Source organism: Coenobita brevimanus, chromosome 72 (assembly GCF_032717465.1).
Source record: "Coenobita brevimanus isolate Jiangsu-jjx chromosome 72, ASM3271746v2, whole genome shotgun sequence".
NCBI lineage: Eukaryota > Metazoa > Arthropoda > Malacostraca > Decapoda > Coenobitidae > Coenobita > Coenobita brevimanus.
The window spans coordinates 30,175,316-30,247,404 of record NC_137025.1 but is presented as its reverse complement, the minus strand read 5'-3'; positions in this window follow the sequence as shown (position 1 = coordinate 30,247,404).

The window sequence follows — 72,089 nt, the reverse complement described above, 5'->3', positions numbered from 1 at the left end:
GTATTACCAGACTCGCTTCACAAACACATGTAGACTATACGCAGTTTTACCTCTCCCAGCTGCACCACACCGCCGATATATTTTGTGTGGCCGTGAACACATACTAAAACCTTGTGTTACAGTGGGAGACAACGGACAGACATGCATGGTAAAGGAAATATTGTTCCCTCTGGATGAACAGTGTCAGTGCAGACACACGTTTAAAAACTATAATGCGTCTGGAGTTGAGGAAGGCCTGAATTTGTATGAAAACTAATGTATGACTATTGTAGAGTATAATATAAGATGATTAATGTTTGTGGATGTTGTCACAACTATCGAGACTAATAAAACAGCACCTCGAAGAAAGCGACATCATTTATGGATGGGACACATGTAACACCGTTATTTCAATTATTATAATAAAAGACACGCATTCATTATGCAAATACTTATCTCATTACCTCCTCCATCAGTAATGACTGCATATTTTCGCACAATAAGCCAATAGCTGTCCAACACTCAACGTAGCTATAATCCTGTGCAACAGAACATCCACTTACCCCATGGTTTTCGACTATAACGATTGTTTTTCTTCACAAAAAAACAGACTGGATGATGCACAACATCGCATGACCGTTGTCACGTAAATAGTAGTGAATCATTTGTCGCCACCCTGGTTCAACCACAAAAAAATTAGAGCAGTTGAGTCGCACACTTACTAGACGTTTCGAAACCCCGGACATCACACCCTCTAACATTTATGCTCAACTATAGTTGTTCACCACATTGCATGACGAACATTAAGGTCAACATTCATCTAATACACGTTACTGCATACGGAGTTACAAATCACCTCAGAACATCTGTATAATCACACCCTTCATCCTTCTAAACGAAACACGACAGTTTCGATAAATGCGACCCCACCACCTTTCCCCCCTCCCCTCCGTTCCATCTCGCCTCACAGTCATCTGACGTCAGAGAAACAATAGGAGACAGTGGCATTACTATTTTTTCTCTCTACCTTCCACTATACATACGTGGCAAACACCTACATTTGCAGACAGAGTGTGACTAGATAGAGGGGAAGCTCTGCCCGGTCTCCCCATTGACTTACCATTACTACGATGTAAACAAACACAGTGGTGCCACATTTCACAATACACATCACGTACTGTACTCGATAGAAGTGGAGGTAATACTTCCACCACCGCCACCACCATCACCATCCCAGCTATCACCACCTCACCATCATCACAGCTACCATCACCACCATAATATCGACCACAATCATCGTCAAAGCTGGGAATAGCGCCGCTACTATTTTAATGGGGATGGTGGTAACGCCATTACTTTTTTTAGCCAGTAGCGGAACTGAGAGCGCCGCTACGTTTTGGCCGTAATCACGAGTTACCGCGCTCCTCACTATTCACGCGACTAATACATGTCCGGAGTCGGTGAGCACATACAGATATGCCGACGGTTTGGTTGTATTTATTAATGACGAAAAAAATACTTTCGTCAGTTACGTCAATTAATGATGTTTGTTCTACATTACGTCAATTGTTTATTAATTATTTATTAGTAATGTGCAATAATTAGACAGGAATTTGCTAGTTAATTATCGATCATTTATATTTTGTAAAGATAAATAAGGATGTTAGCTAGATGTAGGCAATGCTAACACACACACACACACACACACACACACACACCTCTAACTATCCCCGTCTCTAACTCCCTCTCCCTCCCTCACTCTCTCAGACTATTCTTACTCACTACATTATTATTTCGTAATAGTATGTTACTTTCAGTTGAAAGTAATGGAAAACACATTGCTATTGTATAAATAGCCTTTAAAAGAAAGTCCCAGATCATTTTTACTTTCGTTTTCGTACATATCTTAAATAGGTATTTTTGAAAATATAATAAATTATATAATATATATCAATGGTAGGCCACATTTTTTTGCCTTTTATTTACGTATGTTACTTTCAGTAGGTATACTAGGTAACAATGTAAAAGAACATTTGTTACGTTATACAGTAAATAGCTTTATCCTGTACCCTCGGCTGTAAGCTTCATTAAAGGGATTTTTTTTTTTTTTCAGTATAAGTATATACTGACATTACTGATACACAACATAACCACTCAGACCGAATAATACTATCAAAACAATATATAGTGTATTACTAAATCACAAATTTTTGTTAACCTTTCCTTCCTGTAGCCTACCTTTTTCTAATCCAAAGTAGAGGGAGCGGGAGCAGGAGTGCCGCTACATTTCGTTTAAAGTAGAGAAATCAGTAACGCCACCACTTTTTCGAGCTAGTAACGGGAATGGGACCGCTACTTTTCATTAGTAGCGTTCCCAGCACTGATCATCGTTGCGGTTACCACCACCACCATTACCACCACAGCTACCATCAGCATCACCACCACCGTCACCACCGTCATCACAGCTTCCACAACAACCATTACCACCACTAAAGCTACCACCGCCACCACTACAGCAGCCACCATCACCACCAGCACCAGCACCACCACCGCCATCACAGCTGCCATGCACATCGCCACCACCAACCACCACAGTTACCACCACCACCAACCACCACAGTTTCCACCACCACTACCTCCACTGTTACAGCCATCACTGCGACAGCAATATCTATCACCACCATCAATCACCATCAAAGCTACCACCACCACCACCACCTTCACTGTTACAGCCATTACTGCGACAGCAATATCCATCACCACCATCAGTCACCATCAAAGCTACCACCACCACCAACACAACCCCCACACCGCCATCATCGTTATCACCACCGCCACCACAGACACAGTCACTACCGTTTTTTTGCTGAATAAAACCGTCTTCTCGTTGCATCAGTGAATAGACCTTGGAGCGTGTGTACTATTGTGGCCAGGAGGTGTTAGCCATCCTCGTCCAGCCAACCCGTGTATGTGGCAGAGTTGCATTCAGGAGCACAGAAGTTGCATTCTATGCAATTCTGTCGAAAAATATCCCTTCAGCTTTGGGCTTGTAGTAATGGATAAAGCAGTAGTAATATTTACTCTGAAGGTTTGACTCTGTTAACAGGAATATATCACACTGATTATTTAATTACTTGTTTCTCGTATAGAGCCAAGCAAGTGACAGATCTGTATATTTGGTTCCACTCCACGACTTCCTGTAGGTTTGAACCAGCGAAAACAGAGTGAACAAGTTCGAAGCATTCATTTGTTACCAGGAGAGAGAGAGAGAGAGAGAGAGAGAGAGAGAGAGAGAGAGAGAGACGGAGAAATGAATTCCCCGAGCTAGGCAACTAAGGCCATATAGCCCCGCTGGGTTACAGGAGGGCGCTACCCCTCCCGGCAACGGTAGCCCGGGGGAGGCTCGAGCTTGCTACCTCCCGATCACAAGCTCAGCGCGCTACCACTGTGCTACCGCGCCCCCAGAGAGAGAGAGAGAGAGAGAGAGAGAGAGAGAGAGAGAGAGAGAGAGAGAGTTGGGTACCTGTGAATTTAAAAGGAATGAGATGGAGAAATGAGGTGCTCAGCACAGTTCACAGGGATTTTTTCTTTCGTTTCGGTTGGCTTTTTATGCCTAAATGACTAAATGAAGGTAAATTGTGAAATATAATAACTGGATGACGAAGTGGTAATAGGGTCTGGCTAATGGTTGTCTGGTCCAGGGTGTGCAGTGGTAAGCCACATTCCAGGCAACGGTCGCTGTTAAAAGTTGGATATTTTAAATCCCATTTATTTTAAATATCTCCTTATATGTTTACAATACATGTATGCCCCCATGGACCTATTTTCAACCCATGAATATTCTTATCAATGGACATTTTCTCCACCCGGAGCACAATCCCCCATGGACCTATTTTCCTTAATGACTTTTTTTTTCAAAGACGCCTACTTTTCTACGTAAACCTATTTTCCCAGGGACTAATTCTCCCCACTGACGTATTTTCTCCCCATGGACCAATTTTTCCGTCGACACTGAATCTCTCCATGGATGCAGTTTTCCTACATGGACGTATAATCATGGACATATTTTTCACAATGAACCTTTTTTCCCCGACGTGGTTATATCCCCGACTGATGCGCGCGTTTGAAACACAAACCTCTTAACCAACAGACGTAGTGCACTATGGACCCCTTGTAACCCACTGGATCTATATACCTACTTCGACATGATTCCAGAATAATATCCCCTGTGGACCGATTTTCCGCACACTGACCTGTTCCCAATTCGGACGTATTCACTCAAGTGACCTATTCCCAGAGGCCTGTTTTCCCACAGTTTGTCCATCGACCTACACACGCATCCAACAACGCACATACCCACAACCTTGCTCAGTATGATATGTCTCAAAATTAGGACGACATAAACCCGTCTTTTGCCTTGTCCTATAGGTAGCCACACCACCCACCCCACTTAACCAGCCCAACGACCCTTTCCCTCCCTCTCGCCCACCCACTCCACCTACTGTAATCCGCCTGTGAAACCACCAGCCTACACTAAGCAATCCACCCACCCAGTCACCAACCTACCAACCCGCATACCATGCTCCACAAGTCGGATGACTCGCAATTCAACACACACACACACACACACACACACAGACGAGGTGGATTTCCTTACACGAAAGATGAGACTCACCGCTTAAGTCAGTCTATCGGTAGAAAATAGTACTCTTTACAGGGAAGTTGCCAGGCCGATAAAGGGGTAGATATGGGCTTCATTCCGACTACATACACATGATTTTATGCGATACCAGTAAATAACGTGCTCGAACTAAACAGGGAATTTTTCCTTTGGCTGATGACGAAGGATAACGTCTCGTCGGACAAAATGAAATATGGGTTTTATTCTGGGTAACGCCGTGTAACTACTGCTAAATGCCTTATGTTCGCATTTTTTTTTTCTCTGGTGGTTGACTCCTGGAGATTTTAGGCAAACTCATGAGTATTTTTCTCATTAACCCGATATCCCTCTCTTAACAGAGAGGCAAATTACTTTCTTAACCCATTAGTGCCCAGTGTCCTCAATATGGGACGGAACTGGGCATTTTCAAAATTTAATAAAGAAGGGAACCCCGTGGAAGGGACCTATGAGCTTCGCGACAATGAGCCGACAGGCGGAGGGCGGTACGCCTAGCACCCTTCCAACAAAATCCCTCCCACAGGAACTCTGGGAGCCAATGGGTTAAGCACAGCTTTCTGTTAAATCAACAGCATTTATCTCCTAATTCATTATTCCTCCGATAGCAATCCTTAAAAAAAAAAAAAAAAAAAAAAAAGATATATATCCCAAAGCAAGGCAAGTTCTAGTGACTGATGGAAGAAATATTCACATTGTGGCCTGTTTTCAATGAAGCACAGGAATACAGGGTTTCTCATCCTTAGCATTTCCCTGCGCCACTCTCCTCCACCTCATCTCTCCAAAATTCACATGCGCCCACCATACACGCTCTCTCTCTCTCTCTCTCTCTCTCTCTCTCTCTCTGTAACAAATGAATGTTTAGAACTTGTTTACTCTTTGTGTTCGCTGATTCAGATCTACCGTACAGGAAGTCGTGGAGTGAAATCAGAGATACATATTTGTCACTTGCTTGGTATTGTATGAGAAAAAAACCGCTACTAAATAATAAATGTGATATATTCATGTTATCAGAGTCAAACCTTCAGAGTATATATTACTGTTGCTTTATCCATTAGTACAATCCCAAAGCTGAAGAGATATTTTTCGACTGAAATGCATAGAAGGCAACTTCTGTGCTCGTGAATGCGACGCTGCCACATACACGGGTTTAGCTGGACAAGGGTGGCTAACAACTCCTAGCCGCAATAGTACAACCCCCGCCCCCTCACTCTCTCTCTCTCTCTCTCTCTCTCTCTCTCTCTTTGGTACCTGTTAACCATCTGTCTGTCTACAAATATGCCTGTATGCATGTATTATTGTATAAAATATATTCAAAAATAGATGTTTATTATATATTCGTTTTGTTTCGTTTTTGAAGGCTCAAACACGCTGGCATACGTTGGTGTTGGTCACCTAATGGCGGCTTTCCATGCTGCTCGATTTCTGGCAGCTTCCATATTTAGTACCTTATCTCTCAGGTCACACTCAATGACCTCGTCCCAGGTTTTTTCTGTCTACCTACTGCTATCCTATCCCTAACATTAAGATTTCTCACTTTCTGCACCCAATTATCATCCCCCATTCTCTCCACATGCCCAAACCATCTCAATCTACCCCTCCTCATCACAACGCTAATGCACCCCAGTCCATTCCCGCCTCTCAACTCTTCCATCGTAAACCTAGCACCCCCCAGGCCGCGCACTCAGAGACGCACTGTATTTCCAGATAATCATTGCCATTTTTGTACGTTTGAGCCTGATAATGTCCTCTTCCTTTACTGCCCAGGTCTCAGTACCATACACCATTACACTCCTAACACATGCATACAAAGACCCCTTAGCACGAAGGGGGAACCCTCTCAGTGTAAGGAGAGGCAACAGCTCCCTAAACTTCTTCCAACCACTCCTCATTCTAGCCACAGAACGAGCTCCAGCCCCACCTTTCGTACATAACATGTCTTCCAAATAACAATACCCTTCCCCACACTCAAGAGACTTACTAGCAAGTTCAATCCTTTCATACCTGGCAATCTTCACATGCTCTCCCCGACACACTGCACACATGAAATATGTCGACTCTGGGCATAAGCTTCACAACCTTCTCCCAAGGCGCAGTAGTCTTCCTTCATACCATACACCTCTACATGCCATCACTTCGGTGCTAACACCCACCGCCCATATTGAATATATGCTAGGACTGTCTCGTGCAGGACTGGCGTATTGGTATTAGCAGGGGTATTTTTACGACATGTCGGAGGGTCTTTTGATACATCAGTAAAGCCTGCTTTTATGAAATTCAAATCCTTAAACTGATCCCTGCCCCAGCAGGGATTTGAACCTGGGTCCGGTAGTACTGCAGGACACCTCTCTACCGATTAAGCCACACACACACACACACACACACACACACATATATATATATATATATATATATATATATATATATATATATATATATATATATATATATGTATATATATATATGTATCAATCAATCAATCAATCATTTCCTGTGGCACCCCACGGGATGCAAAGGGCCTCGATGAACTCTCTCCACCAATATTTGTCTCTTACCATCTCCTTCAGGTCCCACCAACACTCCCCTCTCTTTTCATTGTTCTCAACCAGGTTTCCTTCGGCCTTCCTCTACCTCTTCTTCCTTCCTCTAGCAGTCCACTCTGGCACGTCCTGTATTAAACTGCCTTCTCTTCTATATATATATATGTGCCCCAGCCACTTCCAGCGAGACAGTCTCACATATTCATGAACTGGTTCCACTCTCGTAATATCCCTTACTTTTTCATTTGTACCTCTGTCTTGCCACTTTACCCGAAGAATCCTTCTCAGTATTTTATTCTCAAATCCTAATACTTTCTGATCTGTTGCAATTTTACCGTACCATGACTCATGCCCATAAATTAAAATTGGTCTGACCATGGACTCGTAAATTTTTACTTTAGTATGTACCGAAAGCATGCTATTATTCCAAACAGATTTCAACATTCCACTAGCTCGCCAAGCCTGTCTAATCCTCTCCTCAATTTCATTGTTTAATAATCCATTAGATGATACAATCGTTCCCATGATATTTAAAAATTTTTAAATTCTTCACCACATTATTCCCAATTACACAATCGATTTGGTTCTCCATGTTCATATTAATCATTTCAGTCTTTCCACAGTTTATTACCAATCGCACTTTTTCTCCTTCCTCCACCAGACAATCAAGCACCCTCTGCATCTCGTAAATACTTCCGCAAATCAGTACAATATCATCAGCATTGTCCAAATCCATCAGCTGCTTAGTTTCTTTCCAGTTAATTCCTGCACCTGTTCTCCTTACAACCTTTCTCATAACATAATCCATAACTAAAACAAACAGCAATGGCGAAAGAACTCATCCTTGAATCACTCCTGACCTAACTTCAAATGGATCACTCAAAGAACCACCCACCATTACCTTACAAAGAGGTCCTTAACCCGCGCCGTCCCAAGGACGTACTTCCACGTCCTCACGTTTTGTCACAGCTAATCCCGAGGACGTACTTCAACGTCCTGCAATTTCAAGGTTCATAATTTCCACAATTTTCAAAATTCGCGGGAGATTTTCGTTTCGCCCGGGTACCCAAGCCTTCCCTACCTGCCGCCAGGCGGGCAGCGTCCTAGACCCCGCGTGACCCGCGCTCGCCCTTGTCTCAGTCACTCACCTGCCAGCAGTGACCCAGGTCAGACATGGCGCAGAAAGGTCTCTCAGACGAGCAAATCGCATCCGTCCTGGAAGCCTTCACTGGAGACAGTGATTCTCCACTCGATGATGATGTGGTGGATCGCGATTACGTCCAGCCAGAGGAAGAAATAAGTGGCAGTGATGAGGAGTCCCTTCACCCCGAAAAACGCGGTATGTGACATACCGTAAGGCAAGGGAAGGCCAGCCTGCTCCCCAACCACTTGCACAGCTATCTCTCCATCACGATTCTGATCAGGACGAGGATGAGGACGATGAGGATGATGGAGGCCTAGGACGTGATATCGCTGCGTGGTTGGGAAAGGAGAAAATATCACCACGTGGATCAGAAGGTGGGGCGAGACGACACCTAAGGTATGGTCAAAGTACTTTGTCTGGGGAAGTAGCAAGTGGTGTGGTGGGATTGCTGGGAGAAAGGGAAAGTGTTGTGGCGGCAGCGCGGGGTGAAAGTGAGAGTGGTGTGGGGGTAGTGCGGGGTGAAGGGGCCAGTGGTTTGAGGGAGGCAGCACGAGCACGTGGTGCTCGTAGGCCTAGGGGAGAGGAGGTTGAGTCACTCCCCAGCACTTCTTTCGCCCCTGAATATTCACAAACTTCCTCCCCACAGCCCCAGGATGTGGGGAAAGGAAAGAAAGGGAAGGGAAAGGGTAAAGGAAAAGGGAGAGGGAAGAGAAGTGCGAGTGATGAGAGGCGCCGCTCTCCACCTCCCCAACCTCCCCCACCACCCTCACCTCCCCACCCTGACGAAGGGGACGATGGTGACGTGGCTGGAGACGGTGGTGTCACGTGGAACTGGGAGGATGGGAGTAATTTTACTCCCATCATTCACCCTTTCACTGAGGAGTGGCGGTCAGGTTGCACGGCTTCAGGTGTAAATGCTGGGTCGTCACGGTTAGATTTTTTCAACTTGTTTTTTGGTGAGGCGTTTGTTGGGCGCATAGTAGAACAGACAAATATTTTTTCACAATCCCAGCGCCTTGAAAGTGAACGCTTAGGAACCACAAGCAAGCATGCAGAACAGTATGACTATCCCGTGACTATTTCAGAGATGTTCCTATTTTTTGCCCTGGTAATCTTGATGGGTGTGGTGAGGAAAAATCAAATTCCTGCCTACTGGACAACGGACCCAATCATCCTCACACCTTTCTTTGGAAAGGTGATGGGTCGTAATAGATTTCAGTTTATTCTCGGCCGCCTCCACTTTTTTGATGCAGATGATCCAGCCAATGCAAATAACACCGATAAAATGAGGAGAATTAGGCTGGTATTTGATCATTTACGGGAAATGTTCCACTCCTCATTTTATCCCTACAGAGACCTCGTCATAGACGAGAGTCTTGTGTTGTGGAGAGGCAATATTTCCTTTAGGCAGTACATACCCAGCAAGAGACACCGTTTCGGGTTCAAGATCTTTGTTATGTGTGACTGTAAGACTGGTTATGTGCAAGACATAGTCTTGTACACAGGCGCACAGACATATAATAGAAGATCGGAGTATAGGACTCTCTGGGGCCGTGGTGAAGACAATGCTAGAAGAGTACCTTCATCGTGGTCATGTGTTGTACCTGGACAACTGGTACACTAGCCCTCTTCTCACTAGGTTCCTCCACCAACACGACACCGGAGTCTGTGGTACAGTCAAGAGAAACCGTCGCCATATGGTCAAGATAGGGAGGAAACTTGACAAGAATGAGGTGGTTTTCTTCCAGGCCAATAACATCCTTGCAACCCTGTGGAACCACAACAGGGAAGTTTGCCTCCTATCAACTGTTCACAGCCCCCTGATGCACCGCACAGACTCCGTGGATCACCGTAGCGAGAGGAGGCGCAACGTATGGAAACCAGAGTCTGTACTTGCCTATAATCTGAACATGAGGCAAGTTGATCAGTCAGACTCGATGATTTCAAGTGTTGACTGTGCCAGGACCACGATGAAGTGGTACAAGAAACTCTTTTTCCACTTGCTCGACATCACGGTCCTGAACGCCCACTACCTGCACGCAATGAGCACCGGAGTATCCGAGACCTTTGAGGGGTTTGTGAGGGAGCTGGCACGTGAAATAATCGCCAGGCATGCCCAGGACAGACCCCCACACCGCCCCCGCGCCCCCCGTGCTGCTCAGACTCCCCTACGTCTTGCAGGCCGCCACTACCCCAGCGCAATCCCTTCCGAACTAAACCGTCGTAAACCCCAGCATCGCTGCCATGTATGTAAGCACTCGACAGTCAGACCATCCACGCAGAGAAAAGACACAAGATACGAGTGTGTCGAGTGCAATGTTGCGTTGTGCCTTCAGCCTTGTTTCAAGGAATATCATAATTTCCTACACTTCTGAAACTGTGTGGGAAGGCGAAATGACGCTCATGATAATGGTAAGGCCAGTCAGTAGGTGCTAAGTCAAATATAAAGTTGAAACGGGTGTTATTTTTTCAGAAAAGTAATGTATAAGATGAGAATTAGTGTAAGTGGAAAGAATTGTAATCAAAACTACACCCACTGTGTAAATCTGGTCAGTAAATATGTGATAGCAAGGACATAAAGTGGAAACGGGTGTAATGTTAGCATGAATAAAACGTATAAGTTGAACATTACTGTAAGTTGTCATAATTGATGTCACGAGTACACCCACATTCTGGTCAGTAAGTATGTGATAGGAATTATATACAGTGGAAGATGTTGTAATGTTAGTAGTAAGGTATTTTATAAGTTGATTACTAGTGTAAGATGAAACAAATGATATCGCGATAACACTCCCCGTGTAAGTACGCGCAAATATGACGCTAAGTTCCATCGTACGTTCAGAAATGATGTGATATCAATTATATCAAGTGTTTACATGTGCAATGTTAGTGTAGAATTATTATATAAGTACAAAAATAGGTTGTAAGTTGAATTAGTTGTCATAGCGGCTTCACCGTGTGTGTTACTATGCGCTATTATTACGCTATATATTTACGTAAGGCCTGAAATAATCTCAAAACAGTTCTATAAAGTTGAAAAGTGTATAATAATATTAGATTAGTATTATGTAAGTAGAAAAAGCACAATACGAGTTGAAACAACAGTCACAGCGAGTTCACTCACTACGTAAATAAGCGCTAACATTACGCTAAATGTTATCAAAAGGCCTGTGAATACGTAAAAACAGTTCAATAAAATGTAAAATGGTATAATGCTATTGTAGAAGTATTATGTAAGTAAAAAAATTTATATGTATCATGATTTTAGAATGTTAGCGATTCATCGTGACCAAGTTGGCCGATTTTGCTCGTTTCTCACGATGGTACAATGCTTATTTCTGCTCTATTTTTGTATAAAATCCAGTATACTCTTTTATCACATGTTTTTATGTTTGTAATAAATTCATTTCTACTTACTATCATTGGCTTCCCAAACTTATAATACCATAGAAAACGTTTGAGGCTCACACCGCCTAGGGAGAACACGGGGCCAGGTGGGACCAAGGCATACCTGGTTAAGCTAATTAGGGACCCCAGGGACCACTTTCTTTGCCACCGGCCATTGTTTCTGACCAAAAGCGAAAGTTTAAGCAAAAAAAAAAAAGGGTCGAAAAATGCCCGGAATTGGGGGGTACCAGTGGTCGAAAAGTGGCCGGGACGGGGCGGGTTAATGCAGGCTTCTAATAATATTTACAGACTTTTATGGTATACCATAGAATCTCATAATTTTCAACATAGCTCCACATGAGACACTATCAAACGCCTTTTCAAAATCCACAAAACACATACTAAGCGGCATTTTCATCTCATTAGCTTGTTGCATTAGATGCCTTACAACATAAATCTGATCATTACTACCTCGACCATTTCTAAATCCCGCTTGTTCTTCTCTTAAAATTTTATCAATTACTGGCTATATTCTGTTCAGCAAGATCTTGGAAAAAACTTTTACATCTACAGGAGTCAAAGTTATCTCCCTCCAATTGCCACACACACTTAAATCTCCCTTTTCTGGTATTTTTATAATCACTCCATTTTTCCACTCCTCTGGAATTCCACCATTATCCCAAGCTACATTAAAAAGTTTCAAAAGCGCATTCATCAACTCATCATTTTCCACCTTAAGCATTTCGGAAATATTTCACCCTCTCCCGGGACCTTAAAATTCTTTAACTCCTTTATAGATTTTGCTACCTCATCCATGGTTATATCCCATTTCTATCTGCAAATCTCTCTCGGCTGGCTAAATATCCTCTTCAGCTGGGATTGGGCTATTTATAACAGATTCAATATGCTCTTTCCACCTTCCTGTTATATCCAAATCTTTAGTCATCAAATTATTATTTCTGTCTCGCACAGGTATTTCCTTCATTCTCTTTTCAGTCCCAGTTAACCCGTTTATGGCTTGATACGCTGCTCTTGTGCTCTGACCGTCATTTTTACTTAAATTAATTTCTGTAAGGAGAGTGGAAAGGTCACAAGAGGATGAGAAAAAGACAGAGTATAAGAGAGAAGTGGAGGAACGATTGGGCAAATTTGAATTGGAGCAGATGGGGGACGTGGAAGGTGTGTGCAGGATATTTACAGAAGAAATATGTGCAGCATGTGATGTGGTGTCTGGGATAAAGAGAAGACGGAGAGTTGTGCAATGAACAGCATGCTGGAATGAAGAGGTAAGACAGGCTGTGCCACAAAAGAAGAAAGCATACAATGAATGGATGAGAAATAGGGGCGTGGAAGAAGTTCACAGGAGGAAGAGAGAGTTATAATTATGTAGAAAGAAAGAGGTGAAAAGGTTAGTAAGAGAGAGAAAGAAGAGAGCAGATGAGGAATTTGGAAGGAACTTGAGTGTAAAGTAGAGGGACTGTAAGAAAATGTTCTGGAAAGAGGTGAAAAGAGTAAGACAGGGTGGATGTGAGGTTAGCAGGGGAGTGAAAGATAAAAATGGTAGATTACTAGTGGAGAAGGGAGAAAACGTGAGCAGATGAAGAGAACACTATAAGGAATTGTTGAACATAGAGGATGGAAGTAAAACGAGTATAAGTGGCTGGGAGAAGGAGGGAGGTGAGAAGACAGGAAGAAATCAATAGGATAGAAGTTGTGGAAGCAATGAAGAAAGTTAAATTGGGAAAAGCCCCAGGAATTGATGGAGTGTGTGGTGAAATGCTGAAGTATGGGGGAGACATAGTAGTAGAATAGATGTGGAAGATGTGCAGATTGGCCTGGGAGGAAGGTAGAGTCCCGGAGGATTGGAAGTCAGGTATAATTATTCCCTTGTACAAAGGAAAAGGGGAAAAAGAAGTGTGTGGTAATCATAGGGGCATCTGTCTTCTTAGTATAATAGGAAAAGTGTATGGTAGGATACTTATTGACAGAGTTAGAGAAAGAACAGAGGAATTAGTTGGAGAAGAACAGGGAGGCTTTAGGAAGGGAAGAGGTTGTGTAGATCAGATATTCATTCTTAGATCCTTAGTGGAAAAGTTTCTAGAGAAGCGAAAGAAGTTGTATGCAGCTTTCATGGATTTGAAAAAAGCATATGACAGGGTGGATAGACAAGGATTGTGGAAAGTGTTAAGAATATATGGAGTAGATGGGAAGTTGTTGAATGCTGTGAAGAGTATGTATGATGGTGCGAAGGCTGCAGTACGTGTGGATGGTGAACTGAGTGAATTTTTCTCTTTTAGGGTTTGGTTGAAACAGGGATGTGTCATGTCTCCATAGTTGTTCAATCTGTACATGGATGGGGTAATAAAAGAGGTACAAGGTAGGGTAATGGATGTTGGAGTGGCTCTGGCGAGAGAGGATAGTGTTTGGAAACTCCCTGTACTGTTGTTTGCAGATGATACTGTGTTGTTGAATGAAGACGAAGGAGAGCTGCAAGGCATGGTGGATGAGTTTGGGAGTTTGTGTAAGAAGCGGATTCTAAAGGTGAATGTAGGGAAGAGTAGAGTGATGGTCTTTGAGAGAGGTGATGTAAGTGAATGTACAGCGAGGTTGGATGGTGAGGAATTGGAAAATGTGAGTACGTTTAAGTACTTGGGCAGTGCGATGAGTAAGGATGGAGGTTTGGAGGGTGAAGGGCTTGAAAGGGTGCAGCAGGGAAGAAAGGTTGCTGGTTCCTTGAAAGCAGTGATAAGAAGCAGGGAAGTGAGCATGGAAGTGAAAAAGTTACTACATGACAGTATTATGATACCAACTCTAACGTATGGAAGTGAAGCTTGGACGTTGCTGGAAGGACACAAGTCAAGAATGAGAGCAGTGAAAATGAGTTATTTAAGAGGAGCCTGTGGAGTCACACGGAGAGACAGGCTGATGAATGAGGATATAAAGAAGGGTTGTGGTGTGGATGTGGATGTGATAGGAAGCGTTAGGAGCAACACACTGAGATGGTTTGGCCATGTTGAGAGGATGGAGGGTGAAAGACTGACGAAGAGAGTGTATGTGAGTGAGGTGGAGGGGGGAAGAGGGAGGGGGAGGCCGAGGATGAGATGGAGGGATGGGATGGAGAGGTATATGAGAGAGGGGGGTGTGAGTTGGGAGCGGGGCAGTGAAATGGCGGGGGACAGGGCGACATGGAGGCGATTTTTTTGTGGCCACCCCGAACGGGATTGAGGCGTCTGGCAATAGATAGATTGAATAGATTTTCTGTCTCTGTTGCCTTTTCATCATATAGCCTCCTCTTATCACGTCTAATGAGTCTTTTTACTTCAGAATGTAAAGTCCAGTACTTTGCTCTAAGACTAAGTACTTCACCTACCTAGCTATCAACATGTTCTTCACTTCTTAACTTCGCCTCTTTCCTTTTCTGAATTGCATTCCATGTTTCATCTGACATCCACTTTTTCTTTCTCGCCTTTCCCTTTTTCTTAATAGTAACCTTTGCACTCTCATGTAAAGCCTCTTTTACCCCTCTCCACATTTGATTAATATCATTGTCTTCAGATTCCATCAAAGTCTGCAGGACTAGAAACCTGTTCCTACATTCCCACCGAAACTTTTCCTTCGTGTTCTCATCATTTCTTAGCTCATCAAAATCATAATTATTACCTCCTGTACAATTACCATTAACGTTTCTCTTAAGTTTTATTTTAACCTTTGACACAATTAATTGGTGATCACTACCTATACCTGCCCCCCCTCCTTACGCAAACATCTTGCAAATAACTCTTATACCTTCTGCTAATTGCAATGTGGTCAATCTGGTTACAATATTTACCACATGGTGAAATCCAAGTATTTTATGTATTTTTCTATGCTCAAAGATACTTCCACCAATTGTAAGGTCATTTTCCAAACAAAAACTTCCAAATCGCACCCCATTTTCGTTTCTTATACCAACACCCTCCTTACCCATACAATCTTCAAAGCCATCCCCACTACTACCAACAATCGCATTAAAATCACCAATGCAAACTAACACATCATGTCTTGTCACTCTCTTAACTGCACCCTGCATCTTCTCATTAAAGTCATCCTTCATTTCATCAGCAGCCTCATTTGTTGGAGCATACCCTTCAACCATACTGATATTGCCATGGTCGGATTTTAAACAAGCATAAAGCAAGCGCTCATTAATTGGCTCAAACTCACACAGTGCCATACAAGCATCTCAACTCAGCAGTAAGCCTACTCCTTGATAATGATTTCCATCACTCCTACCAAAACCAAAAAAATAATACGATCTTCCAAATTCATTTTATCAACTCCAATCAACCTCGTTTCTGTAAGAACATAAATATCCACATTGTATTCCTTGAACACTGAAATAAGTTCTTCCATTTTACCAGCCTGACTGAGAGTTCAAACATTCCAATTTCCTATTCTTAAGGTTCTTTTTGGATGTACATCCTTATTTCTACGCCGTAGGATTCTTAGCACCCCCTGCTCATTTAAGGGCTGCACGGAACTGAGGGTCATTGTTTTGTAACAAGAGTTCATCAAGATTTCTTAGGCAGAAAAATATTTTACCCTGGAGCCAATGCCAGCGGTTTGCAGGAACCAGACAGTGGTGAAAGGAAATTAACTAAATGAAAGTAAAATGCAGAGGGTTTGGACAGACAAAGTACAAGGGGAAGAGAGACAGCAAATAGAATGTAGATAAAATTATCCCTTTTAGTTGCCTTTTACGACAAGCAGGGAATACTGGAGAAGTATATATATATATATATATATATATATATATATATATATATATATATATATATATATATATATATATATATATATATATATATATTATATATATATATAATTTTCTGCTATAATACACCATCATCCATCTGTACTTCTTCATAGGCAGTAAATGAGCCTCACAGCCCAATCAGACTGCTTAGCACTTGCACAAGATAGAGCCATCTCTGATCCACGCTTTGTTCTGAAGCAAAGCACCACCATCATCACAGCAACCACCAATACCACCACCACCACCATCACAACTTCCACTACTACCTCTAGCACATTACATTCTTTACTATCACTTTAATAGTGTCATGGCATGAAGCAGGTCACACAGTTCATGAACGTACTTGTTCTTTCTTAGGCAGCTACATTCTCCTGTGGCGGGGGGAACACAATCTGTCCGTACTATGGAGTGGTACTACTACTCTGTGGCCAGGTTGTGTTAGGATGAATACTGCCACCGTATTCCATGCGTGTCGTAAAAGGCAACTAAAAGGGGTAGGGTGAGGGGACTAGGGACCCCCTCCTCTGTTTTTTAGTTCCGAAAAAGAGACAGGCCAGAGAAAGGGATGAGGGATTGAGTTATCCCCATACCCTGAAGATTGGGTCTATGAATGTGCGTGGATGTAGTACGATTGAGGCTAAAAGGGAGGAGATTGGGAGAATGTTTGTGAGAAGAAAGTTGGATGTGTTAGCTTTGAGTGAAACGAAGATGAAAGGGAAGGGTGAGTCTATGTTTGGAAGTGTGAATGGAAGATTGTCAGGTGTTGATAGAGGAAGAGCAAGAGAAGGTGTGGCCTTGTTAGTGAGTCGGAAGTACAGCAGTGTGTGTGATTGAATGGAAGGTGTCATCGAGACTGATGTGGGTGAAAGAGAAATTTGAACGTGAGTTGTGGGTGTTTGTGAGTGCATATGGGCCTGGTAGTGAAAGGGATGAGGAAGAGAGGGAGTCTTTCTGGAATGATGTTGATGAGTGTCTGCAGAGTTTTGGAGCGTATGTGAATGTGGTAATGATGGGAGATCTTAATGCTAGAGTGGGAAATGTAGCATTTGAAGGTGTACTTGGTATGCATGGTGTGCCTGGAAGAAATGAAAATGGGGAACGAATGATAGGCATGTGCGTTGAGCGAGAGATGATGATTGGAAATACGCTGTTTGAGAAGAAAGATATTTATAAGTATACATTTGTGAGACAGGAAGGTGGAAGGGTTGTTGATAGAGCTTTGATGGACTATGTGGTTATGTCCAAGAATGTAATAGGAAGATTGTTGGATGTGAGAGTTCTGAGAGGAGGGGGTGGAGATATGTCTGACCACTACCTGGTGGAGGGGAAGTTAAGAGTAGGTAAGAGATGGGTGAGAGCTAGGAGGGTTAGGTGTGGCAGGGAGGTTTTGAAAGTGAGTTGGATAAAAGAGAGAAAATAATTGAGTATCAGGAGAAATTGAAAGATGAGTGGAATGCAGTGAAAGATCAGGAAAATGGCAGTGTGGAGGAGGAATGGCAGTTGTTTAAGAGTGCTGTGGTGGGGCATGCAGAAGAGGTGTGTGGTGTGAGACGTGTGGGTGGTGGTGTAAGAAAAGGAAGTGAATGGTGGTGTGAGGAAGTAAGGATGGCTATGGCTCAGAAGAGTTTACATATGAAGTGTGACTGTAGAGGAAGGATAAGGGGTCATATGAGAGGTATAAGGAAAAGAGGAATAGGGAGAGAAGGGCTGTGCGTGATGCTAAAGTGGCAGCAGATGAGAGGTGGGGTAGGCAGCTGACTGAGAATCTTCAAAAGAATAAGAAAATGTTCTGTAAGGAAGTGAAAAGGGTGCGATACGGAGAGTCTGGGAAGGAAGAGCGAGTAAAAGCAGAGGATGGAAGGACGTTAATTGAGATGGATGCAGTAAGGAAGAGATGGGCAGAGTATTTTGAAAGATTATTAAATGTAGAGGAGGAAAGGGTGGCTGAGATTGTGGCGGATGGAAGGGTGCAAGGAATAAATGTGTTGGGAGTGTTGAATGATTCTTTGATCACGAAGGAGGGAGTGGAGAAGGCAGTAAAGGAGATGAAAACAGGGAAAGCTGCACGTATGGATGGGTGTGCTGTGGAATGCCTGAAGGGTGGTGGAGTGACTATTGTTGACTGGTTAGCAAGATTGTTGAATGTGTGCTTTGTGAAAGGTATGGTGCCAATTGACTGGGCAAGTGCTTGTGTGGTCCCTTTGTATAAAGGCAAGGGTGATAAGTATGAATGTACTAGCTTTAGGGGTATTAGTCTGTTGATTGTTGTAGGTAAGGTGTATGGTAGAGTGTTAATTATGAGAGTTAGAGAGGGTACAGAGGGAGTGATTGGTGATGAGGAGTGTGGCTTTAGGAGAGAGAGAGGATGCGTGGATCAGGTGTTTGCTGTGAGACAAGTGTGTGAAAAGTATTTAGCGAAAAGCAAGGACGTGTTTTCGGCATTCATGGATTTAGAGAAAGCGTATGATATAACTGATAGGGAGGCTTTGTGGACTGTTTTAAGATTGTATGGACTTGATGGTAGGTTACTAAAAGGGGTGAATAGTTTTTATGTAAATAGTAGAGCGTGTGTAAGAGCGGGAAATACTGTGAGTGATTGGTTTCCCGTGAGAGTGGGGCTGTGACAGGGATGTGTGATGCCGCCTTGGTTGTTTAATATTTATATGGATGGTGTTGTATGGGAGGTGAATGCAAGAGTTTTAGGTGGAGGTCTGAGTCTAGTGAATGTTGATGGTAGAGAGTGGAATCTGAAGCAGCTGCTGTTTGCAGATGATACTGCACTGGTGGCTCATTCAGAGGAGAGATTGAGACAGTTGGTAGAGGAGTTTGGAAGGGTGTGTGAAAGGAGGAAATTGAAAGTAAATGAGAATAAGAGTAAAGTGATGAAGTGTACGAGTTTGGTTGATGGTAGGGGGATGAATATAGTTTTGAATGGTGAGTTGCTTGAGGAGGTAGAGTGTTTTAAATATTTAGGGTCACATGTTGCTGTGGATGGAAGAATAGATGCAGAAGAGAAGTTAAAAATGAATGAAGTAGGAGAGGTGCTGGGAGGAATGAAAAAAGTGTTTAGATGTCGTTTGCTTAGAATGGATGTAAAGAGAAGGCTGTATGAGGGTGTTGTGGTACCGACTGCATTATATGGGGCTGAAACATGGAATATGGGTGTAGCAGAGAGGAAAAGTTTGAATGTAATGGAGATGAGGTGTCTGAGGAGTATGTGTGGAGTGACGCGTATGGATCGAGTGCGGAATGATGAAGTGCGAAGGAGAACTGGAGTTGTTCGGGAGATGGCTGGTAGAGTTGAGCAGAGGGTATTGCGATGGTTTGGGCATATGGAGAGAATGGATAATGAGCGATTGGTGAAAAAGATAACTAGGTCTGATGTGAGAGGTGTAAGGCTGAGAGGGAGACCACGAATAGGATGGATGGACAGTGTGAAGAAAGCGCTAGATGTGAGAGGGATGTCTGTTGAGCAAGGAAAAGTGGCTGTGCATGACAGAAATAAATGGAGAAAAATTGTGAATGAATAAATGATGACGCAGCCCTGAGGGGATATTCTCCCGCATTTGGTCTGATCAGCTAGTCAGGTCAGGTGCGGGTAAGGGGATGGGTCTATTATGATGTGGCAGGGGTAAATCAGCTCTGCTGTTGGGCCCTGCTGCAGATGTCACTGATTGCACTGTGCAGTTGACCCTTGCGTTGTGTGGTGGGGTGAGGATCTGTCCCTTCTCCCCTTTGGGGCTAAGATGCGAATGAATGTGTTTGAATGGATGAGTAAATGGGGTATGTGTCGTCCTGTCTCAGCTACCTCCCTTTCCTTGGGGGAAGCAGCCCAGGTATATATACATTCCATTGATTTGTTGAGTGATTTCACCCTCTGAGGGTTACCCCTCAGCCAATGAGAATGTAGCTGGGCTGTGAGCCACGCTTACTGATTGGCTCGTTGTATAAGGTGGTGTGTTTGATGAGAGTTTTTGCCACTCCATTCATCAGTCGCTACCGTTGTACTGTGTTTGTTGCACGCAGAAAAGAATTCTTGCTCTTTTACTGCTATCTTTTGCAACTTTTACGTAGTTTTGTGTGTGATTACTGGGGTAGCAATGTCCCTTTCTGCTGGTGATAGTAATGAAAGTGTTCCTGGGTTTCAGGAACTGGTGAAAACTGTGGTTTTGTGATGAAGTCATTCCATAGCAATAAAGGTAAATGACCTTTTGTGGGGAACCATAGCATATTCAGATTGTTCAATGGTACTTATCTTTATTCTAATCAGTGTTGTTTTTTGGCTTGACCCGTCACGTCCCGAGCACTTTAGCACATCCGACACCCCCCAGTCCCGAGCATTTTTGGAAAAATTTTTTTTTGGCTAAAACCTCCGCTTTTGGTGAGAAACATAAAAAATTCATAGAGAAATCGCTCACTTGAGGTTTAAAATACTCGATACGGGTAGGAGTACCTCCTTACATTACAGGGTTTTCTATCAGGCTGGCTGCAATGAAAACGAATTCTATGGGAGGATACCTATTCCACACCACTCAGAAACGGTATTTATTTATTTATTTGGTACAAATTTATATGTAGAACGAGAGTATATTGGTTTTCAAACAGTAATATAGGCATTATAAGCATTGTTTCACTCACCAACTCATCACCATTCCTGACCTTCTTTTGCCACATCACCTGATCATCATTTCTGACTGTTTCTTCCTCTAATGCTATGTAAACTTTGTCCTCCACATTGTCATCGATTGGGGAATCACTCTGGCTCTGAATGTCTTTACTGACCAGGTCACTGGTAACAGATGAATTGCCGAGACATTGGGGGGGGGGAGGTTAGGCGGTGTAAGGCATTGTCCCTGCTTGGCATCTTGTAGAGGAATACAGGAAGGTGTCCTGTGTATACGTACGAAAAATTATCCACGAAAATTGAAAATTGTGCAAATTAAGGACCTTGCAATTGCATGACGTAGCGTACGTCGTCGGGACTGGCAAATGCAAAATGTTGCAACGTACCCATACATCGACGGGACAGGGCGGGTTAAGCAGTCAAGTTTTGCCTGAAAATAAGTTTAAACCACCGCGTCCCAGAGACGTGAATTCACGTATACACGGGACACCTTCCTCTATTCCTCTACAAGATGCCAAGCAGGGACACTGCCTTACACCGCATAACCTCTCCCCCCCCCTGCATGCCATTGTCTCGGCAATTCACCTGTTACCAGTGACCTGGCCAATAAAGACATTCAGGGCCAGAGTGATTCCCCAAATGATGACAATGTGGAGGACAAAGTTTACATAGCATTAGAGGAAGAAACAGTCAGAAATGATGATCAGGTAATGTGGGAAAAAAAGGTCATGAATGGTGATGAGTTAGTGAGTGAAACAATGCTTATAATCCCTATATTACTGTTTGAAAACCAATATACTCCTGTACTGCATATAAATTCGTACCAAGTAAATAAATAAATACTGTTTATGAGTGGATAAAATAGTTACCCTCCCATAGAACTCGTTTTCTTTGATGCCAGCCTGTTAGAAAACCGAGTCAGGTAAGGAGGTACTCGTACCTAGATCGAGTATTTTAAACCTCAGGTGAGCGATTTCTCTATGAATTTTCGATGTTTCTCACCAAAAAAGGATGTTTGAGCCAAAAAATAAAGGTCCAAAAATGTCGGGACTGGGGTGTACCACTGCCCAGAAAACGTCGGGATGGGGCGGGTTAAAGCTCAGCAAAGTACATAAAAATAAAAAATATATAAAATACTGTTAATAAGTATTGTCATAGTTATGGCCAAAATGTTATAGGAACCACAATCTACAGAGGAGTAGACTGAAGCACCAGTCGAGCAGGGCAGTACTCCTGAGGTGGATGGAAAGCTGATGACAGGGAGTGCTGGAGCTCCCGTTTCATCAGCCCTTAGGACTAGTTCCTGACCATCCCCCTTTGCTGAAATTTTTCAGTGTCTCAGTTACACAGAGAGTAGGCCAGCATGCTCTCCAGTACAAATTTCTCTATCTACACCAAACTACATGCACAGGACACACTACACTTCCTATTCAAAATTCAACTAAAATGGCGTCTCATCACCAAGCCTCAGAGTCCCCGGGGGGGGGGGACCATAAATGCCCCCACCATCCACCCCTCTCCCGGTGACAACTCGAGGTCCCTGGAACCACTGTCTGACTCTCTTCTTCATTTCTGCAACATTCACGGCCTTTCCTCTAACTTTCTCTCTGTTGAGCACCACCTCTCCTCCTCTAAACCTCACCTTCTTTTTCTAACTGAGACTCAGCTGTCTGAGGCAACTGACAGCAAACCCTTTTCTGTATCCTCCTACTTTCTCTATACTCATTTCAAAGCCAAAGGTGGCTGTTGTGTATATATACGCAACAACTTATCTTGCTCTCGTGTTCCTGAACTCGATTCTTCTGAATTCCCTATACTCTGGCTTCGGATTTCCTGTCATTCTCTGACTAAATATATCTGTGCTGTTTACTTATCCCCTAATTCTACTATCAAAAATTTTTTGACTATCTTACTTCTACGATGGAACACATTCTATCCATTTCTCCTTTCTCTGAAATCTCCATTCTAGGAGATTTCAATGTTCACCACCACCTTTGGCTCTCCTCTCCTTTCACGGATCCACCTGGTGAACAAGCCTACATCTTTTCTATCCTTAATGACCTAGAGCAGCTTGTACAGCACCCTACCCGTATCCCTGACCGCCTTGGAGAGAGCTCCAACATACTTGACCTCTTCCTCACAACTAATCCTTCTGCTTACTCTGTTAATCTTTTCTCTCTGTTGGGCTCCTCCGATCACAACCTTATTACCATAACCTGTCCTATCACTCCGGTACGGCCTGTGGACCCTCGAGGGAAACGTCGTCTGTGGCATTTTGGAGCCACGGACTGGGAGGCCCTCAGGCAGTACTTCTTTGATTTTCCCTGGAATGATTATTGCTTCCATGGCCAGGAGCCATCTGAGTGTGCCTTGCGCATTACGGAGGTTATTCTTTCGGGCATGGAAGCATACATTCCATTCTCATATCCTTTGACTAACGCAAGAAAGCCTTGGTTTAATCACGCTTGTTCTAATGCTGTCCGCAACAAGGAGAGGGCCTACAAAAGGTACCGGAGCCAACCCACCCCTGAATCACATCATCTTTAAGTTCCTCCCCGGAATCGTGCTAAGTCTGTTCTTCGCTCTACTAAAAATAATTTCATCCATACTAAATGCTCTCAACTCTCCAACTCGAATTCTTCCCGCTCCTTCTGGCACCTTGCCAAAAATCTTTCTAACAACTTTACCTCATCATCCTTCCCCCCTCTTTTCTACTCTGATGGTTCTGTAGCTATTTCTTCTACTGATAAAGCAGATCTCTTCGCACAGACTTTCTCCTCCAATTCCACCTTAGACAATTCCAGTGCTGTTCCTCCATCACTTCCCCCCTCTGACTTCCTCATGGCTGACATTAAAATTTCTTCAGTTGATGTATTTTCTGCCATCACTGGCCTCAGTACTAACAAGGCATATGGGCCTGATGGGGTCCCTCCTGTTGTTCTCAAGAACTGTGCTTCTGTGCTTACACCCTGCCTAGGCAAACTCTTTCGCCTTTGTCTGTCAACTTGTACCTTTCCTTCTTGCTGGAAGTTTGCTCTCATTCAGACAGTCCCAAAGAAGGGTGACCACTCCCAACCCTCCAACTATCGTCCAATTGCTTTAACGTCCTGTATTTCAAAAGTTTTCGAGTCAATTCTCAATAGAAAAATTTTAAGGCATCTTTCCTATCACAACCTTCTTTCCGATCGTCAGTACGGGTTCCGTCAGGGACGCTCCACTGGCGATCTTCTTACCTACCTTTCAGACTTCTGGTCATCCTTCTTTCGGGACTTTGGCGAAAGCTTTGCCATTGCACTTGACATCTCAAAGGCTTTCGATCGATTCTGGCATAAATCTTTAAATTCCAAACTGCCACCCTATGGTTTCTATCCTTCTATCGCTAGCTTCCTTTCTGGTCGTTCTATAGCCGCTGTTGTATACGGCCATCGTTCTTCTCCTAGATCTATCAACAGTGGTGTTCCTCAGGGCTCTGTTCTATCACCAACTCTCTTCCTTTTATTCATCAATGATCTTCTAAGCTGTACATCTAACCCTATCCACTCATACGCTGATGACTCCACCCTTCACCTTTCCATTCGGTTCCCGCAACGCCCATCTCAACAGTTACTTCAACAAACAAGGGATGAGGCTATGGCACACCTAATGTCTGACTTGGCTCGAATCTCTGACTGGGGTAAAAATAATATGGTTGTTTTTAATGCATCTAAGACTCAGTTCTTACACCTATCAACCCGACAAAATCTTCCACAGGTATACCCACTAATGTTTAACAATATTCAGCTTAATCCTGCATCATCCTTGAACATGCTTGGGGTTTCATTTACTCGGGACTTATCTTGGAAAGATCATGTTACATCTCTTGTAAAATCTGCTTCCAAGAGATTGGGTGTGCTAAGCTGACTCTGCTCTTTCTTTACCCCTGCACAATTGTTGACTCTATACAGGGGTTTTATCCGCCCCTGTGTGGAGTACAACTCTCATGTGTGGGGAGGCTCCCCACATACAGCTCTTCTCAATAGGGTGGAGTCAAAGGCTTTTCGTCTCATTAACTCTCCTCCTCTTACTGACTCCCTTCAACCTCTGTCTCTTCGCCACACTGTTGCATCTTTATCTCTTTTCTATCGCTACTTTAATGGTCACTGCTCCTCTGAACTGTCTGCTTGCATTCCTCCACCTCTACGACGGGCGCGTAGCACCCGTCTGGCAGCAAACTCTCATCCCTTTTCTGTCCAACTCTCTAATGCAAGATTTATCCGTTACTCCCAGTCTTTCATTTATGCAACAGGTCAGCTCTGGAACTGTCTCCCTCTGTCTGTATTTCCTGCTGCCTATGATCTCCAGTCTTTCAAACGCAGTGTGTCCAGGCATCTCAAAATGATCGGATCTTGAATTTGGCTCTCTATTGTATTTTGTTTTTCTCTTTGAGGGAACTGTTAATTACTGCGGGCTCATGGCCTTTGGTTCCTTCTTCCTCGCATTAAAAAAAAAAATCAAAAACTTTTCCTAGAAAAAAAAAAAAAAAAAATCGTTCTACCATCAAAATGTAAAAAGTTAAGGTTGAGAGAATATTCCAGAACTTTGAACCCGTTTTCTGGAGTTTTATGATTTTGCGTGAGAACACCTTACATTGTGCGACACCTCATATAATTTTTATCACCTGACAATTTAATTTTGCTTAGAAGAAACTCACACCAACAGGAGCATTATGATATGCTGTAAAGTATTCACTCCTTATGTGATTTAGAAAGCCGAAAAAAGTCGTCTAAAGTAACAATAATAAACTAAGATATTCTTGTTCTGGGAATGTTAGTTATAAGGACATATCAATAGATACCATATTCTAGCTAGATTAAACAGATATTTGAGAGGATCATTAAATAATATTAAATGGTTTGTATGAAAATACTAGGTCAGGGTCAAACGTCATCAATATTGTTGGTTGTATATGCCTGTGTTGTTTTGACGGTGCTGTCACTCAATTAATTAATTAATATTGCCAAATCTGAGTAACTGAACAAATGAATGCCAATTTTATGGCATGAAAACTAATGAACTGCATTATTAGTTTATGAATTTCTGCTGTGTTGCCACACTATGTAATTATCTATACATTTTGATTTCTGAGTATTATAACTAAAGAATATATTCGTGAACAAAATTTTTACATCCGCTTTTTCGGCACCAGGCATCCAGTTGTTTTTTGTTTTGTTTTTGCCCAACTGCTATTATGCTATTTACAATAAGTTTCATACTGGAGTAATTGTTCGATTTCTTTTACAGGTAAGATCAAATTGTATTTTCACTCCTTTTATTTGCTGCATCGTTGAGTGTAGGTATTTAGTATGAAAGTATCACATACTGTAGAATAATGTGTTTATTTTGTGTAATTATGGATAATCAGTCCTCTGTATTTCCACTCTAGATATCAATAATTTTACGCCTGTAATTATCTGTATTAACCCAACTCATCTTCAGTTTTGGTACGAAATCAGTTTGGTTTATTCTGTTTATTGGCACTAAGTACTTGAATGTTTGTATACATTTTTTTCTTATCCTCCCATAACAGGAATTCCTCAATTTTCAATTTAGCCTGTAACACAATAGTACAAGTACACAACTTCAGAAAGTAACAACAAAGAAGAAAGGTGTGTGATGAGGTTAAGATAGCAGTGGAGGAAAAGAAGAAGTGGCTAGAGTGATTACAGGACAGGGGTTCAATAAACATAAGAAATGAATATATTGAGAACAAGAAGTACATAAAGAGACTAGTGAAGAGGAAAAGGAAGAAGGTAAATGATGATCTACGAAGTAAAATGAATGCAAACTACTCTGAAAATAGGAAGTTATTCTGGAAAGAGGTGCGAAAATGTAGAAGTGAAAGCGGCAAGAAACGTGAAGCTGTGAAAGATGTAGGTGGTAGATTAACCAATGGGATGACGTAAGGACAAGATGGAAAGAATATTTTGAAAGCCTGATGAATGGGAATAGAGAAACTAGAGCCACTGGAAACGTGACTTGTTTTGGGGGTGTATGGAAAAGGAATGCAGTGCCAGGAAATGTGACATTTGCACAGGTGCAGAGCGCTGTGAAGCAGATGAAATATGGGAAAGCAGCTGGGGTTGATGAGGTGTATGCGAAGATGATTAAGTGTAGTGGAGAGAGTGGAATGAAATGCTTGTTGGAGATATGTAAAAAGGCATGGATGAGTCAAATTGTGCCAGCAGAGTGGAAAAAGGCTATGATTGTACCCTAGTACAAAAATAAAGGTGAGAGAAGTGAATGCAAGAAATAGCGTGGCATAATTTTATTGAGTAGGGTAGGGAAGGTATATGGAAGAATAATTAGGCCTATAGAGAAAGTAAGAGAGATATCAGAAGTCCTAGTGAGTAATGAACAGGGTGGCTTTAGGAGAGGCAGTGGATGTGTGGATCAAATATCTGCAGTGAGACAGATAGTGGAGAAGGCTTGTGAGAAGGACTATAAGGTGTTTATGGCATTCCTGGACCTGGAAAAAGCATACGACAAAGTAGAGAGAGAAGGATTGTGGAAGGTTTTACGCATGTACGGTGTAGATGGTATGCTGCTAGGTGCCGTGAAGAGTTTTTATGATGGTAGTGAAGCATGTGTAAGGGTTAATGGGCATCTAAGTGAATGGTTCACAATCGGTGTGGGGGTGGGACAAAGTTGTGTGATGTCCCCATGGTTGTTCAATATACAGTATATATGGATGGGGTGATGAGAGAAGTAAAAACACGAGTAATAGAGGGAGGGGATGGGGTTGGTAATGAATGGCGATGGATGGAGTATCTCAAATGTGTTGTATGTTGATGACGTAGTACTACTTGCAAATACCGGACAAGAACTTGGTCGACTAGTGCAGAGTTTTGCTGACATCTGTGAGTGTCATGCCTTGGGAGTAAATGGAGAAAAGAGTAAAGTGATGGTTACTGGGAGAGAAGGTGACTCACAGTGCAATGTTGCAGTAAATGGAGAGAGACTGGAATTGGTGACAGAGTTCAAATACCAGGGTACAGCGACAAAAGAGAGGAAAATGTGCAAAAGAAGTGGAAAGTAGAGTGACAAAAGGAAGGAAAGTAGCTGATGCAATGAAGGCCTTGATAAGAAACAAAGGTTTGAGTGTTGCAGCTGCATGAGGCATACATGAAGATGTGTTAGTGCCAGTTTTAACATATGGAAGTAAGACTATGGTGTGGCATGAAAATGAAAAGTCAAGAGTGACAGCAATGGTAATGGGACTGCTGAGGGATCTATGTGGAGTATAGAGAGTGGATAGATATGAAATTATGTGATTCATGAAGGATGTGGGGTGAGGAAGTCTGTGGACACCAGAATCGAAGTAAGTGTACTGAGATGGTATGGTCATGTGGAGAGAATGGATAACAATAGAGTGGTGAATAAGGTATATCAGAGTGAATTTGAAGGGAGGAGGCAAAGTAGGCCAAGGAGAAGGTGGAGGGATAAGGTGGATGAGTGTGTGAGGAGAGGTTTGGAAGTCGGTGAGGCTAGGGGACTGGCAAGAGATCGAGCTGGCTTTTTTTTTAATGGACGGAAGAAGGAACCAAAGGCTTGGAGCCTGCAAAACAGTTCCTTTCAAGAAAAAAAATAAAAACAATACAAAAGAAAGCCAAATTCAAGATCCGTTCATTTTGACATGTCTGGACACACTGCATTTGAAAGACTGGAGATCATAGGAAGTAGGAAATACAGAAAGAGGGACACAGCTCCAGAGTTGACCTGTTGCATAAATGAAGAACTGGGAGTAATGGTTAACTCTTGCATTAGAGACTTGGACAGAAAAGGGATGAGAGTTTCTTGCTAGACGGGTGCTACACACTAATCGTAGAGGTGGAGGGATGCAAGCAGACAGTTCAGAGGAACAGTGACCATGGAAGTAGTGATAGAAAAGAGATAAAGAGGCAACAGTGTGGCAGAGAGACAGGTTGAAGGGAGCCAGTAAGAGGAGGAGAGTTAAATAGATGAAAACCCTTTGAGTCCACACTATTGAAAAAAGCTGTATGTGGGACGCCTTCCCACACATGAGAGTTGTATTCCACACAGGGGAGAATAAATCCTCTGTATAAAGTTAAAAACTGTGCAAGGGTAAAGAAGGTATGGAGACGGCTTAGCACACCTAATCTCTTGGAAGCAGATTTTACCAGAGATATAATATGATTTTTCCAAGATAAATTCCGAGTGAATGAAACCCGAAGCATGTTCAAGGATGATGCAGGATTGAGCTGGATATTATTAAACATCAGTGAGTACTTCTGTGGAAGATTTTGTCGGTTGATAGGTGTAAAAACTGAGTCTTTGGTGCACTAAGAACAGCAAGATTATTTTTACCCCAGTCAAAGATACGAGCCAAGTCACACATTAGGGGTGCCATAGCCTCATCCCTTTTTTGTTGAAGTAACTGCTGGGATGGAAGTTGTGGGAACCGAATGGAAAGGTGAAAGGTGAAGTCATCAGTGTACAAGTGGATTGGGTTTGATGTATATATATATATATATATATATATATATATACAGAGAGAGAGAGAGAGAGAGAGAGAGAGAGAGAGAGAGAGAGATGGAACAAGTTGCCACCTATGAGGTTAACTGTGACACAGGAGTAACATTGAAAAAAAAAAAAAAAACACGATATATGTACTATACATATCTTCTAATTTCCAGCTAAGCATATTTACCTCTGAAAAATGAATTGATGAATTAAGATGTCCTGCAGTTCAGAATAAAGAGGGCATACCAATAACCAGAGAACAACAACATATTCCGTAAATCGGCTAGATATCTGGGCTCCCACTTTACTGTTACCATATTTCCCCAAACAGCTGCTTAGATTTCCCTAGATTTGGTCAAAATTCCTCAAATGATTTTTACCAGATTTTTTATCGCTTAATGCTAGAAAATGTTTATGAAAATGCACAGTTGCATTAGAAATATTTACTTCAAAAACTGAGGCACTAGAACATATTTATTTCATTTTAAAAAGTCATGAAAAAATGAAGACGCTAAGCTCACCTACCACGAGACTCACACGCAAGTCATACAACACTGACGATGAGGCCGAGCTGCTCAGCTGCTCGCACTCAGTGCAAGTGAGGCGATGGGCAAATCACCATTGACAACAGATCCATCGTGACTCCTGCGTTTTCACTGGCTGAGATTCCAAATCGGGGAGTGGGGTTCTGTCAGCCAGTGAGTACCTTCTACATGGTCGCTGGACGGTTGACTGGTTAGGCGAGATCATTGAAATGTTAATGTTTGAGTGTAGTATTTTATACTGGCGCCGGTGAAGATTAAGTGCATATGGACATATTCCCTAAATAATCCCTGGTGTTTAAAAAAAAGTCCCTAGAATTCCCTAAATTTTTCGAAATCCCCAGATTATTCCCAAAGTTCCTCAAAAGTTCCAAATCTGGGGATAAAGTACGTGTACTTGGACGATTTTTTTTTTTTGGGGGGGGGTGAGAGTTATCAAGGATATGAGAGAAAGAGAAACGCTATATCTATATCTATAGTTATCTATCTATCTACACACACACACACACACACACACACACACACACACACACATATATATATATATATATATATATATATATATATATATATATATATAATTGGTAAATAATGAAGAAACTGGAGGTCGGCAGATAATAACAATAAACGGAACTGATAATTCGAAGGAAGGGATAAATCAAAGCCAGAAAAGGGGAGAAGAATGCAACGGTTATATTCGTAATATGAACATGGAAGGAAATGTAAAAAAAAAAAAAAAAAACTAATAAGCAGGAATTGAGAGAGACAACGAGTATGAGAAAGAAGTGACTTACGATAGTTATGGGAGAGTTTGTAAGAATCCAGTGAAGATAGATTGATGGATGGACGGACAGAGATAGAAGATAGATAGATAGATAGGTAGGTAGGTAGGTAGGTAGGTAGAGAGAGAGAGAGAGAGAGAGAGAGAGAGAGAGAGTTATGTGACCCATAAAAAGAGAAGTTCTGGACTAGAAACAGGTTCTCTCCGTGTTCTCTCACCTCTTAATTTGCCTCTTGTATTCCCTCAGTATTTGCTTGCGTTGATCCCTTTCTTTCCCTGTTTCGGTTTCTTTCCTTTCTTCACTTCACTTTTAATTCTTCTCCTTTTCTCGACCACCCTTATGTCTGTCCTTATCTCTCTACTTTCCATCCCTCTTTTTGATGCCTCCTTCTTGTATCTCATTCTCTCATTTTTGTTCTCTCTCTCTCTCTCTCTCTCTCTCTCTCTCTCTCTCTCTCTCTCTCTCATATTTTCTCTTGTACTTCATACTCCACCTCCACCATCGGTACAACCTCTCCCTCTGGCACCCCCAATCCTCCACCGAATATCTAAATCTCTATATTATCCCTTGACCTATTAGTGTGAAAAATCACTTCCCTTTATCAACTCTGTTTTCCCACCCTACCTTAGATATCACTTGTTGCATGTGCATCGTTCACCATAACTGGATCTGTATTGCTTTTTTTCTTTCTACCTTCTCCATGCAATGGTATGCTCTTTTTCCCTTGCACCTTTCCTCCGTTCAATCGTCTTTTACTCCCTGAACCATTTCTTAAACTCTCCTTGTTTAGTTCCACGTTGAGCCCTATTTGTTGCCTATTTTTCTTCTGTAAGTTATCTTCCATAATCTGTTGCGTTTATTCTTTCTACCGTAAACTTACTGCATTTACTAAGTTATATATATTTTCCATAAACGTTATACCCTTCCCCCTTGTGGCGGGGGGAGGGGGGCGGACACAGTCTGGCCGCACTATGGGGTTGTATTACTACTCTGCGGCTAGGTTGTGTTCGGAAGAATTCTTCCACCGTATTCCCTGCTTCCCGTAAAAGGCGACTAACTGCGGCGGGGTGAGGGGACTAGGGACCCCTTCCTCTGCTTTTTTTTTTTTTTCTTTTTTTGTTCCTAAAAAGAGACAGGCCATAGAAAGGGATAGGGGATTGAGTTATACCCGTACCCTGAAGATTAGGTCTATGAATGTGAGTGGTTGTAGTATGATTGAGGCTAAAAGAGAGAAGATTGGGAGAATTTTTAATGAGAAGAAAGTTGGATGTGTTAGCTTTGAGTGAAACGAAGATGAAAGGGAAAGGTGAGTCTAAGTTTGGAAGTGGGAATGGAAGATTGTCAGGTGCTGATAGAGGAAGGGCAAGGGAAGGTGCGGCCTCGTTAGTGAGCCCGGAAGTACAGCAGTGTGTGACTGAATGGAAGGAAGTGTCATCGAGACTGATGTGAGTGAGAGAGAAATTTGAACGTGAGTTGTGGGTATTTGTGAGTGCATATGGGCCTGGTAGTGAAAGGGATGAAGAAGAGAGGGAGTCTTTCTGGAATGATGCTGATGAGTGTCTGTAGAGTTTTGGAGCGAAAGTGAATGTGGTAATGATGGGAGATCTGAATGCTAGAGTGGGAAATGTTGGAGTTGAAGGTGGAAGAAATGAAAATGGGGAACGAATGATAAGGATGTGCGTTCAGCGAGAGATTGGCGATTGGAAATACTTTGTTTGAGAAGAAAGATGTTTATAGGTATACATGGGTGAGACAGGAGGGTGGAAGGGTTGTTGGTGAAGCATTGATGGACTATGTGGTTGTGTCCAGGAATGTAATAGGAAGATTGTTGGATGTGAGAGTTCTGAGAGGGGAGGGTGGAGGTATGTCTGACCACTACCTGTCCTTTTCTTTATTCTAATCTCTTTCGTCCTCCTATCCCCACTCACCAACCGAGTCCCACCTACCCCACACCACTCCTCACCACTCATCTTCTTTTTCATAATTTACAATCTCTCTCTCTCTCTCTCTCTCTCTGAACAGAAGGAGTAGAAAAGTCAGAGAGAAACTTGAAGATTTGGAAGAAGCTGAATATAAAGGAAGAGAAGCCGTGGACGACCAAGAGAGAGAGAGAGAGAGAGAGAGAGAGAGAGAGTATACTGTCCAAATAATGTTTTTGGTCTGGGACGGTCTCTCCGTGTCATGTCCCCTCTCATCATCAAACCTTATTCTTTTATAAACTCTTCAGACATGTGACACGGGTTGTGATCATCTCTGATTGTTAACCCGAGACGTCCCATCGACATATGGGTATGTTGCAACATTTTGCATTTGCCAGTCCCGTCAACGTACTGGTACGTTTTGCAGTTGCAAGGTCCCTAATTTGCACAATTTTCAATTTTCGCACGTGATTTTTCATACGTATACACGGGACACCTTCCTCTATTCCTCTACAAGATGCCAAGCAGGGACAATGCCTTACACTGTATAACCTCCCCCCTCCCCCGCCACGCCATTGTCTCAGCAATTCACCTGTTACCAGTGACCTGGCCAATAAAGACATTCAGGGCCAGAGTGATTCCCCAATGGATGACAAAGTGGAGGACAAAGTTTACATAGCATTAGAGGAAGAAACAGTCAGAAATGAAGATCAGGTAATGTGGCAAAAAAGGGTCAGGAATGGTGATGAGTTAGTGAGTGAAACAATGCTTATAATGCCTAGATTACTGTTTGAAAACCAATATACTCTCGTACTACATATAAATTCGTACCAAATAAATAAATACCGTTAAGGAGTGGTGCGGAATAGTTATCCTCCCATAGAACTCGTTTTCTTTGCAGCCAGCCTGAAAGAAAACCCTGCAAGGTAAGGAGGTACTCCTACCTGTATCGAGTATTTTAAACCTCTAGTGAGCGATTTCTCTATGAATTTTCGATGTTTCTCACCAAAAGCGAAGGTTTAAGCCAAAAAAAAAAAAAAATCCAAAAATGGTCGAGACTGGTTTGTGTCGGAGGTGCGAAAGTGGTCGGGATGTGACGGGTTAATTTTCCTCGTCATTTGTGTAAGTCTCGAGAAACTTATCCTGCCATCGTCTGCCTGCTTGTCACGGCAGTTCATTATCATTTAATTTCTCAAGGTCAAATAGCACCATTCAGTATGCTCTTGCTGCTAGCAGACTATTGTATTTTCTTAAGGAATGGTCTCTCCTCTTGAAAGACGTGTAACCCTTTCAGTTAATTAATTTGACCATACTCTCCTAGAGGTGGTTAAAATAAGTCAAGCCTGCCTAACCAGACTGAAGAGGTTCTCCGGCCATAACTTCCGACATTTGAACAATATGTGGCAGTTTACCTTGTCTCTTGAGGGCTGCTGGTGTATCTTCTCTTTTTCATTCGATTACAACCAGTATTAATGATTTTCTGCCTCTCTTGGTGATAGGTCTATCGTTTTGCATCTACTTCCTCTTCTTGTGGCTAATACCAGAGCTCTCTTACATATTGAGATTATCAAAATTAAAGAATATTACTTAACGAAAGGTGGTTCGGACAAGGTTGCTGCTGCTTCATTGAGAAGTCAGCATTTCAGTATATATAACCACCATCCCACCCCACTTTTTCTGATCTTATAAGCAGGATGTGAGCACAAGCCAAACTCAGAAGAGCGGTATATACCACTATAAAGGTACAGTATATCATGAGAAAGTCCAGTGATAAGGGTATCACTTCTCTTAACCCCCAAGTGAGGCACAGAAATTTCGTGTTCCACATCAAAACATAACTAAATCTCTTGGTAGTGCTGAGCAGCAGGCTGGGAAAATGAAAAAAAAAAAAAAATGATTCTTCATTTCTTTACCTCAGGTGATGCTACTTAACCCGCCCCATCCCGACGTTTTCTGGGCAGTGGTACACCCCAGTCCCGACATTTTTGGACCTTTTTTTTTTTTGGCTCAAACATCCACTTTTGGTGAGAAACATCGAAAATTCATAGAGAAATCGCTCACCTGAGGTTTAAAATACGCGATCTAGGTACGAGTACCTCCTTACCTGACTGGGTTTTCTAACAGGCTGGCACCAAAGAAAACGAGTTCTATGGGAGGGTAACTATTTTATCCACTCATAAACAGTATTTATTTATTTACTTGGTACGAATTTATATGTAGTACAAGAGTATATTGGTTTTCAAACAGTAATATAGGCATTATAAGCATTGTTTCACTCACTAACTCACCATTCATGACCTTTTTTTCCCACATTACCTGATCATCATTTCTGACTGTTTCTTCCTCTAATGCCATGTAAACTTTGTCCTCCACATTGTCATCGATTGGGGAATCACTCTGGCCCTGAATGTCTTTATTGGCCAGGTCACTGGTAACAGGTGAATTGCCGAGACAATGGCGTGCAGGGGGGGGGGAGGTTATGCGGTGTAAGGCATTGTCCCTGCTTGGCATCTTGTAGAGGAATAGAGAAAGGTGTCCCGTGTATACGTGCCAAAAATCACTCGCGAAATCACTCGCGAAAATTGAAAATTATGCAAATTAGGGACCTTGCAATGTTGCCGCATTAATTCACGTCTCCGGGATATGAGTGCATATCATGTGAGGATGTGAATTCACGTCTCCGGGACGCGGCGGGTTAAAATGCACCAGGCGTCCAGTTGTTTTTTGTTTTGTTTTTGCCCAACTGCTATTATGCTATTTACATCAAGTTTCATACTGGAGTAATTGTTCGATTTCTTTTACAGGTAAGATCAAATTGTATTTTCACTTCGTTTATTTGCTGCATCGTTGAGTGTAGGTATTTAGTATGAAAGTATCACATACTGTAGAATAAAGTTTTTATTTTGTGTAATTATGGATAATCAGTCCTCTGTATTTCCACTCTAGATATCAATAATTTTACGCCTGTAATTATCTGTATTAACCCAACTCATCTTCAGTTTTGGTACGAAATCAGTTTGGTTTGTTCTATTTATTGGCACTAAGTACTTGAATGTTTGTATACATTTTTTTCTTATCCTCCCATAACGGGAACTCCTCAATTTTCAATTTAGTCTGTAACACAATAGTACAAGTACACAACTTCAGAAAGTAACAACAAAGATGAAAGGTGTGTGATGAGGTTAAGATAGCAGTGGAGGAAAAGAAGAAGTGGCTAGAGTGATTACAGGACAGGGGTTCAATAAACATAAGAAATGAATATATTGAGAACAAGAAGTACATAAAGAGACTAGTGAAGAGGAAAAAGAAGAAGGTAAATGATGATCTACGAAGTAAAATGAATGCAAACTACTCTGAAAATAGGAAGTTATTCTGGAAAGAGGTGCGAAAATGTAGAAGTGAAAGCGGCAAGAAACGTGAAGCTGTGAAAGATATAGGTGGTAGATTAACCAATGGGATGACGTAAGGACAAGATGGAAAGAATATTTTGAAAGCCTGATGAATGGGAATAGAGAAACTAGAGCCACTGGAAACGTGACTTGTTTTGGGGGTGTATGGAAAAGGAATGCAGTGCCAGGAAATGTGACATTTGCACAGGTGCAGAGCGCTGTGAAGCAGATGAAATATGGGAAAGCAGCTGGGGTTGATGAGGTGTATGCGAAGATGATTAAGTGTAGTGGAGAGAGTGGAATGAAATGCTTGTTGGAGATATGTAAAAAAGCATGGATGAGTCAAATTGTGCCAGCAGAGTGGAAAAAGGCTATGATTGTACCATAGTACAAAAATAAAGGTGAGAGAAGTGAATGCAAGAATTAGCGTGGCATAGTTTTATTGAGTAGGGTGGGGAAGGTATATGGAAGAATAATTAGGCCTATAGAGAAAGTAAGAGAGATATCAGAAGTCCTAGTAAGTAATGAACAGGGTGGCTTTAGGAGTGGCAATGGATGTGTGGATCAAATATCTGCAGTGAGACAGATAGTGGAGAAGGCTTGTGAGAAGGACTATAAGGTGTTTATGGCATTCCTGGACCTGGAAAAAGCATACGACAAAGTAGAGAGAGAAGGATTGTGGAAGGTTTTACGCATGTACGGTGTAGATGGTATGCTGCTAGGTGCCGTGAAGAGTTTTTGTGATGGTAGTGAAGCATGTGTAAGGGTTAATGGGCATCTAAGTGAATGGTTCACAATCGGTGTGGGGGTGGGACAAAGTTGTGTGATGTCCCCATGGTTGTTCAATATACAGTATATATGGATGGGGTGATGAGAGAAGTAAAAACACGAGTAATAGAGGGAGGGGGAGGGGATGGGTTTGGTAATGAGTGGCGATGGATGGATTATCTCAAATGTGTTGTATGTTGATGACGTAGTACTACTTGCAAATACCGGACAAGAACTTGGTCGACTAGTGCAGAGTTTTGCTGACATTTGTGAGTGTCATGCCTTGGGAGTAAATGGAGAAAAGAGTAAAGTGATGGTTACTGGAAGAGAAGGTGACTCCCAGTGCGATGTTGCAGTAAATGGAGAGAGACTGGAATTGGTGACAGAGTTCAAATACCAGGGTACAGCGACAAAAGAGAGGAAAATGTGCAAAAGAAGTGGAAAGTAGAGTGACAAAAGGAAGGAAAGTAGCTGGTGCAATGAAGGCCTTGATAAGAAACAAAGGTTTGAGTGTTGCAGCTGCATGAGGCATATGTGAAGATGTGTTAGTGCCAGTTTTAACATATGGAAGTAAGACTATGGTGTGGCATGAAAATGAAAAGTCAAGAGTGACAGCAGTGGTAATGGGACTGCTGAGGGATCTATGTGGAGTATAGAGAGTGGATAGATATGAGATTATGTGATTCATGAAGGATGTGGGGTGGGGAAGTCTGTGGACACCAGAATCGAAGTGAGTGTACTGAGATGGTATGGTCATGTGGAGAGAATGGATAACAATAGAGTGGTGAATAAGGTATATCAGAGTGAATTTGAAGGGAGGAGGCAGAGTAGGCCAAGGAGAAGGTGGAGGGATAAGGTGGATGAGAGTGTGAGGAGGAGAGGTTTGGAAGTCGGTGAGGCTAGGGGACTGGCAAGAGATCGAGCTGGCTTTTTTTTTTTAATGGAAGGAAGAAGGAACCAAAGGCTTGGAGCCTGCAAAACAGTTCCTTTCAAGAAAAAAAATAAAAACAATACAAAAGAAAGCCAAATTCAAGATCCGTTCATTTCGACATGTCTGGACACACTGCATTTGAAAGACTGGAGATCATAGGAAGTAGGAAATGCAGAAAGAGGGACACAGCTCCAGAGTTGACCTGTTGCATAAATGAAGAACTGGGAGTAATGGTTAACTTTTGCATTAGAGACTTGGACAGAAAAGGGATGAGAGTTTCTTGCTAGACGGGTGCTACACACCCATCGTAGAGGTGGAGGGATGCAAGCAGACAGTTCAGAGGAACAGTGACCATGGAAGTAGTGATAGAAAAGAGATAAAGAGGCAACAGTGTGGCAGAGAGACAGGTTGAAGGGAGCCAGTAAGAGGAGGAGAGTTAAATAGATGAAAACCCTTTGAGTCCACACTATTGAAAAAAGCTGTATGTGGGACGCCTTCCCACACATGAGAGTTGTATTCCACACAGGGGAGAATAAATCCTCTGTATAAAGTTAAAAACTGTGCAAGGGTAAAGAAGGTATGGAGACGGCTTAGCACACCTAATCTCTTGGAAGCAGATTTTACCAGAGATATAATATGATTTTCCCAAGATAAATTCGGAGTGAATGATACCCGAAGCATGTTCAAAGATGATGCAGGATTGAGCTGGATATTATTAAACATCAGTGAGTACTCCAGTGGAAGATTTTGTCGGTTGATAGATGTAAAAACTGAGTCTTTGGTGCACTAAGAACAGCAAAGATTATTTTTACCCCAGTCAAAGATACGAGCCAAGTCACACATTAGGGGTGCCATAGCCTCATCTCTATTTTGTTGAAGTAACTGCTAGGATGGAAGTTGTGGGAACCGAATGGAAAGGTGAAGGGTGAAGTCACCAGTGTACAAGTGGATAGGGTTTGATGTATATATATATATATATATATATATATATATATATATATATATATATATATATATATATATATATATATATATATATATATATATATATACAGAGAGAGAGAGAGAGAGAGAGAGATGGATATAGATAGATAGATAGATATGGAACAAGTTGCTACCTATTAGGTTAACTGTGACACAGGAGTAACATTGAAAAAAAAAAAAAAAAAACGATATATATACTATGCATATCTTCTAATTTCCAGCTAAGCATATTTACCTCTGAAAAATGAATTGATGAATTAAGATGTCCTGCAGTTCAGAATAAGGAGGGCATACCAATAACCAGAGAACAACAACATATTCCGTAAATCGGCTAGATATCTGGGCTCCCACTTTACTGTTACCATATTTCCCCAAACAGCTGCTTAGATTTAGATTTGGTCAAAATTCCCCAAATGATTTTTACCAGATTTTTTATCGCTTAATGCTAGAAAATGTTTATGAAAATGCACAGTTGCATTAGAAATATTTACTTCAAAAACTGAGGCACTAGAACATATTTATTTCATTTTAAAAAGTCATGAAAAAATGAAGACGCTAAGCTCACCTACCACGAGACTCACACGCAAGTCATACAACACTGACGATGAGGCCGAGCTGCTCAGCTGCTCGCACTCAGTGCAAGTGAGCCGATGGGCAAATCACCATTGACAACAGATCCATCGTGACTCCTGCGTTTTCACTGGCTGAGATTCCAAATCGGGGAGTGGGGTTCTGTCAGCCAGTGAGTACCTTCTACATGGTCGCTGGACGGTTGACTGGTTAGGCGAGATATTTGAAATGTTAATGTTTGAGTGCAGTATTTTATACTGGCGCCGGTGAAGATTAAGTGCATATGGACATATTCCCTAAATAATCCCTGGTGTTTAAAAAAAAGTCCCTAGAATTCCCTAATTTTTTCTAATGCCCCATTTTATTCCCAAATTTCCTCAAACGTTCCAAATCTGGGGATAAAGTACGTTTACTTGTACTATTTTTTTTTTTTGGGGGGGGGGTGAGAGTTATCAAGGATATGAGAGAAAGAGAAACGCTATATCTATATCTATAGTTATCTATCTATCTACACACACACACACACACACACACACATATATATATATATATATATATATATATATATATATATATATAATGGGTAAATAATGAAGAAACTGGAGGTCGGCAGATAATAACAATAAACGGAACTGATAATTCGAAGGAAGGGATAAATCAAAGCCAGAAAAGGGGAGAAGAATGCAACGGTTATATTCGTAATATGAACATGGAATTGATAAAAAAAAAAAAAAAAAAAAACTAATATGCAGGAAATGAAAGAGACAACCAGCATGAGAAAGAAGTGACTTACGATAGTTATGGGAGAGTTTGTAAGAATCCAGTGAAGATAGATTGATGGATGGACGGACAGAGAGAGAGAGAGAGAGAGAGAGAGTTATGTGACCCATAGAGAAGTTCTGGACTAGAAACAGGTTCTCTCCGTGTTCTCTCACCTCTTAATTTGCCTCTTGTATTCCCTCAGTATTTGCTTGCGTTGATCCCTTTCTTTCCCTCTTTCGGTTTGTTTTCTTTCTTCACTTCACTTTTAATTCTTCTCCTTTTCTCGACCACCCTTATGTCTGTCCTTATCTCTCTACTTTCCATCCCTCTTTTTGATGCCTCCTTCTTGTATCTCATTCTCTCATTTTTGTTCTCTCTCTCTCTCTCTCTCTCTCTCTCTCTCTCTCTCTCATATTTTCTCTTGTACTTCATACTCCACCTCCACCATCGGTACAACCTCTCCCTCTGGCACCCCCAATCCTCCACCGAATATCTAAATCTCTATATTATCCCTTGACCTATTAGTGTGAAAAATCACTTCCCTTTATCAACTCTGTTTTCCCACCCTACCTTAGATATCACTTGTTGCATGTGCATCGTTCACCATAACTGGATCTGTATTGCTTTTTTTCTTTCTACCTTCTCCATGCAATGGTATGCTCTTTTTCCCTTGCACCTTTCCTCCGTTCAATCGTCTTTTACTCCCTGAACCATTTCTTAAACTCTCCTTGTTTAGTTCCACGTTGAGCCCTATTTGTTGCCAATTTTTCTTCTGTAAGTTATCTTTCATAATCTGTTGCGTTTATTCTTTCTACCGTAAACTTACTGCATTTACTAAGTTATATATATTTTCCATAAACGTTATACCCTTCCCCCTTGTGGCGGGGAGAGGGGGGCGGACACAGTCTGGCCGCACTATGGGGTGGTACTACTACTCTGCGGCCAGGTTGTGTTCGGAAGAATTCTTCCACCGTATTCCCTGCTTCCCGTAAAAGGCGACTAACTGCGGCGGGGTGAGGGGGCTAGGGACCCCTTCCTCTGCTTTTTTTTTTTCTTTTTTTGTTCCTAAAAAGAGACAGGCCATAGAAAGGGATAGGGGATTGAGTTATACCCGTACCCTGAAGATTAGGTCTATGAATGTGAGTGGTTGTAGTATGATTGAGGCTAAAAGAGAGAAGATTAGGAGAATTTTTAATGAGAAGAAAGTTGGATGTGTTAGCTTTGAGTGAAACGAAGATGAAAGGGAAAGGTGAGTCTAAGTTTGGAAGTGGGAATGGAAGATTGTCAGGTGCTGATAGAGGATGGGCAAGGGAAGGTGTGGCCTCGTTAGTGAGCCCGGAAGTACTGCAGTGTGTGACTGAATGGAAGGAAGTGTCATCGAGACTGATGTGAGTGAGAGAGAAATTTGAACGTGAGTTGTGGGTATTTGTGAGTGCATATGGGCCTGGTAGTGAAAGGGATGAAGAAGAGAGGGAGTCTTTCTGGAATGATGCTGATGAGTGTCTGTAGAGTTTTGGAGCGAAAGTGAATGTGGTAATGATGGGAGATCTGAATGCTAGAGTGGGAAATGTTGGAGTTGAAGGTGGAAGAAATGAAAATGGGGAACGAATGATAAGGATGTGCGTTCAGCGAGAGATTGGTGATTGGAAATACCTTGTTTGAGAAGAAAGATATTTATAGGTATACATGGGTGAGACAGGAGGGTGGAAGGGTTGTTGGTGGAGCATTGATGGACTATGTGGTTGTGTCCAGGAATGTAATAGGAAGATTGTTGGATGTGAGAGTTTTGAGAGGGGAGGGTGGAGGTATGTCTGACCACTACCTGGTGCAGGGAAAGTTGAGAGTAGGTAAGAGATGGGTGAGAGCTTGAAGAGTTAGGTGTGGCAGAGGGGTTGTGAAAGTGAGTGAGTTGGATAGAAGAGAGAATATGATAGAGTATCAGCAGAAATTGAAAGATGAGTGGAACGTAGTGAAAGATCAGGAGAATGGCAGTGTGGAGGAGGAATGGCAGTTGTTTAAGAGTGCTGTGGTGGGGTATCCGGAAGAGGTGTGTGGTGTGAGACGAGTGGGTGGGTGTGTATGAAAGGGAAGTGAATGGTGGTGCGAGGAAGTAAGGATGGCTGTGGCTGAGAAGAGACGTGCATATGAAGTGTGGCCACAGAGGAAGGATGAGGTGTCATATGAGAGGTATAAGGAAAAGAAGACTGGAGCGAGAAGGGCTGTGCGTGATGCTAAAGTGGCAGCAGATGAGAGGTGGGGTAGGCAGTTGACTGAGAATTTTCAACAGAATAAGAAAATGTTTTGGAAGGAGGTGAAATGGGTGCAAAAGGGAGACTCTGTGACGGAAGAGTGAGTAAAAGCAGAAGATGGAACGATGTTAACTGAGATGGATGCAGTAAGGAAGAGATGGCTAGAGTATTTTGAAAGATTGTTAAATGTAGAGGAGGAAAGGGAGGCTGAGATTGTGGCGGATGGAAGGGTGCAAGGAATAAATGTGTTGGGAGAGTTGAATGATTCCTTGATCACAATGGAGTAAGTGCAGGAGGCAGTAAAGGAGATAAAAACAGGGAAAGCTGCAGGTATGGATGGGTGTGTTGTGGAATGCCTGAAGGGTGGTGGAGCGACTATTGTTGACTGGTTAGTAAAATTGTTGAATGTGTGCTTTGTTGAAAGATATGGTGCCAGTTGACTGGGCAAGTGCTTGTGTGGTCCTGTTGTATAAAGGTAAGGGTGATAAGTATGAATGTACAAGCTTCAGGGGTATAAGCCTGTTGAGTGTTGTAGGTAAGGTGTATGGTTGAGTGTATATTAAGAGAGTTAGAGAGGGTACAGAAGGAGTGATTGATGATAAGCAGTGTGGCTTTAGGAGAGGGAGGGGATGTGTGGATCAGGTATTTGCTGTGAGACAGATGTGTGAAAATATTTAGTGAAAGGTAAGGATGTGTTTTGGGCGTTCATGGATTTCGAGAAAGCATATGATAGAATTGATAGGGAGGCTTTGTGGATTGTTTTAAGTTTGTATGGAGTTGATGGCAGGTTGCTAAAAGAGTGAAAAATTGTTATGTAAATAGCAGAGCGTGTGTAAGAGTGGGAAATACTGTGAGTGATCGGTCTTCTGTGAGTGTGGGGTTGCGGCAGGGATGTGTGATGTCGATTTGGTAGTTTAATATTTACATGGATGGTGTTGTAAGGGAGGTGAATGCAAGGGTTTTAGGTGGAGGTCTGAGTCTGGTGAATGTTGGTGGTAGAGAGTGGAATCTGAAGCAGCTGCTGTTTCTTGATGATATTGCACTTGTGACAGATTCTGAGGAGAGATTGAGACAGTTGGTAGAGGAATGTTGGAAGGGTGTGTGAAAGGAGGAAATTGAAAGTAAATGAGAATAAGAGTAAAGTGATGAAGTGTACGAGGCTGGTAGATGGTAGGAGGATGAATATAGTTTTGAATGGTGAGTTGCTTAAGGAGGTAGAGTGTTTTAAGTATTTAAGGTCACATGTTGCTGTGGATGGAAAAAAAGATGCAGAAGTAAAGTTCAAAATGAATGAAGTAGGAGAGGTGCTAGGGGGAATGAAAAAAGTTTTTAGATGTCGTTCACTTAGAATGGATGTAGAAAGTTGTATGAGGGTGTTGTGGTACCGACTGTGTTATATGGGGCTGAAACATGGAATATGGGTGTAGCAGAGAGGAAAATTTTGAATGTAATGGAGATGAGGTGTCTGAGGAGTATGTGTGGAGTGACGCGTATGGATTGAGTAACAAATAATGAAGTGCAAAGGAGAACTGGAGTTGTTCAGGAGGTGGCTGATCGAGTTGGGCAGAGGGAGTTACGATGGTTTGCGCATATGGAAAGAATGGATAATGAGTGACTGGTGAAAAAGATAACTAGATCTGATGTGAGAGATGTAAGGCTGAGAGGAAGACCACGAATAGGATGGATGGACAGAGTGAAGAGAGCGTTGGATGCAAGAGGGATGTCTGTTGAGCAAGGAAGAGTGGCTGTGTGTGGTAGAAATGAATGGAGAGAAATTGCGAATGAATAAATGATGATGCAGCCCTGAGGGGATCTTCTCCCGCATTTTGTCTGATCAGCTGATCAGGTCAGGTGAGAGTAAGGGGATGGGTCCATTATGATGTGGCAGGGGTAAACCAGATCTGCTGTCAGGTCCTGCTGCGGATGTCGCTGATTGCATCGTACAGTTTACCCTCGTGCAGTGAGGATCTGTCCCTTCCCCCCTTTGGGGCTAAGATGCGAATGAATGTGTTTCAGTGGATGAGTAAATTGGGAGTGTGTTGTCCTGTCTCGGCTAACTCCCTCTTCTTGGGGGAAGCAGCCTATGTATATAGATAGATAGATAGATAGTTATGCCCTTGTAAGCATCTTTAACCCACCGCGTGCCGGCTATTTTTCGCCCTATGGGTCACCCCAATGCCGGCCATTTTTTGACCTTTTTTTTTTTTTTTGGCTGAAATGACAGATTTTGATGTGGAAACAGCGAATTTCGCCATTAAAACGCTCATCAAAGCTCGGAAATCATTTTTATCGAGTCCTGCATACTCATGTACAGGTATAGCCGCTCTCTCATGCTCACCACGTATGTGAGAGAAAGCCGTTTCCTATGTAAGGTATACTCAGGTATTTATGCTGGGAAGGTATAGCAATGTTCAGTACACTTTTCTGATTACTTATTACTTCAACATTTATGACAATTTGCATGTCTTTCTCACTGTGAATGCATTATCTTACACTTATTTGAAGATAGGTACAACCTGACTTCATTACATACACTCCTGGCACTTACAGGAAGGTATTTACAACTTGACTTCACTATATAATCCTTACACTTACATGAAAATATTTACAACTTACGCTTACATGAAAATATTTACAAAATGCCTTCACTATGTACAGCACTGGGTGAGGCACACAGGCAGAGTGTGGCAGAGTAAGCGTGAGCGGGGGAGCGAGTGAGTGTATCACCTTGATAGCCTGGGGGATGGTAGAGGAACAGTTACCTTACTCGCCTGCCACTTCTTACCCACGAATCTTGAAAAATGCGGTCACAGTGAAGTTTTCTATTATATACCATTTTAAAACGGCACTGGCACTGGCCGTGGCATTATGTCAGACCATTTTAAAATGGCACTGGCATGCAGTGGGTTAACTGTGTTATGCCCAGTTCTTAATCTTATGTGCTCCTGGTTTGTAATAATTTCCATCCCACATTGTGATGATTTCTTCTCTAATGGCTTGAGTATTATTGTCATTACTTTAATTTTTCCTTTACTCCTTCTATGCTCTTTCATGTTTGCCTTTCTCTAGTTTCCAAGCTTTTATAATTTATTTCGTAGTTCATTTCTCCATATTTACTTCAGTATTTGACTGCGCTTATCTATTTAACTTCCATGCTTTGCAAATATCTTTTCCTAGATTACTCATTTTATATCTTACAGTACATTGTTCAGTACTTAAGAATTTTACTTGTTTAGCCTATAAGCTCACTACTGGTGGACGACATCAAATTTCTTTAGTAACTGTGATTACTGATTACTTTTGGAAAAAATAATTGATCACTGTCCTCGTAAAAGAACAGGTCCACCTGAGATAGATGAATACACGTAAAACACAATAATTATGCGACCTAACAACAGAAGGGAATATTTAAAATATATCTTGGCTAACAGGGTCGAATGTTTCTTTCCTGAGAGGAAATTTTGTGTGCTGTTAAATAACTATGAAATTAGCCCATCATGTTTTAAATAATGATTTGAAATTGTTATACAAGGTAATTGCTTTGCTACTAAGAGAATACCGCAAGAATAATCAGTCAACAGTATAACAATCTCTTCATTCTGCATTCAGTATAACTGACTAATCGCAATCGATTATGCCCACTGCCGAGTATACAGGGTGTTTCAAAAATAGTGTTCGTAAATTGCCGAATGAATAGAGTGGGAACGTATAAATATACTTTACTATGTGACATTTTTGAAAATTTTATCATATTTACTATGATATTATGCATTTTATGTTTAATTGGAAGCTCTAGGGGATGAAAACGATCAGTAGCTTACCATCACCTCAATACCATTATTTTTTCATACATTTGTATACATCAATGTATTGTACACTACAGAATTACAATAGTTACTCGAAATTTCTCCCATCCCCCTCATTGATACAGGCCTGGGCTCGGTGCAGAAGTGACTGATGTAAACGTTCAAATACCCCTGGTGTGTTCCCTACTTCTCTGCACGCCTCTTGAACTCTTTGGCACAGTTCCTGACGGGTGTTGACTGGTGCAGCATGCACCATGCTCTTCAGGTGTCCCCAAAGATATAAGTCAAGTGGAATTAGGTCGGGTGATCTAGGTGGCCAGGCACTGGGATCTCCACGGGCTATCCACTTGTCAGGGTACATAGCATTAAGGAAATCCCTCATACCTCGTTCAAAGTGAGGTGGAGCCCCATCATGCTGGAACCACATTCGTGTACGTGTTCTGAGGGGCACACTTCAAGTAATATGGGGAGGTAATTCTGAAGAAGTCTGGTGTACACATTGCCTGTAAGTTGTTGTGGTAGCAAAAGTGGTCTGATCAGAAGATCACCAAGAATACTGGCCCACACATTGGTCACAAAGCGTTCTTGATGTCCCCTTGTTGTTGTTACATGTGGGTTTTCTGCCGTCCGTGTATGTGTATTATGTTGGTTTAGCACGCCACCTCTTGTGAACACAGCCTCATCACTCCACGAAACATGTGCAAGAAAATCGTTGTTCTCCCTCGCGTGAGTAAGAAGCCACCTACAGAAATCCACTTCCTGGGGATAATCACGTTCGGTCAGAGCATGGATGGGCTGGTGATGATACGGGTACAGGCCTTGTCTGTTTACAATCCTCCATACAGATGCATGAGCCACACCGAATCGTGTACCAAGTCAACGTGTACTTGTGGATGGTTAATCTCCGATAGCGTTGAGAATATTCTCTTCTACATTGAGTAGGTGCTCAGCATGAGGCTTTCCTTTGTTTACTATACGTGGATTCAGTGAGCCATATTCCCATAGTCGTCGTTCTACATGGAGGAAAGTAGGCCGAGATGGTTGCCTCCAGTTAGGATATTGCTCACCATACATCCTTACTGCTTCAGCTGCATTTCCTCCTGCTGCACCCAACGTAAGTAACATGTCTGGGTACTCTGCAGACGTGTATGGCTCCATGTCCGGTGCTGACTTAAGACTGCCGGGACATCCTTCTTTCTCTCACCTTCTCACAGTACCTTCAAATCACGAAGCTTCGTTCAAACCCATCAGGCAAACATGATTTGCTGCTTCAGGTTCACATTTATGTAGGTTTCATTGATGGTGTGCATTACGGTACATCAGTGTACACAAGATGATGAACAAATAAGGGTATTGAGGTGATGGTAAGCTACTGATCGTTTTCATCCCCTAGAGTTTCCTATTAAACATAAAATGTGTACACATTCCCCAAAATGTCACGTAGTAAAGTATATTTTTATTTTCCTACTCTATTCATTCTGAAATTTATTAATACTATTTTTGAAACAAAAATGCATACTATTATTCCCGTTGTCCTGTCCTCTCTCCATTTTCCCTGTCCTTTTCTTTATTCTAATCTCTTTTTTCCTCCTCTCCCTACTCACCAACCGAGTCTCACCTACCCCACACCACTCCTCACCACTCATCTCCTTTTTCATAATTTACAATCTCTCTCTCTCTCTCTCTCTGAACAGAAGGAGTAGAAAAGTCAGAGAGAAACTTGAAGATTTGGAAGAAGCTGAATATAAAGGAAGAGAAGCCGTGGACGACCGAGAGAGAGAGAGAGAGTATACTGTCCAAATAATGTTTTTGGTCTGGGACGGTCTCTCCGTGTCATGTCCCCTCTCATCATCAAACCCTATTCTTTTATAAACTCTTCAGACATGTGACACGGGTTGTGATCATCTCTGATTGTTAACCCGAGACGTCCCATCGACATATGGGTATGTTGCAACATTTTGCATTTGCCAGTCCCGTCAACGTACTGGTACGTTTTGCAGTTGCAAGGTCCCTTATTTGCACAATTTTCAATTTTCGCACGTGATTTTTCATACATATACACGGGACACCTTCCTCTATTCCTCTACAAGATGCCAAGCAGGGACAATGCCTTACACTGTATAACCTCCCCCCTCCCCCACCACGCCATTGTCTCAGCAATTCACCTGTTACCAGTGACGTGGCCAATAAAGACATTCAGGGCCAGAGCGATTCCCCAATGGATGACAAAGTGGAGGACAAAGTTTACATAGCATTAGAGGAAGAAACAGTCAGAAATGATGATCAGGTAATGTGGCAAAAGAGGGTCAGGAATGGTGATGAGTTAGTGAGTGAAACAATGCTTATAATGCCTATATTACTGTTTGAAAACCAATATACTCTCGCACTACATATAAATTCGTACCAAATAAATAAATACCGTTTAGGAGTGGTGCGGAATAGTTATCCTCCCATAGAACTCGTTTTCTTTGCAGCCAGCCTGATAGAAAACCCTGCAAGGTAAGGAGGTACTCCTACCTGTATCGAGTATTTTAAACCTCTGGTGAGCGATTTCTCTATGAATTTTCGATGTTTCTCACCAAAAGCAAAGGTTTAAGCCAAAAAAAAAAAAAAATCCAAAAACGGTCGAGACTGGTTTGTGTCGGAGGTGCGAAAGTGGTCGGGACGTGACGGGTTAATTTTCCTCGTCATTTGTGTAAGTCTCGAGAAACTTATCCTGCCATCGTCTGCCTGCTTGTCACGGCAGTTCATTATCATTTAATTTTTCAAGGTCAAATAGCACCATTCAGTATGTTCATGCTGCTAGCAGACTATTGTATTTTCTTAAGGAATGGTCTCTCCCCTTGAAAGATGTGTAACCCTTTCAGTTAATTAATTTGACCATACTCTCCTAGAGGTGGTTAAAATAAATCAAGCCTGCCTAACCAGACTGAAGAGGTTCTCCGGCCATAACTTCCGACATTTGAACAATATGTGGCAGTTTACCTTGTCTCTTGAGGGCTGCTGGTGTATCTTCTCTTTTTCATTCGATTACAACCAGTATTAATGATTTTCTGCCTCTCTTGGTGATAGGTCTATCGTTTTGCATCTACTTCCCCTTCTTGTGGCTAATACCAGAGCTCTCTTACATATTGAGATTATCAAAATTAAAGAATATTGCTTAACGAAAGGTGGTTCGGACAAGGTTGCTGCTGCTTCATTGAGAAGTCAGCATTTCAGTATATATAACCATCATCCCACCCCACTTTTTCTGATCTTATAAGCAGGATGTGAGCACAAGCCAAACTCAGAAGAGCGGTATATACCAATATAAAGGTACAGTATATCATGAGAAAGTCCAGTGATAAGGGTATCACTTCTCTTAACCCCCAAGTGAGGCACAGAAATTTCGTGTTCCACATCAAAACATAACTAAATCTCTCGGTAGTGCTGAGCAGCAGGCTGGGAAAATGAAAAAAAAAAAAAATGATTCTTCATTTCTTTACCTCAGGTGATGCTACTTAACCCGCCCCATCCCGACGTTTTCTCGGCAGTGGTACACCCCAGTCCCGACATTTTTGGACCTTTTTTTTTTTTGGCTCAAACATCCACTTTTGGTGAGAAACATCGAAAATTCATAGAGAAATCGCTCACCTGAGGTTTAAAATACGCCATCTAGGTACGAGTACCTCCTTACCTGACTGGGTTTTCTAACAGGCTGGCACCAAAGAAAACGAGTTCTATGGGAGGGTAACTATTTTATCCACTCATAAACAGTATTTATTTATTTACTTGGTACGAATTTATATGTAGTACAAGAGTATATTGGTTTTCAAACAGTAATATAGACATTATGAGCATTGTTTCACTCACTAACTCACCATTCATGACCTTTTTTTCCCACATTACCTGATCATCATTTCTGACTGTTTCTTCCTCTAATGCAATGTAAACTTTGTCCTCCACATTGTCATCGATTGGGGAATCACTCTGGCCCTGAATGTCTTTATTGGCCAGGTCACTGGTAACAGGTGAATTGCCGAGACAATGGCGTGCAGGGGGGGGGAGGTTATGCGGTGTAAGGCATTGTCCCTGCTTGGCATCTTGTAGAGGAATAGAGGAAGGTGTCCCGTGTATACGTGCCAAAAATCACTCGCGAAATCACTCGCGAAAATTGAAAATTATGCAAATTAGGGACCTTGCAATGTTGCTGCATTAATTCACGTCTCCGGGATATGAGTGCATATCATGTGAGGATGTGAATTCACGTCTCCGGGACGCGGCGGGTTAAAATGCACCAGGCGTCCAGTTGTTTTTTGTTTTGTTTTTGCCCAACTGCTATTATGCTATTTACATCAAGTTTCATACTGGAGTAATTGTTCGATTTCTTTTACAGGTAAGATCAAATTGTATTTTCACTTCGTTTATTTGCTGCATCGTTGAGTGTAGGTATTTAGTATGAAAGTATCACATACTGTAGAATAAAGTTTTTATTTTGTGTAATTATGGATAATCAGTCCTCTGTATTTCCACTCTAGATATCAATAATTTTACGCCTGTAATTATCTGTATTAACCCAACTCATCTTCAGTTTTGGTACGAAATCAGTTTGGTTTGTTCTGTTTATTGGCACTAAGTACTTGAATGTTTGTATACATTTTTTTCTTATCCTCCCATAACAGGAATTCCTCAATTTTCAATTTAGTCTGTAACACAATAGTACAAGTACACAACTTCAGAAAGTAACAACAAAGAAGAAAGGTGTGTGATGAGGTTAAGATAGCAGTGGAGGAAAAGAAGAAGTGGCTAGAGTGATTACAGGACAGGGGTTCAATAAACATAAGAAATGAATATATTGAGAACAAGAAGTACATAAAGAGACTAGTGAAGAGGAAAAGGAAGAAGGTAAATGATGATCTACGAAGTAAAATGAATGCAAACTACTCTGAAAATAGGAAGTTATTCAGGAAAGAGGTGCGAAAATGTAGAAGTGAAAGCGGCAAGAAACGTGAAGCTGTGAAAGATGTAGGTGGTAGATTAACCAATGGGATGACGTAAGGACAAGATGGAAAGAATATTTTGAAAGCCTGATGAATGGGAATAGAGAAACTAGAGCCACTGGAAACGTGACTTGTTTTGGGGGTGTATGGAAAAAGAATGCAGTGCCAGGAAATGTGACATTTGCACAGGTGCAGAGCGCTGTGAAGCAGATGAAATATGGGAAAGCAGCTGGGGTTGATGAGGTGTATGCGAAGATGATTAAGTGTAGTGGAGAGAGTGGAATGAAATGCTTGTTGGAGATATGTAAAAAGGCATGGATGAGTCAAATTGTGCCAGCAGAGTGGAAAAAGGCTATGATTGTACCCTAGTACAAAAATAAAGGTGAGAGAAGGGAATGCAAGAATTAGCGTGGCATAATTTTATTGAGTAGGGTAGGGAAGGTATATGGAAGAATAATTAGGCCTATAGAGAAAGTAAGAGAGATATCGGAAGTCCTAGTGAGTAATGAACAGGGTGGCTTTAGGAGTGGCAGTGGATGTGTGGATCAAATATCTGCAGTGAGACAGATAGTGGAGAAGGCTTGTGAGAAGGACTATAAGGTGTTTATGGCATTCCTGGACCTGGAAAAAGCATACGACAAAGTAGAGAGAGAAGGATTGTGGAAGGTTTTACGCATGTACGGTGTAGATGGTATGCTGCTAGGTGCCGTGAAGAGTTTTTATGATGGTAGTGAAGCATGTGTAAGGGTTAATGGGCATCTAAGTGAATGGTTCACAATCGGTGTGGGGGTGGGACAAAGTTGTGTGATGTCCCCATGGTTGTTCAATATACAGTATATATGGATGGGGTGATGAGAGAAGTAAAAACACGAGTAATAGAGGGAGGGGGAGGGGATGGGTTTGGTAATGAGTGGCGATGGATGGATTATCTCAAATGTGTTGTATGTTGATGACGTAGTACTACTTGCAAATACCGGACAAGAACTTGGTCGACTAGTGCAGAGTTTTGCTGACATCTGTGAGTGTCATGCCTTGGGAGTAAATGGAGAAAAGAGTAAAGTAATGGTTACTGGAAGAGAAGGTGACTCCCAGTGCGATGTTGCAGTAAATGGAGAGAGACTGGAATTGGTGACAGAGTTCAAATACCAGGGTACAGCGACAAAAGAGAGGAAAATGTGCAAAAGAAGTGGAAAGTAGAGTGACAAAAGGAAGGAAAGTAGCTGGTGCAATGAAGGCCTTGATAAGAAACAAAGGTTTGAGTGTTGCAGCTGCATGAGGCATACATGAAGATGTGTTAGTGCCAGTTTTAACATATGGAAGTAAGACTATGGTGTGGCATGAAAATGAAAAGTCAAGAGTGACAGCAATGGTAATGGGACTGCTGAGGGATCTATGTGGAGTATAGAGAGTGGATAGATATGAAATTATGTGATTCATGAAGGATGTGGGGTGAGGAAGTCTGTGGACACCAGAATCGAAGTGAGTGTACTGAGATGGTATGGTGATGTGGAGAGAATGGATAACAATAGAGTGGTGAATAAGGTATATCAGAGTGAATTTGAAGGGAGGAGGCAGAGTAGGCCAAGGAGAAGGTGGAGGGATAAGGTGGATGAGAGTGTGAGGAGGAGAGGTTTGGAAGTCGGTGAGGCTAGGGGACTGGCAAGAGATCGAGCTGGCTTTTTTTTTTTAATGGAAGGAAGAAGGAACCAAAGGTTTGGAGCCTGCAAAACAGTTCCTTTCAAGAAAAAAAAATAAAAACAATACAAAAGAAAGCCAAATTCAAGATCCGTTCATTTCGACATGTCTGGACACACTGCATTTGAAAGACTGGAGATCATAGGAAGTAGGAAATACAGAAAGAGGGACACAGCTCCAGAGTTGACCTGTTGCATAAATGAAGAACTGGGAGTAATGGTTAACTCTTGCATTAGAGACTTGGACAGAAAAGGGATGAGAGTTTCTTGCTAGACGGGTGCTACACACCCATCGTAGAGGTGGAGGGATGCAAGCAGACAGTTCAGAGGAACAGTGACCATGGAAGTAGTGATAGAAAAGAGATATAGAGGCAACAGTGTGGCAGAGAGACAGGTTGAAGGGAGCCAGTAAGAGGAGGAGAGTTAAATAGATGAAAACCCTTTGAGTCCACACTATTGAAAAGAGCTGTATGTGGGACGCCTCACCACACATGAGAGTTGTATTCCACACAGGAGAGAATAAATCCTCTGTATAAAGTTAAAAACTGTGCAAGGGTAAAGAAGGTATGGAGACGGCTTAGCACACCTAATCTCTTGGAAGCAGATTTTACCAGAGATATGATATGATTTTTCCAAGATAAATTCCGAGTGAATGAAACCCGAAGCATGTTCAAAGATGATGCAGGATTGAGCTGGATATTATTAAACATCAGTGAGTACTCCTGTGGAAGATTTTGTCGGTTGATAGATGTAAAAACTGAGTCTTTGGTGCACTAAGAACAGCAAGATTATTTTTACCCCAGTCAAAGATACGAGCCAAGTCACACATTAGGGGTGCCATAGCCTCATCTCTATTTTGTTGAAGTAACTGCTGGGATGGAAGTTGTGGGAACCGAATGGAAAGGTGAAGGGTGAAGTCACCAGTGTACAAGTGGATAGGGTTTGATGCATATATATATATATATATATATATATATATATATATATATATATATATATATATATATATATATATATTTATATATATATATATATATATACAGAGAGAGAGAGAGAGAGAGAGAGAGAGAGAGAGAGAGATGGATATAGATAGATAGATAGATATGGAACAAGTTGCCACCTATGAGGTTAACTGTGACAGGAGTTACATTGAAAAAAAAAAAAAAAACACGATATATATACTATGCATATCTTCTAATTTCCAGCTAAGCATATTTACCTCTGAAAAATGAATTGATGAATTAAGATGTCCTGCAGTTCAGAATAAGGAGGGCATACCAATAACCAGAGAACAACGACATATTCCGTAAATCGGCTAGATATCTGGGCTCCCACTTTACTGTTACCATATTTCCCCAAACAGCTGCTTAGATTTCCCTAGATTTGGTCAAAATTCCCCAAATGATTTTTACCAGATTTTTTATCGCTTAATGCTAGAAAATGTTTATGAAAATGCACAGTTGCATTAGAAATATTTACTTCAAAAACTGAGGCACTAGAACATATTTATTTCATTTTAAAAAGTCATGAAAAAATGAAGACGCTAAGCTCACCTACCACGAGACTCACACGCAAGTCATACAACACTGACGATGAGGCCGAGCTGCTCAGCTGCTCGCACTCAGTGCAAGTGAGCCGATGGTCAAATCACCATTGACAACAGATCCATCGTGACTCCTGCGTTTTCACTGGCTGAGATTCCAAATCGGGGAGTGGGGTTCTGTCAGCCAGTGAGTACCTTCTACATGGTCGCTGGATGGTTGACTGGTTAGGCGAGATATTTGAAATGTTAATGTTTGAGTGTAGTATTTTATACTGGCGCCGGTGAAGATTAAGTGCATATGGACATATTCCCTAAATAATCCCTGGTGTTTAAAAAAAAAAGTCCCTAGAATTCCCTAAATTTTTCGAAATCCCCAGATTATTCCCAAAGTTCCTCAAAAGTTCCAAATCTGGGGATAAAGTACGTGTACTTGGACGATTTTTTTTTTTTTTTTTTGGGGGGGTGAGAGTTATCAAGGATATGAGAGAAAGAGAAACGCTATATCTATATCTATAGTTATCTATCTATCTACACACACACACACACACACACACACATATATATATATATATATATATATATATATATATATATATATAATGGGTAAATAATGAAGAAACTGGAGGTCGGCAGATAATAACAATAAACGGAACTGATAATTCGAAGGAAGGGATAAATCAAAGCCAGAAAAGGGGAGAAGAATGCAACGGTTATATTCGTAATATGAACATGGAATTGATAAAAAAAAAAAAAAAAAAAACTAATATGCAGGAAATGAAAGAGACAACAAGCATGAGAAAAAAGTGACTTACGATAGTTATGGGAGAGTTTGTAAGAATCCAGTGAAGATAGATTGATGGATGGACGGACAGAGAGAGAGAGAGAGAGAGAGAGAGAGAGAGAGAGAGTTATGTGACCCATAAAAAGAGAAGTTCTGGACTAGAAACAGGTTCTCTCCGTGTTCTCTCACCTCTTAATTTGCCTCTTGTATTCCCTCAGTATTTGCTTGCGTTGATCCCTTTCTTTCCCTCTTTCGGTTTCTTTCCTTTCTTCACTACACTTTTAATTTTTCTCCTTTTCTCGACCACCCTTATGTCTGTCCTTATCTCTCTACTTTCCATCCCTCTTTTTGATGCCTCCTTCTTGTATCTCATTCTCTCATTTTTGTTCTCTCTCTCTCTCTCTCTCTCTCTCTCTCTCTCTCTCTCTCTCTCTCTCTCATATTTTCTCTTGTACTTCATACTCCACCTCCACCATCGGTACAACCTCTCCCTCTGGCACCCCCAATCCTCCACCGAATATCTAAATCTCTATATTATCCCTTGACCTATTAGTGTGAAAAATCACTTCCCTTTATCAACTCTGTTTTCCCACCCTACCTTAGATATCACTTGTTGCATGTGCATCGTTCACCATAACTGGATCTGTATTGCTTTTTTTCTTTCTACCTTCTCCATGCAATGGTATGCTCTTTTTCCCTTGCACCTTTCCTCCGTTCAATCGTCTTTTACTCCCTGAACCATTTCTTAAACTCTCCTTGTTTAGTTCCACGTTGAGTCCTATTTGTTTCCTATTTTTCTTCTGTAAGTTATCTTCCATAATCTGTTGCGTTTATTCTTTCTACCGTAAACTTGCTGCATTTACTAAGTTATATATATTTTCCATAAACGTTATACCCTTCCCCCTTGTGGCGGGGGGAGGGGGGCGGACACAGTCTGGCCGCACAATGGGGTGGTACTAATACTCTGCGGCCAGGTTGTATTCGGAAGAATTCTTCCACCGTATTCCCTGCTTCCCGTAAAAGGCGACTAACTGCGGCGGGGTGAGGGGACTAGGGACCCCTTCCTCTGCTTTTTTTTTTTCTTTTTTTGTTCCTAAAAAGAGACAGGCCATATGAAGGGATAGGGGATTGAGTTATACCCGTACCCTGAAGATTAGGTCTATGAATGTGAGTGGTTGTAGTATGATTGAAGCTAAAAGAGAGAAGATTAGGAGAATTTTTAATGAGAAGAAAGTTGGATGTGTTAGCTTTGAGTGAAACGAAGATGAAAGGGAAAGGTGAGTCTAAGTTTGGAAGTGGGAATGGAAGATTGTCAGGTGCTGATAGAGGATGGGCAAGGGAAGTTGTGGCCTCGTTAGTGAGCCCGGAAGTACAGCAGTGTGTGACTGAATGGAAGGAAGTGTCATCGAGACTGATGTGAGTGAGAGAGAAATTTGAACGTGAGTTGTGGGTATTTGTGAGTGCATGTGGGCCTGGTAGTGAAAGGGATGAAGAAGAGAGGGAGTCTTTCTGGAATGATGCTGATGAGTGTCTGTAGAGTTTTGGAGGGAAAGTGAATGTGGTAATGATGGGAGATCTGAATGCTAGAGTGGGAAATGTTGGAGTTGAAGGTGGAAGAAATGAAAATGGGGAACGAATGATAAGGATGTGCGTTCAGCGAGAGATTGGTGATTGGAAATACCTTGTTTGAGAAGAAAGATATTTATAGGTATACATGGGTGAGACAGGAGGGTGGAAGGGTTGTTGGTGGAGCATTGATGGACTATGTGGTTGTGTCCAGGAATGTAATAGGAAGATTGTTGGATGTGAGAGTTTTGAGAGGGGAGGGTGGAGGTATGTCTGACCACTACCTGGTGCAGGGAAAGTTGAGAGTAGGTAAGAGATGGGTGAGAGCTTGGAGAGTTAGGTGTGGCAGAGGGGTTGTGAAAGTGAGTGAGTTGGGTAGAAGAGAGAATATGATAGAGTATCAGCAGAAATTGAAAGATGAGTGGAACGTAGTGAAAGATCAGGAAAATGGCAGTGTGGAGGAGGAATGGCAGTTGTTTAAGAGTGCTGTGGTGGGGTATCCAGAAGAGGTGTGTGGTGTGAGACGAGTGGGTGGGTGTGTATGAAAGGGAAGTGAATGGTGGTGCGAGTAAGTAAGGATGGCTGTGGCTGAGAAGAGACGTGCATATGTAGTGTGGCCGAAGAGGAAGGATGAGGTGTCATATGAGAGGTATAAGGAAAAGACTGGGGCGAGAAGGGCTGTGCGTGATGCTAAAGTGGCAGCAGATGAGAGGTGGGGTAGGCAGTTGACTGAGAATTTTCAACAGAATAAGAAAATGTTTTGGAAGGGGGTGAAATGGGTGCAAAAGGGAGACTCTGTGACGGAAGAGTGAGTAAAAGCAGAAGATGGAACGATGTTAACTGAGATGGATGCAGTAAGGAAGAGATGGCTAGAGTATTTTGAAAGATTGTTAAATGTAGAGGAGGAAAGGGAGGCTGAGATTGTGGCGGATGGAAGGGTGCAAGGAATAAATGTGTTGGGAGAGTTGAATGATTCTTTGATCACAATGGAGTAAGTGCAGGAGGCAGTAAAGGAGATAAAAACAGGGAAAGCTGCAGGTATGGATGGGTGTGCTGTGGAATGCCTGAAGGGTGGTGGAGCGACTATTGTTGACTTGTTAGTAAAACTGTTGAATGTGTGCTTTGTGCAAAGTATGGTGCCAGTTGACTGGGCAAGTGCTTGTGTGGTCCTGTTGTATAAAGGTAAGGGTGATAAGTATGAATGTACAAGCTTTAGGGGTATAAGCCTGTTGAGTGTTGTAGGTAAGGTGTATGGTTGAGTGTATATTAAGAGAGTTAGAGAGGGTACAGAAGGAGTGATTGGTGATAAGCAGTGTGGCTTTAGGAGAGGGAGGGGATGCATGGATCAGGTATTTGCTGTGAGACAGATGTGTGAAAATATTTAGTGAAAGGTAAGGATGTGTTTTGGGCGTTCATGGATTTCGAGAAAGCATATGATAGAATTGATAGGGAGGCTTTGTGGATTGTTTTAAGTTTGTATGGAGTTGATGGCAGGTTGCTAAAAGAGTGAAAAATTTTTATGTACATAGCAGAGCGTGTGTAAGAGTGGGAAATACTGTGAGTGATCGGTCTTCTGTGAGTGTGGGGTTGCGGCAGGGATGTGTGATGTCGATTTGGTAGTTTAATATTTACATGGGTGGTGTTGTAAGGGAGGTGAATGCAAGGGTGTTAGGTGGAGGTCTGAGTCTGGTGAATGTTGGTGGTAGAGAGTGGAATCTGAAGCAGCTGCTGTTTCTTGATGATATTGCACTTGTGACAGATTCTGAGGAGAGATTGAGACAGTTGGTAGAGGAATGTTGGAAGGGTGTGTGAAAGGAGGAAATTGAAAGTAAATGAGAATAAGAGTAAAGTGATGAAGTGTACGAGGCTGGTAGATGGTAGGAGGATGAATATAGTTTTGAATGGTGAGTTGCTTAAGGAGGTAGAGTGTTTTAAGTATTTAAGGTCACATGTTGCTGTGGATGGAAAAAAAGATGCAGAAGTAAAGTTAAAAATGAATGAAGTAGGAGAGGTGCTACGGGGAATGAAAAAAGTGTTTAGATGTCGTTCACTTAGAATGGATGTAGAAAGTTGTATGAGGGTGTTGTGGTACCGACTGTGTTATATGGGGCTGAAACATGGAATATGGGTGTAGCAGAGAGGAAAATTTTGAATGTAATGGAGATGAGGTGTCTGAGGAGTATGTGTGGAGTGACGCGTATGGATTGAGTAACAAATGATGAAGTGCAAAGGAGAACTGGAGTTGTTCGGGAGGTGGCTGATCGAGTTGGGCAGAGGGAGTTACGATGGTTTGCGCATATGGAAAGAATGGATAATGAGTGACTGGTGAAAAAGATAACTAGATCTGATGTGAGAGATGTAAGGCTGAGAGGAAGACCACGAATACGATGGATGGACAGAGTGAAGAGAGCGTTGGATGCAAGAGGGATGTCTGCTGAGCAAGGAAGAGTGGCTGTGTGTGGTAGAAATGAATGGAGAGAAATTGCGAATGAATAAATGATGATGCAGCCCTGAGGGGATCTTCTCCCGCATTTTCTCTGATCAGCTGATCAGGTCAGGTGAGAGTAAGGTGATGGGTCCATTATGATGTGGCAGGGGTAAACCAGATCTACTGTCAGGTCCTGCTGCGGATGTCGCTGATTGCATCGCACAGTTTACCCTCGTGCAGTGAGGATCTGTCCCTTCCCCCCTTTGGGGCTAAGATGCGAATGAATGTGTTTCAGTGGATGAGTAAATTGGGAGTGTGTCGTCCTGTCTCGGCTAACTCCCTCTTCTTGGGGGAAGCAGCCTATGTATATAGATAGATAGATAGATAGTTATGCCCTTGTAAGCATCTTTAACCCACCGCGTGCCGGCTATTTTTCGCCCTATGGGTCACCCCAATGCCGGCCATTTTTTGACCTTTTTTTTTTTTTGGCTGAAATGACAGATTTTGATGTGGAAACAGCGAATTTCGCCATTAAAACGCTCATCAAAGCTCGGAAATCATTTTTATCGAGTCCTGCATACTCATGTACAGGTATAGCCGCTCTCTCATGCTCACCACATATGTGAGAGAAAGCCGTTTCCTATGTAAGGTATACTCAGGTATTTATGCTGGGAAGGTATAGCAATGTTCAGTACACTTTTCTGATTACTTATTACTTCAACATCTATGACAATTTGCATGTCTTTCTCACTGTGAATGCATTATCTTACACTTATTTGAAGATAGGTACAACCTGACTTCATTACATACACTCCTGGCACTTACAGGAAGGTATTTACAACTTGACTTCACTATATAATCCTTACACTTACATGAAAATATTTACAACTTACGCTTACATGAAAATATTTACAAAATGCCTTCACTATGTACAGCACTGGGTGAGGCACACAGGCAGAGTGTGGCAGAGTAAGCGTGAGCAGAGGAGCGAGTGAGTGTATCACCTTGATAGCCTGGGGGATGGTAGAGGAACAGTTACCTTACATGCCTGCCACTTCTTACCCACGAATCTTGAAAAATGCGGTCACAGTGAAGTTTTCTATTATATACCATTTTAAAACGGCACTGGCACTGGCCGTGGCATTATGTCAGACCATTTTAAAATGGCACTGGCATGCAGTGGGTTAACTGTGTTATGCCCAGTTCTTAATCTTATGTGCTCCTGATTTGTAATAATTTCCATCCCACATTGTGATGATTTCGTCTCTATTGGCTTGAGTATTATTGTCATTACTTTAATTTTTCCTTTACTCCTTCTATGCTCTTTCATGTTTGCCTTTCTCTAGTTTCCAAGCTTTTATAATTTATTTCGTAGTTCATTTCTCCATATTTACTTCAGTATTTGACTGCGCTTATCTATTTAACTTCCATGCTTTGCAAATATCTTTTCCTAGATTACTCATTTTATATCTTACAGTACATTGTTCAGTACTTAAGAATTTTACTTGTTTAGCCTATAAGCTCACTACTGGTGGACGACATCAAATTTCTTTAGTAACTGTGATTACTGATTACTTTTGGAAAAAATAATCGATCACTGTCCCCGTAAAAGAACAGGTCCACCTGAGATAGATGAATACACGTAAAACACAATAATTATGCGACCTAACAACAGAAGGGAATATATAAATTATATCTTGGCTAACAGGGTCGAATGTTTCTTTCCTGAGAGGAAATTTTGTGTGCTGTTAAATAACTATGAAATTAGCCCATCATGTTTTAAATAATGATTTGAAATTGTTATACAAGGTAATTGCTTTGCTACTAAGAGAATACCGCAAGAATAATCAGTCAACAGTATAACAATCTTTTCATTCTGTATTCAGTATAACTGACTAATCGTAATCGATTATGCCCACTGGTAAAGTTTGCCGAGTATACAGGGTGTTTCAAAAATAGTGTTCGTAAATTGCCGAATGAATAGAGTGGGAACGTATAAACATACTTTACTATGTGACATTTTTGAAAATTTTATCATATTTACTGTGATATTATGCATTTTATGTTTAATTAGAAGCTCTAGGGGATGAAAACGATCAGTAGCTTACCATCACCTCAATACCATTATTTTTTCATACATTTGTATACATCAATGTATTGTACACTACAGAATTACAATAGTTACTCGAAATTTCTCCCATCCCCCTCATTGATACAGGCCTGGGCTCAGTGCAGAAGTGACTGATGTAAACGTTCAAATACCCCTGGTGTGTTCCCTACTCTGCACGCCTCTTGAACTCTTTGGCACAGTTCCTGATGGGTGTTGACTGGTGCAGCATGCACCATGCTCTTCAGGTGTCCCCAAAGATAAAAGTCAAGTGGAGTTAGGTCGGGTGATCTAGGTGGCCAGGCACTGGGATCTCCACGGGCTATCCACTTGTCAGGGTACATAGCATTAAGGAAATCCCTCATACCTCGTTCAAAGTGAGGTGGATCCCCATCATGCTGGAACCACATTCGTGTATGTGTTCTGAGGGGCACACTTCAAGTAATATGGGGAGGTAATTCTGAAGAAGTCTGGTGTACACATTGCCTGTAAGTTGTTGTGGTAGCAAAAGTGGTCTGATCAGAAGATCACCAAGAATACTGGCCCACACATTGGTCACAAAGCGTTCTTGATGTCCCCTTGTTGTTGTTACATGTGGGTTTTCTGCCGTCCGTGTATGTGTATTATGTTGGTTTAGCACGCCACCTCTTGTGAACACAGCCTCATCACTCCACGAAACATGTGCAAGAAAATCGTTGTTCTCCCTCGCGTGAGTAAGAAGCCACCTACAGAAATCCACTTCCTGGGGATAATCACGTTCGGTCAGAGCATGGATGGGCTGGTGATGATACGGGTACAGGCCTTGTCTGTTTACAATCCTCCATACAGATGCATGAGCCATACCGAATCGTGTACCAAGTCAACGTGTACTTGTGGATGGTTAATCTCCGATAGCGTTGAGAATATTCTCTTCTACATCGAGTAGGTGCTCAGCATGAGGCTTTCCTTTGTTTACTATACGTGGATTCAGTGAGCCATATTCCCGTAGTCGTCGTTCTACATGGAGGAAAGTAGGCCGAGATGGTTGCCTCCAGTTAGGATATTGCTCACCATACATCCTTACTGCTTCAGCTGCATTCCTCCTGCTGCACCCAACATAAGTAACATGTCTGGGTACTCTGCAGACGTGTATGGCTCCATGTCCGGTGCTGACTTAAGACTGCCGGGACATCCTTCTTTCTCTCACCTTCTCACAGTACCTTCAAATCACGAAGCTTCGTTCAAACCCATCAGGCAAACATGATTTGCTGCTTCAGGTTCACATTTATGTAGGTTTCATTGATGGTGTGCATTACGGTACATCGGTGTACACAAGATGATGAACAAATAAGGGTATTGAGGTGACGGTAAGCTACTGATCGTTTTCATCCCCTAGAGTTTCCTATTAAACATAAAATGTGTACACATTCCCCAAAATGTCAAGTAGTAAAGTATATTTTTATTTTCCTACTCTATTCATTCTGAAATTTATTAATACTATTTTTGAAACAAAAATGCATACTATTTTTCCCGTTGTCCCGTCCTCTCTCCATTTTCCCTGTCCTTTTCTTTATTCTAATCTCTTTCGTCCTCCTCTCCCCACTCACCAACCGAGTCTCACCTACCCCACACCACTCCTCACCACTCATCTCCTTTTTCATAATTTACAATCTCTCTCTCTCTCTCTCTCTCTCTCTCTCTCTGAACAGAAGGAGTAGAAAAGTCAGAGAGAAACTTGAAGATTTGGAAGAATCTGAATATAAAGGAAGTGAAGCCGTGGACGACCGAGAGAGAGAGAGAGAGAGAGAGAGAGAGAGAGAGAGAGTATACTGTCCAAATAATGTTTTTGGTCTGGGACGGTCTCTCCGTGTCATGTCCCCTCTCATCATCAAACCCTATTCTTTTATAAACTCTTCAGACATGTGACACGGGTTGTGATCATCTCTGATTGTTAACCCGAGACGTCCCATCGACATATGGGTATGTTGCAACATTTTGCATTTGCCAGTCCCGTCGACGTACTGGTACGTTTTGCAGTTGCAAAATTTGCACAATTTTCAATTTTCGCACGTGATTTTTCGTACGTATACACGGGACACCTTCCTCTATTCCTCTACAAGATGCCAAGCAGAGACAATGCCTTACACTGTATAACCTCTCCCCTCCCCTGCCACGCCATTGTCTCAGCAATTCACCTGTTACCAGTGACCTGGCCAATAAAGACATTCAGGGCCAGAGTGATTCCCCAATGGATGACAAAGTGGAGGACAAAGTTTACATAGCATTAGAGGAAGAAACAGTCAGAAATGATGATCAGGTAATGTGGCAAAAGAGGGTCAGGAATGGTGATGAGTTAGTGAGTGAAACAATGCTTATAATGCCTATATTACTGTTTGAAAACCAATATACTCTCGTACTACATATAAATTCGTACCAAATAAATAAATACCGTTTAGGAGTGGTGCGGAATAGTTATCCTCCCATAGAACTCGTTTTCTTTGCAGCCAGCCTGATAGAAAACCCTGCAAGGTAAGGAGGTACTCCTACCTGTATCGAGTATTTTAAATCTCTGGTGAGCGATTTCTCTATGAATTTTCGATGTTTCTCACCAAAAGCGAAGGTTTAAGCCAAAAAAAAAAAAAAAATCCAAAAATGGTCGAGACTGGTTTGTGTCGGAGGTGCGAAAGTGGTTGGGATGTGACGGGTTAATTTTCCTCGTCATTTGTGTAAGTCTCGAGAAACTTATCCTGCCATCGTCTGCCTGCCTGTCACGGCAGTTCATTATCATTTAGTTTCTCAAGGTCAAATAGCACATTCAGTATGCTCTTGCTGCTAGCAGACTATTGTATTTTCTTAAGGAATGGTCTCTCCTCTTGAAAGATGTGTAACCCTTTCAGTTAATTAATTTGACCATACTCTCCTAGAGGTGGTTAAAATAAATCAAGCCTGCCTAACCAGACTGAAGAGGTTCTCCGGCCATAACTTCCAACATTTGAACAATATGTGGCAGTTTACCTTGTCTCTTGAGGGCTGCTGGTGTATCTTCTCTTTTTCATTCGATTACAACCAGTATTAATGATTTTCTGCCTCTCTTGGTGATAGGTCTATCGTTTTGCATCTACTTCCCCTTCTTGTGGCTAATACCAGAGCTCTCTTACATATTGAGATTATCAAAATTAAAGAATATTGCTTAACGAAAGGTGGTTCGGACAAGGTTGCTGCTGCTTCATTGAGAAGTCAGCATTTCAGTATATATAACCATCATCCCACCCCACTTTTTCTGATCTTATAAGCAGGATGTGAGCACAAGCCAAACTCAGAAGAGCGGTATATACCACTATAAAGGTACAGTATATCATGAGAAAGTCCAGTGATAAGGGTATCACTTCTCTTAACCCCCAAGTGAGGCACAGAAATTTCGTGTTCCACATCAAAACATAACTAAATCTCTCGGTAGTGCTGAGCAGGAGGCTGGGAAAATTTAAAAAAAAAAATGATTCTTCATTTCTTTACCTCAGGTGATGCTGCTTAACCCGCCCCATCCCGACGTTTTCTGGGCATTGGTACGCCCCAGTCCCGACATTTTTGGACCTTTTTTTTTTTTGGCCCAAACATCCACTTTTGGTGAGAAACATCGAAAATTCATAGAGAAATCGCTCACCTGAGGTTTAAAATACGCGATCTAGGTACGAGTACCTCCTTACCTGACTGGGTTTTCTAACAGGCTGGCACCTAAGAAAACGAGTTCTATGGGAGGGTAACTATTTTATCCACTCATAAACAGTATTTATTTATTTACTTGGTACGAATTTATATGTAGTACAAGAGTATATTGGTTTTCAAACAGTAATATAGACATTATGAGCATTGTTTCACTCACTAACTCATCATCATTCATGACCTTTTTTTCCCACATTACCTGATCATCATTTCTGACTGTTTCTTCCTCTAATGTCATGTAAACTTTGTCCTCCACATTGTCATCGATTGGGGAATCACTCTGGCCCTGAATGTCTTTATTGTCCAGGTCACTGGTAACAGGTGAATTGCCGAGACAATGGCGTGCAGGGGGAGGGGGGAAGGTTATGCGGTGTAAGGCATTGTCCCTGCTTGGCATCTTGTAGAGGAATAGAGGAAGGTGTCCCGTCTATACGTGCCAAAAATCACTCGCGAAATCACTCGCGAAAATTGAAAATTGTGCAAATTAGGGACCTTGCAATGTTGCTGCATTAATTCACGTCTCCGGGATATGAGTGCATATCATGTGAGGATGTGAATTCACGTCTCCGGGACGCGGCGGGTTAAAATGCAGTAGAAGCAAAAATTTTATTTTTAAAGAGCACTTAAGATTGTTTAACGAAATGGCACGGAACTTTCAATTTACTGAGATATATTTTTCAGTTATTATTTCTTATCCATTTGTAGGTGATCTTTTTCTCGACGCTCCTCAAATATATCTTTCTCATCCAAATTTTGTTGCTTTAAACTTCTCACCATTGTCACACTCCCGCTCCTGCTGCCAGATTTCACTTCAACCCACATTATTACCTACATAACCTTCCTAGGGCTGGCAGCTTAATACATCTATAATTATCCCGGCTTCTTTTGCTCATCCTCCATGAACTGCAAACAACTTGGAAAATTTCCCTCATGTATTACTTCAACTGACCTAATCCTTACTTCATTGGGATGGAAATCAACATCCTTCTCAAGAGCGAGTTGTGCACCTTACCTCTCCACTTTATTTTCCGTAATAATTTCTGAGATTTCTAATAATATGTTGTTCACTGCAGTATTTTCTTGTCTATGTTTATGACTTTTGCCCTGTGCACTGTATCTGAGTGCAGTGGGTAATCTTTTCTTCTCCATTCTGATCAATAGTTCTACGTTATGATTTTATCGGTCTTTCTTGCTTCCGTACTACTGTAATTTTCTTTATATATTTTCATACGTGCTGCAAGACAAAGTTGTAATATGAATGTTTGTGTATTGTACTGGAAGACCTACAATAAATGTTAATACATTTTTTCATGAACACGAATTTGAATGTGATTTGGTGTATATTTATTTATTTATTTATTTTTTCATTCATTCATTCATTTACTTCATTGTTCTTTCATACTTCCTAGTCGTGATTTCTATCTACTGTCATGATGCTGTTAATTCATTTTGATACATGTAGTCTTTTAGTGAGTGGAAGATTCTACTTTCTGTGGTTTGCATTATCATACCTTTATGCATTATTTCGGGGAAAAAATGACGCATTATTTCCAGCGCACATTCGGTTGCTGTAATTGACATAATTATCAAACGTAATGTCTGTCATGAAAGTCAATCTGCTCTCTCTCTCTCTCTCTCTCTCTCTCTCGTTCACACACCATCGGACTTATTAAACATAATATTTGTGCAGGAATTTTCACCCTGACAACATTCATAATGGCCACTTTCATTAGTCACTGGAAAATTTGCTCCTGAATTAAAGGTCTTTTCTCAAAATAATTCTTTATCAGCTATACGCTCACTGCCCGTAACCTTCAGTAGAAACAGGCCACATAAAAAGTTCTTTGATGGCTTTGATTACTCCGTAATGACCTCGTCCAGGGCATCAGCACTGATCTAGCAGATCACTGGTCATCCACCTCCGTCAGCAGGAGGCTTTGTTCTCTCTCTCTCGCCCGTCCTCCACTCCTGAAACGTTCGCCTGGTGATTGTTTTTCTGGTTTTAGGGTTGCATTAGTCAAAGGATGTAGTGAAGGGCATTACTTCTTATATAATTTTCCTCTTTTCGTTTTCCTCTCTTTTCTACGGCAGCTTCCTTTTCCCTTCCTTCATTTCATCAGCACAATTTGTAACAAATTAGCTGAACGTCATTTATCTTTTCATTTGGATTCCTGCTTTGCACCTTGTGTCATGGTAATTCAGTGGTATGGCACTGGCATGAAGCAACCATACGCTAAACATGCCACAGCTTGAGTCCAAGGGATGGATGAATGTTTTCTTATCTTAATTATTTTACCATGAATGTTATGTTCAGTGGCTCACATTATGATCTACAGAATGGTAACCTTGTTTCTGGCCATACTTTACCTGTAATCCATTAGAACGCCATTGGAGTAATATAGGAATACCTTTTACCATTATCACTTTTGCCTCTCTGAACATAGTTAATATTTCTTAACCCCTTTACCGCGGGACGTCACTTTTGTGATGCTCAGGCACAATGGATCATACCGCGGGGCGTCACTTTTGGGATTCTGTGTTATTTTGAATTCTCCCAGGCTTTCAAGTGGTGGCTTGTATCATCTATCAGTACTCCCAGTGTCCAACAATAGTCAGCATTGCTAATGTCCTCTGTACTCCCATCCATTGTTGACAATTTAGCTATTTATCCCCGTTCTTGACTCCCTTCCCTACCTCCCCTCTATTACCCTCTCCTCTCGCCAGCCTGGCCGCACTGCGCTAAGCAAATCTTCCCCTGAATTTCCACTGATTTCATCCATTGAAATAAGCCCTATGCCCTATTCTTATACAAAATAATATATATATATATATAAAAGGTAACTGATAGTGCCATACACCTGGAGTTGGCTAATTATCACCTGGCAACACCCCACGTGCACTTGTTAGCTAATTTTCCCTGGTAATATCCCCTTGAAATATGCCGTATAATCTATTCTCGTAATAAAAATATATATAAGAAAGGAAGGGAGAAGCCTAAGTGATATTTACATTCACTTGGAACTACCTAATTTCCTGCCAATCATTTCGCAGCATATAAAATAGCAGCTGTCACCTCGCTGACGTTGTCAACCCTTGACGGCCCCATATCCACCTCATCATTTAGTTCAGTGATGTTTCTTGAGATGAAAGCACGTTGTACTCGCGCCCCTCCATTTCCGTCGCTTCTAGAGGGCCCTGTGACCTCTACCCCTACTAAACCTCGTGTGGGAAGGGGTTAAAGGACTAAATGACTCTTTTGTGGAGCATGAACTGGCTAATTGATCCATGATAATGATGGACAGTGACTACAATCTTTCTGGTGAATCGCGTGATGAGCCAGTGGAGGAAATGGTGATAAACTACGAGTGCTTCAGTGTCCCAAGTTCATCCTGGCTCCAAGGGAAAGGAGCCCTTATTTACTGGAAGTGACAGTGTATAACATAGTGTAAATAAAATAGAAATGTAAATAATTACTAATATAAGAATATGAGTACAAATACTTGGAGTAATGACAGTCAAAGCTTTGCTCTCTACGCTAGTTTACTGAACGAGAAAGTTAATGCCTGGAGTGAAAATAAACTACTATTACTGAAGGAAACTTATGGATAAATACTGTATATATATATATATATATATATATATATATATATATATGTGTGTGTGTGTGTGTGTGTGTGTGTGTGTGTGTGTAATAAAGTAATAGGAATATAAAGTGTGAGTGTGTTTATGAATAATAAATTACAGAATACCAGCGGGGAATGAGCACAGGTGGGAAGCTCCTACGCACTCGTATTTTTCATTGCTTTCAGTGTTTTTTTGTTTTGTTTTTTTGGTGTATGGATTCCAAACTACTTGAAAATCATAGAATAGTGTTTCTAGTGATAATATCAGGCTGTGGTAATCATATTACGGGGTGTCGGGAAGTGTAAAGTGAAGAATTCGTTATCCAACTTCAGAAGTCTCCACAAGTCCTACGGTATTCGACGAAGGCTCAACAAACATCCCAGGAGAAAGCTGAAGGTATGTGCCATATGCACATATAATTATAATATTCTAGGACTAATAACTGATTTCTGGCAAATATTTTTAAAATGTCAGTCGGAGCACGAATATCCTCGCGGGACATGCAAGGAGCACAAAAACATGACTGAGGTGTAGGGGTTAATTTTTGTCTTTCCATTTTCGCCTCGGAGCTTTCAAGTGATGCAGTGCCTTGTAGTAGTATTCAACACATCTAACGGAAAAATCATTTCAAGACACAATATCCCCCAAAGAAAGAAAACGGCGAAAAATCTGGACAACAATATCAATATTTGAGCTTGTATCAGCTTTCAATAAAATGTATTTTAAATTTACACTCCGCCTCTGCATTAAGGAGGGAGATATATGACCTTTGGTATAGTAAGACCCTATTACCACCTGGTACACCCACGCAATGTAAAAGCTCTGGCAACAGACAGTATCATTCCGCTAATGAGGATGGTGCTCTCAAATCCTTTTTTGTTTTCAGCCACTTAACAAAATTGTAAATAAACATCATGGTTAATACTGTAAGAGAGTTCCAATTAACACTATAAACAGAGCTCTGGCTATTCTCTTTTTCCACACCGTTTCCTACGTTATGTAGCGAATAGCTTTAATATACAATACTGTATTTCTCTTTCCCTAACAAGATGCCTCAATCCCGTGAGGGGTAGTTACAAACAAATCGCCTCCAAGTCGCTCTGTCCCCTTCTATTCCGCTGCCCTTCCCCCAACTCACATACCCCTCTCTCATATACCTCTCCATTGCATCCTTCCATCTCATCCTCGGTCTCCCTCTCCCTCCTCCTCTCTCCACCTTACTCAAGTACACTCCCCTTGTTAGTATATCGTTCTCCATTCTCTACATATGGTCAAACCACCTCAGTGTATTTCTCCTTACGCTTTCTGTCACATCCAAATCCAGACCAGAACGCCACAACACTTCCTCATTTGTCAATCTGTTTCTCCATGCAACTCCACATGCTCCTTTGGAGTAACTCATTTCCATTCCTCTCACTCTTGACATGGGTCCTTGCAACAGGGTTCCAGCTTCGCTTCCATACGTTAGTGTTGGTATCACAATACTACCATGCAGCGTCTCTTTTTCTTCCATGCTCACTTCCTTATTCCTTATCACTGCCTTCAAACAACCAGCAACCTTTCTTCCTTATTGTACAAACCATTTCAAGCACTTCATTCTCAAAACTTACATCTTTACTCATTACACTGCCCAAGTATTGAAATGCACTGACATTTTCCATTTCCTCACCATCCAACCTGACTCTTCATCCAGTGACTTCATTTCTGACGAAAACCACAACTTTACCCTTTCCTACATTCACCTTTAGATTACTTTTCTCACACAGTCTCCCAAACTCATTCCACAAACCTTGCCCTTCATCTTCTTTCTCATTAAATAATACAGTATCTTCTGCAAAAAACAGAACAGGAAGTTCCCAGACACTGTCATTTGGGCTGCTCGAACATACACTGCCCTATCTTGTATCTCATTTATAACTCAATCTATACACAGATTAAGCAGTCATGGAGACATGACACATCTTTGTTTCAATCCAACATTCAGATAGAAAAAAATCACTTATTTCACCATCCACACGCACGCAGCCTTAGCGCCCTCATACCATACTCTTCACAGCATTCAGCGGCTTCTCATTTACTCCATATATTCTCAGTACTTTCCACATTCGTTGTCTATCCACTGTGTCATATGCTTTCTCCAAATCCATGAAGACCTTATATAACTTCTTTCACTTTTCTAGAAACATTTCCAGTATAGACCTTAGGATGAGTATCTGATCTGCACAACCTCTTTCTTCCTAAAACATGCCTTTTCTCCTTCAAATATTCCTATGTTATTTCCCTAACTCTCAGTAAGTATCTTACCATATACTTTTCCTGTTACACTAAGAAGACAAATGCCCCCCTGATTACCACACACTTCTTTTCTCTTTTTTTCTTTGTACCTCGGGAATAATTTTATCTGACTTCCAATCCCCTTGGACCCTACCTTCCTCCTAGGCCATTCTGCTCCTCGTCCGTATCCACTCTAAATCTGTCTTTCCCCCGTTCTTCAGCGTTTTACCACGCATAACTGTGCAATTTTCATGCAACGAAAAACTAAATGAACCACTAGATGTCATACACAAAATGTACTTAATTTTCCATGACTGGAGACTATATGATAATGGAACAAACTGCAGTAAAATTCAAGCATAAGAAATTTGTGAGCGGACTGCAGGACATATTACAGATACCGTGTTTTGACACTGTTCTTCGACCACTAGGTGAAATAGTGACGAACTCTGAATATATTATAATGGTGGAGGTATCGGAAGGGATGTAGGGTTTATGTCTGCATTTAGCTGCCTGATTGTATAAAGGACGATTTGGTACACCAGCTACTCAGTTTTAAAAAGAAATCAAGCAAAATCAACATGACATTGTTAACGCTATCCGCAAACGTTTTGGAACACATGCATTTACAGGTACGGTTTGACCAGGCATCCTTGGGGCATTCCCTCGTGGTGGGTGCATCCCTCAAGGGTTCAATCCTGTCTAAAACGTGACCCGATTAAAGGTTTACCACTAAGCAAAATTTCGTGCTCCTTGGTTAAAATTTTTGGCCCTGGATATTGGTTAAGGATGGGACTCTCGGGGACTTCCCTCCCCAAGGGCACCGGTCCTCAAAGGCAGCCTCTCATGCCATCCACCCTATGTTATACAAAATTACACTCAAAGGAAAATATATTTGCTCAGGCTAAGCACAGTCCTATTTGGTATTTTACCACCATGGAGATCGAGGTGGTTTTCTCATTCTTGGCTGCCAAGAAAACGAATATAAAACTTGGGCCATGTGATGGATATTTTGCTTAATATTGAAA